Here is a 72,089-nt window from a genome sequence, read left to right as displayed (position 1 = left end):
CATGCTTTCCTTTTGGTTTACTTTGGGCTAGTGGAAGAGGTCGAAGGGGATTGTTCAACGTGGACTTTGCAATCCTTGCCCATGTAATGTGAACATTGGATGTCTGGGTTCCAGTCATTGTTATTTTGTAAAGTTGTGAACAACACAACTTTACACCTTTGAATTTGTGTAAACCTAGTAGCAAAATTCAGAGATCCAGTTGTGAAAGTTTACCAGTTATTGCATCCCACCCAAACTTCAACTAGAATGCTCAAATGTTAAAGCGCATAGTGAATTAAAGTGTGTACTTCTCAAACTTTTTTCTAATCCAAAATATTGGTTGAGTCATATGCTTTATTACTAAGAGACGGTTGGCTTGAAAAAATAAATGGATATTTTTTTGATAGAGTGGTCACATCTTTGGCTCCCATATAATGACAGTACTAATCAAATTAAAATAACAAGCAAGAGGCATATGAATCACATGATCACTGATTTGAATGATTCAAATGTATTCATTGTGTTCTTTAATTCTACACTTTTTAACTAGTATTTTGACTCTCTTTTTTGGAAATTTATTGTTGAATGTTCACCTTTTGTAGATGTGTGTAATCAATCTAAGATCTTTCACTCAAATTAGCTTGTTGTAAATAATCTATATATTATGAAAGAACATGTACAAATTTATTTTCAAAATTAGTAAATTTAGATGTAAATTAGAATGTATGGTTTTTATTTTTTGATGGCTCTAAGTCGAGTTCATGTGAAAGGTCTAGATGCACTCTTAGAGTTCTTAAAGGATAAAAATATTTGATGTCTTGTCACTTCGATTTCCCATGCACAAATAATGTCACTAAGTATGAGGCTTTGATACAAGGTCTTAAAAAAGTGGTAGATTTGGAAGTTAAATAGCTCCAACTGATAGGGATTTACAAATAGTTATCAAACATTTAGGAAATTCAATTCACTATATTTTAATCACCTTAAGAATTATATAGATGAGGCATGGATTATTATTTCTAATTTTGATACATTCATTATTAATTATGTACATTGAAGTCAAAATGCAAATGCAAATTTACTTTCAAACACAACTCCTATATTGATACCACTGAGAAAATTTTCTGTGGACATGTTTTCTAATGAACAATTTTTTAGGCCTTCTATACCAAACAATATTACAAACTAGATATTTTTTTGATGATGATGCCCCTATTTTAGAATTCCTCACATGGGGAGATACTTCTAGGGGATCACCATTGATGAAAATTGACATTGCGATCAAATTAATACATTGTCTCTAGATGCAAAACTAAAGAGGGGGAACTTATTTCTTAAATATGTGGTTTGAATGGAGAAGTATCATGACTCAGAAGATAAGTTCAAGGGGGAAGCAAACTATAAATCCAATACCTACGCAATGAAATATCAGGTAATGAATATCTGTAACAAATAATACCCACAATGTATTAATCTAGGTATTAGATACATGCCTATTGAGAGGGCTACATTTTTTCATTTCCTCAAGGAATATACAGATTTTTTTCTCCTAGAATTACACTGATTCAAAGATCAATGACATTAAAATCATTCAGGATGTGATATAATTCAATAATTATATGATCCTATTCAGCAAACATTCTTAGATAGGTATTCAACAATATAATAACAAATGAAAATGAAACTCAATAAGTTTTTGGAGGAAAAAATAATATTTGTCATTCATCATGTGGTAGAATTCTTTTAGCATGCAATATTGTTAAGCTCTTGTATTTGTGCTAGAAGGAAATCTAGCACACATTAGATTTATTGTACCTTGCAATGTTGTTATTGCTAAGATGATTATATTTGCGATAGAAGAAAATCTATTGTGTGTTAAATTTATTTTACCTTGGAATGTTGTTATTGGCAATATAATTGTGGTTGTACTAAAAGTAAATCTAACATGTGTTGAATTTATTTAATCCTACAATTTTGTTATGTGCTTGTGGTTGTGCTAGAAGAAAATATAGCACATTCTAGATTTGTTTTGCCCTACAGTGTTGTTGGAACCATGCTTGTGTTTATCTTAGAAGTAAGTCTAACAAGCACTAGATATGTTTGAAGCTATAATGTTGTTATGTTATTATTTGTGCTAAAGGAAATCTAACACTTGTTAGATTTGTTTCATCTTACAATGTTGTTATTAGGAATACACTTGAGTTTATTACAGAATGAAATCTAGCATGTGTTAGATTTCCTTTGCTTGATAATGTTGCTGTTGGAAATATGCTTGTATTTTTGCTAAAAGTAAATATAACACATGTTATATTTTTTTCACCTTACATTGTTTTTATTTGCTTGTGTTTGAGCTAGAAGGAAATTTGGCACACACTATATTTCTTTCAAAATGCAATGTTGTGGTTTGAAATTTTGTTGTTTGTGCTAGAAAGAAACATGATATAATTCTTTGACCTTGCAATGTTATTGGAATTTTACATGTGATTGCATTAGAAGGAAATTTAGCACATGTTAGATTTCTTTATTACAATGTTGTTATTGACAATATACTTCACTTTGTGCTAGAACTAAATATTGTGTGTGTTATATTTCTTTAACCCTACAATGTTGTTATGTTCCTGCGTTTGTGCTAGAAGGAAATCTAGCACAGGAGATTTGTTTCATCCTGTAATGTGCTTGTGTGTGTTAGAAAAATATGTAGCATGCACTAGATTTCCTTGCCCTGTAATGTTGTTGTCAACATGGTTGTGTTTGTGTTAGCAGTAAATCTATCATGTGATATAGTTCGTTCACATTACAATGTTTTTGTCTGCTTGTGTTTATACAAGAAGGAAATCTAAAACACATTAGTTTTCTTTCACCTTGCAATGTTGCTATTGGCAATGTGCTTATCTTTGGGCTAGAAGGAAATCTTGCATGCACTAGATTTATTTTACAATGAAATGTTATTGTTGTAAATATGGTTGCTTGTGCTAGAAGGAATTTAGCATGTGTTTTGTTAACTTTAGCTTGCAATCTACTTGTGTTTATGATAGAATGAATCCAGCATGCACTAGACTTCTGTAGTCCTACAATGTTGTTATGTGCTTGTGTTTGTGCTAGAAGAAAATATAGCATGTGTTAGGTTTCTTTCAAATTGAAATGTGCTTGTGTTTGTGTTGGAAGAAAATTGAGCATATGCTAGATTTTTTATACTCTACAATGTTGTTGTTAGCAACGTGCTTGTATTTGTTGTAGACATAAATCTAACACATGCTATATTTCTCACTCTACAATGTTGCTATGTGCTTGTGCTTGTGCTTGCGCTAAAAGGAAATCTAACACATGTTAGATTTTTTTTTACCTTGCAATGTTGTTAATGCTAACATGTTTTTGTTTGGGATAAAATGAAATCTAGCTTGTGCTAGATATGTTTTGTCTTGTAATGTTGTCATTGAAAACATTTATATGTTTGTTTTAGAAGTAAATATATTGAAATTTTTTCTCACCCTACAATGTTGTTATGTGATTATGTTTGCATTATTGTTATGTGATTATGTTTGCATTAGAAGGAAATATAGTATGCATTATATTTCTTTCACCTTCTAATGTTTTTATTTGCAAGGTGCTTGTGTTTTTGATGGGAGGAAATCTAACATGTGTTAGATTTGCTTTGTCTAGTAATGTTGCTGTTGGCAATATGTTTGTGAATTTGCACTAGAAGGAAATCTAGTACGTGTTATATTTTTTTTCACAATGCAATATTATTTTTGACAATATAGTTATTTGTGCTAGAAGGAAATCAAATGTTGTCTTGCATATTTTTATTTTGCAATATGCTTCTGTCTATGCTAGAAGGAAATTTAGCTTGTGCTAGATCTCTTTTTTTCTTACAGTGTTGTTCTTAACAATATGCTTGTGTTTGTGATAGAAGTAAATCTAGCACATAGTACAATTATGAGACCTTGCAATGTTGTTACGTTCTTGTGTTTATGATAGAATGAAATATAGCACACATTAGATTTCTTTCATCTTACAATGTTCTTATTCGCGATGTGTTTTTGTTTTTGCTGGAAGAAAATCTTGTGGGTACTAGATTCTTTTTTCCTTACAATTATGTTATTGGTAATATGTCCGTGTTTGTGCTACAAGTAAATCCAACATGTATTAGGTTTATTTAGCCATATAATAATGTTATTTTCTTAGGTTTGTGCTAGAAGGAAATATAACATGTGTTAGATTTTCCTTTACCCTGCTGTAATGATGTTGTTCAAAACATATTTGTGTTTGTGCTACAACCAAATCTAGCACATGTAAGATTTCTTTCACCTACCAATGCTAATATGAGTTTTTTTTTTGTCCTCTAGAAGGAAGTGTGAAATGCTTAAATTTATGTTCGTTTCTAATGTTTTTATTGGCAATGTGCTTGTGTTTGTTCTAGAAATAAATCTAGCATGTCCTACATTTAATTTTCATTGCAATATTGTCGTTGGAAACATGTTTGTATTTTTGCTAAAAGTAATTCTAGCGCATGCTAGATTTATTTCACCCTACAATGTTGTTATGTTTTTGTTTTTTTGCTAAAAGGAAATTTAACTTACGATATATTTATTTCACCTTGCAATGTTTTTATTGGCAATGTGCTTGTGTTTGTGATAGAGGGTAATATAGAATGTTTTTTTTGACAATGAAATGTTGTTGTTGGAAACATGCTTATGTTTGTACCATATCCCATTCTTAGGCCACATATTCCATATGAAGGGCCTTAATCATTTGAGGGTTTAACATTTTTTATATTGTAACAATAGTTTATGTAGGCATGGACTAAAACCTCATTGTTTCTAAAAGGCAATGTCAAATTACATAAGCATGGTGATGTCTCAAGAAAGATTATTATTGTAAAGTTTTTATTGAATTTTTTTTTGTGTTTGTGATAGAAGGAAATTCAGCATGCACTACATCTACTTTACAATGCAATGTTGTTGTTGGCAATCTTCTTTTATGCGATAGAAGGGAGTCTAGCATGTGTTACATTCCCGTTGCCTTGGCAATATTTTTAATGACAATGTGCTTGTGTTTGTGTTAGAAGGAAAACTAGCTTGTGCTAGATTTCTCTCAGTTTGCAATGTTTTTCTTGGAAATATTCACGTGTTCGTGCTCAAAATAATTCTAGCATGTGCTAGATTTATTTCACCATACAATGGTTTTATTGGAAATATCCATGTGTTTGTGATAAAAAGAAATCTAGGATACAAATATTTATTTTTCTTTGCAACATTCTTGTTGGCAATATGCTTGTGTTTCTGCTAGAAGTAATTCTATCACATTCTCTATTTCTTTCACCTTGCAATGTTGTTATGTGTTTTTCTTTGTGCTAGACGAAGATCTAGAAGAAAATCTAATAATTGCCATAGTTAATGTTCTTTCATTGTGTTTTGATTTTATGGTTTCTAAAGCAAGCTAAGAATATACATGGCTATAAAAGATAAATTTTCTGTAAATATGATGTTGTTGTAGTCTCTACAGTTTTATTTATTTATTCACAATGTAATGTTTTTTGGAAATGTTTTTATGCTCATAAAGGAAGGAAAGCTAGTATGTGATAACTTGCTTATAGTCACGATTAAAAGAACATAATAAATTATTTGGGGGTTCCCTTTTTCTAATCAACATCATGATTAGCTATTATTGTGAGTTCTACACTTGTTATTGTTCTTGTTCGTTTTTGTTACACATATAATGATGTGATTAGTTATAATATTTATAAATCCATACTTTCTTTAATAATTTGAATTCACTTATAATGATGCGATTAGTTATAATATTTATTTTTTATTTATTTATTATTATCATAAACCATAGACTATGAATTTAGTGAGAATTCAAAGGAAGCATCCAAGGAAGAAGGATGTTCAAGAAACATGACACCAAAATATTTAAATGGTATCACAATTTTATAGTTAGTTTATACTTTGTTACAATGGTTAGACATTATGCTAATAAATGGTTGTTGATTAGCTTATATTTATTATTTTATTAGGATGATGATGAAATGTTGTGCACCTTCTTCGAGTGTCCAATTAGAATTTTTTTTTGATAAAAAAATTCTCTTATATCTTGATCAACCTATTTGGAATAAATGGTACAATGTTTTTAACTGTTACCAACTAGGAATATTAAAGTGTTCTCCAATTCAACCTAATTTTGAGAACCACAAGAGAAATAGTTTACACAATTTGACAACATGTACTCTTCGGCCCGTCAGGGATTGACCATGGAAGAAATTTCTTCAGTAGCAGATAAGCTATTGGATGAAACCATTTGGTTTTTTATTCCACTTAATCATCCAACAAATGCCACAAAATTAAAAGATTATTGTTCTAAATTGAAAACCAATAGAACATTATTGGAGGCAATGGTTACATATTGTCAAAGTCATGATGAGAAATTGAATGAGAATACTTTTACCACATTCAACATTCTTGAGAATTATGAAATTAACGATATTATATTTTCCAACTTTTGCAACATGGTAGAGGGGTCTACTTATGTAAAAAGAACATATAATACAAAGATAGAGTCCCTTTCTCAGCAAGCATGTGGAGTCCTTGATAGAATGATAAATGGATCAACAAGTGTTCAATGGGTTGACAACAATTTTGAATTTGGTTGTCATTTTGGGGGCTTTGATATTTTGTCAACACTTTTACACTCTTTTCCAACGTCAATTGCAAGTAGTTTTATACACTAACCTTATTGTTCCGGATACACTTGCTTTGAAAAAAGAACCATTCCACAAGGATATAATATTCATTTTTTTCAATTTCTTATGGAAAAAATGAGTTGAATGACTTTACTACAGTTCTCTTAGTAGAAATTTGGTTTTGTAATGATGTACGCAAGTTTTTGGAAATTGCCATAAAGAACTCTAAGATCAACTATAAAATGACTAGTGGCATTTATGAATATAAGTCTCAAAACAGGTATAGTTATGATATAGTTTTTACTATACATTCCTATACTTAAGAATTAAAAATTTTGGAAGCTTCAAAATACTCTTACACATTGAAGACACATTTGATGAAAATGAGAGAGATTATGATTTCTGAATGGATTTATTAGAAAAACACCAATAATGTAGTGATGCAAAAGTGGTTATTACTCTTTATGCGGGGACAAATTTAATCAAGGCTTGTTGTACATATGGAATAAGAATTGCATGTGTTGTCAAAACATAGTCACAAAGGATAATCATGTTGAATAATTACAAATACTTTCAACTATCAAATCCAGGATCTATTAACTTCTTAGAAAGTTCAGGTACTACAATTTCTTTGTTGTTTCTCTTATAATACTTTGGATAATATTTTGTTTATATTTTTAATTGTCAAAGTGTTACTAAAATGACTAATGATAAAGATTCTAAAACAAAGAATGATGAATGTGGGAAGCAAAAAAATAATCAATATAGTGCTTATGATGTTCAAAAAAGTTTAGAAATGGAAACAAGAGGAGAAGAAGTTATCATACCAGGTACATAATTTGTTTGGTTGTTGCTCTTGTTACTTTTTGAATTTATTTAATTTCCATATTCATAACATTTTTGGATGTCTATTATAGGGAATTATGAGAGGAATGAAATTAATCAAGACAATGACCATGGAATGATGGGGATAGAAATGAGTATTAATCATTGTAACTCTTTTTATTTATTTTTAATCTAAATTATTATTTTTATTATCGTGAATAATAGCATTTCATTTGTTGATTATATTTGGAAATAAAGAGAATGAATATAGTGACTAAGGGAATGTCCCACGAAACTCCAATCAAGACCAAAATATTATATGGACAATTAAAGATGATTCATTTTTTGTATAGCTCTTTAATGAACTTTGTTCATTGTCACAATTTATAACAATGTTTTATGTTTATTCTAGAGACAAGCAAGGAGAACAAAGACATTGATCAAATGAATGTGAAACAAAGCTTTAATCAAGGACAAAATATAATATGAGGTACTTATAATTTGTCCACTTGTTTTCCTTATTAATTAATGATTTTATTCATTTTCACAATTCAAAATATTTCATATGTTTAATTTAGAGAAAAATAAAGGCAACAAAGATGATGATGAGGTGCAAAGTTACAAATATGAAGATAATGTCATATCAAATACTTATAACTTGTCTTCTTATTTATTTTATTATTCTTTGAACTCTAATGCTTGTAACTACCATAACATTGTACATTTTTATTATAGGAACTAATAGAAAGGACAAAATTAACAATCAAAATAATGTTAAAGGTGTGTGTGGGTGTGTTTCTTTTTAAAGGTTTCATCACTAATGTTTTTCTTCATATTGGTATTTGATTGAATGTTTAATGTCTTTACTCCAAGTTCTATCAAGATGATAAAATAACTTATTATTTCATCTATAAATAGTGAAAAAACCACTAAAGGTAAGTGTATTGTTTCAACAATTTATTTAGTAATTTTTGTAACATGAATAAAATGGTTTGACTAGATTATTTGTCATTGTGTTGCAACCAAAATAATTGAAAATAAATTAGTTATTTTTTAATTAAAGGACATTTTTTATCATAGCATTGATGATGAAGCAACAAACAAAGGGCATATTTAGAAAATGGGAACTGATGTTGATTACACAATAGAGAAAAAATTATTTTGGATTCATCCACATGCAAAAACATTTTTTGAAATGTGTTTCAAAAATGAATATCTTGACATTGCAATTTGGATGACAACTTTGAAAGAAAGCACAACAAGAGTTTTAAAAAAGTTGGTTTCAGAAACATTCAAGATAAACTTGTGTTTATGTGGACTTCTTAAGATTGTAAACCACAAAAGGGACATAAGGTCATTGACAATCCAAGCAAAGTTATACACACTAAATCATTGAAAAAAGTGTGGGAAATGCATACCCAATATGATGCAACCAATACTATTATAGTGGATTGTTCACTTGAGAGCGTGAAAGATAATCCCAAAGAAAATGTGATTCTTGCCCCTCCATTCATTGGAACAAATCAAGAGGATAATTGGTTGTTCGATGAGCTATGGAGAATGTTGCATAAACTCAAGAAGGCTATAGATGTGCGAGCTACTTTTAAATATGTTCAATTACATTTAGAAGTACCTTGATATGACCGATGTCTATTTCATGTTATTATATGTATGACAACACGAATTATTAGTTTTATTTCACAACACTAATAAGATAATTGGTGATTTGGTTTGTCATTACTAAAAGCAAAATTCTTTTATTTTCCTTATTTTTGGTGAGATATGGTATTGATAATAATTATTGATTTGAATGGCCATTTAATGTTTTCATATCAAAATTTCCCATGCTATAGAATTTTTTACAAGGGATTACATTAAATGTAAAAATTAATAGATAACTGGTATATTTTTTTGAATTAGATCATTACAATTATTTCTTTCAATTTTGGTTTAAGTTATCATTATACCTCTTAGAAATTAGTAATGTGAAGGATGGCCCATTGTATTTTTATAACATTTTTTAATCCATATAAATTGAAAAACTATATTAGGTTGTACGTAGCACCAACAATAAACATACAATTTGTACTAAAAGAAGCACCAAAAGAAACTAATGTAGAGACTCTAGAAATTAGCATATAAATAATTAGGTTTGAAATTTTAAAATTGTGTTATATTGTATGTGGAAATTAATATATAATTTTTTTTGTTTACTTTCACTAGACCATTGTAATTAGATTTTTCAATTGCAATTAAAGAAATCATTATAAGTATTAAAATCAATGATTTAAATGGTGGGCCAATGCGTTCTTAGAATATTTTTATTCCATACAAATTAAATAAAGGTATTATGTTGTATGTATAAAGTAAACATATCATTAGTTTGTTCATTTTATTGGGGCCATTGTATTTCTATTTTGTGATTACTATTAACTCATTCAAAATTCCCTTTGCATACAAATGGAAATAATTCATAATAAATATTAACATCATTTTTAAATTGGTAGGTTTTTATGTCCTTAATCAATGAAGTGTTGAAGTGGAGATGTGTTAATATCATACATGTGGTTGTAGTGTAGACGCATATGAGCATTACTACAAGTCAAAAGATGGTGATATTTGAAATGGAAGGAGTATTCTTCCAATCATACGCCAAAGATGAACTAAATTTTCATATTCAAAGAGAACCAGATTGGTATTTTGGTGATGGGTACTATTTTTTAAGGCCTTTTCAGTGAAGTATGAAAATGTTGCTTAAAAAATTATGATGTCGCAATATGGACATTAAATGTCACTGACAAGTACATTCGAAAAGAACTAGAAAAATCAAATATTGATATCGAGGACTTTAAATTTGCACAGGACATGTCTCATTGTCATTTGCAAACAAAATTGGATGCAGGGAGAACAAGACAATTTTATCAGAAAACGTTGACTGATGTGTGGTCCAAATATGGGGATAATTATGAAGAATCAAATGTATTGCTAATAGATACAACAAAGCATACTTCTCAATTCATTGGATATCGATTAAAGCACATGTCGATAAAATCCTATACAGGAAAAGAGCAAGATACTTGGCTTATGCAAGTTTTATTCCCCTTTCTTAAGACACTTCATCTTATCAATAAAAAACATTAGTACATTTGAATGTTCAATAGAACATGTACTTCATTGTATTGGATGGAGATAATTTCCTTTATAAATTTGTTGAAAAGTACATTCCAAATTTTTGATACATTTTGGACATAGATTTTGTTGAATCAATTTGTATGATTTTATATTTTTTGAAATATATGGGAATTGCCAATTATATTAATATGTATATTTCTTATTATTTATAATTTCTTTTGAAATGACTTTGTTGTATCGATTTTTTTCTAAGATGTGTGTGTGCATGCATTCTTAAATAAATTGTTTGTCATTTAAATTATCTTGCATGAACCATCAAGGCATTTTATTTTTAATGACGTATGTTTACTTATATGCATCAATAATCATAATATATAAATGTGAAATATAAGTTTTGAAATAGAAATCCTTGCAAACAAAGGTGTAATTATTGCTAAAGAAAGTATAATAATTTACTTGATAAATGTTATGTGCACTATTCACTATTCACAATGCATTATTCACTATTAAGGCCAATGGGAAATGTGTCATAGGTGAATGATTTGAACTTTTTGAAGCATAAGATATGTGATTTCTTAATCCATAATTTTCATAAATTTATATGCCTAAATCAATTAATGGTTGTAACTGCAATCATATCATATTGAAAATCAATAAGGCACAAAGTCAGTTATTCATTGTTTACATATAAAATGCACTAATATGAGTGCATAAATGTGATTTGTAATTTTTGAGATAAAAATCTATTGTAAATAATTTAGCATTTCTTAAAAAAAAATATAATTAATGATAATGATTGCTAAGTGGACTATCAAGGTTTGATTAGACACTATCATGGATGAATTATGTCTTTGAACTATAAGGCATCTAATTTCATTACTTAAAGTTAATTTTTTGTAAATTTGTATTTTAAATAAACTGAAATCATATGATTTGAGCTAGAATTATATTATTGACTTGTACTTAGTTATGTCCATTAATATGATTGTATAAATGTGATATATAATATTTGTATACTATGATGCATTTCTTCCAAAAATAAGTCTTATAATTTGTTGATAATAAGTATTAAGTGGACACTTTAGGCTAATGGGTGATGGCTCATAGGTGAATACTACTCATTAAATTGTAGGGCATTCGATTTTTAATCCATAACTTTTTTTATATATTCTTAAATCGACTATTTGTATATGCAATCATCTCATCTCACATAATTTAATAAGGAATCGATTTATTGACTTGTATTTCATTATCACTTAATTTATTAAGAGTGTATTAATGTCATATTGTATTGCTTTGAAACAAAATTCTATGTAAAGAAAAATTATCTTCTTAATAAAGCATGGAATAATTAATTAACAATGTGTTAAGTGGATGATCTATACTCATTAAAAAGATGGGTCAAAAATAGTTTTATTTAAACTTCTTGCACCATAAGACATTGATTTTCTCATTCATATTAACATTTTGTCATTTTCAATTCTTAAATAGTTTATTTGTGATTTAAATAATTTCATATAAACCAATATGACTTTAAGAATTCTATTTGGTTATATGCATTGATAGAAGTTTATAAATGTGATGCATTTTTGAAATGTAGCTCTTAATGTAAGTAAATATAAATAAATATATATATATATATATATATATATATATATATATATATATATATATATATATATATATATATATATATATATATATATATATATATATATATATATATATATATATATAGATATATCAAAGAAAATTATAAGTAATTGATAATGAGTTCTAAGTGGCCTATGTAAATCCATTTATCGACTTTTATTTTCCTATCATGAGGTTTAATATAAGTGTATAAATGTGACATTTTTTTTTGAAATCAAACTCCATGTAAAATTAAATGTTTTTCATAACAACACATGGAATAATTATTTCGTAATGAATGTTAAGTATATCGTTCAAGTTCATTTAGTATAAGGGTTATAAATAAATGAATTTAAACTTTCTGCAAAATATGACATTTGGTTTTCCCACCCCTATTAACATTTGGTAAATTTCAATTCTTAAATAAATTATTTGTAATTGAAATAATCTCATAGAAGCCAACAAGACAAGTATGTATTAAATTCTATTTAGTATGTATATATGTATAAATGAAATTTATTTTTGAAGTCAAGTTCTTAATGTAAGTAAAAATATGTTTTTTAGAAAATTAATAATTTAAAATCAATTGTTGATGAGTTCTAACTCATTTATTTTATTTTGAATCAACAACTTTTTCTAACTATGCATTCTTAAATAAATTATTTCTATATGAAATCATGCCATATAAGTCAATAAGTCAAGAAACCATTAATTGATTTTATTTAACTATCATGTGGTTTAATATGAATGTATAAATGTGACATTGCTATTTCTAGAATGAAAATCCATGTAAACAAAATGCATTTTCAAATAAAACATGAATTAATGAATTTACAATGAGCATTAAGTAGACTACTTAAGCTCATTCAAGAGATAGGCCACAAATGGATGTCTTTAAAAAAATTTCACTTTATGACATGATTTTCCCATCAAGATTAACATTTTGTAAATTTCAATTCTAAAATAAATTATTTGTACTTAAAATAATCTCATAGAATCCAACAAGACTTAGAAGCTATTTATTCAATTCCATTTAATTATATGTATTGATATAAGTTTATAAGTGTAATTTATTTTTGAAAAAAAACTCTTAACATAAGTAAAGATATATCTTTTACAAAACTCACTAGAATTAATTGATAATGAGCTTAAATCGTTTATTCAGACTACATGAAAAATCAAGTGTCATAGATGAATGCCTTTTAATACATATTTAATATGCAAAATCAATATCTTAATGATAATTTATTTGTATTTAGATTAAGTATTTAATAATTAAAGAACACGGGGACTTATATAAATTTCAACTAAAATCCATGAGTTATGTTTCACAATTATTTCTTCCTCATTAAAAATTCTTATCATTTCTCCTCTTAGTGAAAGTAATGATTGATCATGGTTTTCCATACAATTGGTTGGTGCTATTACATCGAGACTATTATTGGTTTTGACAATGTTGACAAGGAGAGATAAATATCCACACTACCATCAACTATACTAATCTTTGAAACCCCTTGCCTCCACTACTTACAAGAAGACCGCTAATTCTCGTTTACTTCAATTTGTGGCATTGTCCTTCACAATGGAATGACTCGAGTACCCATTTAAGAATTCTCATTTGATGTATTTGGCTTTGAGTGGAGATAGATCAATGGTGCCTATCCTTCTTGAAATACCTAGATCAACAATGCATAAATTTTATAATGGATGCATGGATGCTATGAAGACGAATGATCACCCCCTCATTAGTGCTTCATAAATGCACAAAGGGGCCATAGGAAATTGAGCAAAAAAACATTTTACTAAGTTTTTAGTAGACTAGTTTCATTGCAATGCAAGGGACGCACATCCTTTCCATTTACACTAAGATCCTCGCATCAACATCATTCAATCAACAAATCCTCCATAGGTTGTGGGAAAGGGGTTTAGAGTCGTCAGAGACAAAATTCAAACATCGAGGAATCTAGTTCGTTATCCATAACTATAATATCTTTATTGGATGTTAGACATGCTAATATGATTTAGCTTGAATCAATTGCTTCTAAGATTTTGATTTCACATTCCTATTGTGTATTGATACTATTGTACATAACAACTCATGTTTGACCTATTCATGATCTCTACTTGGTTTGAAATTACTTAATTATTTTTATGTTGAATTAAGTTAATATGGTAATTTAAAAAAGAATGAATTTCATTGAAGGCCTTGTAATAGAATACTTCCAAATTTAATGAAATATGTGTTATGGAGGACAGAGACAGGATTTTTGAAGGAGGACCATACTTCTTTGCAGTTGTTGGTCTCTATATGCGGCCTTGGACGATGAACTTTGTGCTAGAACAAGAAGCCTTCACTTCGGTACCAGTATGGATTAGACTCTACTCCTTACCTTTAGATTACTGGATGCCAGAGTCTTTAAAAGCTATAGGAAATAAATTAGGTCATTTCTTAAAGATTTCAGAGGCAACTCTATGAGGAAAATATACCTCCTATGCTCGTATATGTGTGGAGATGGACCTATCAGGAACCCTTCCAGATGAGGTCATTCTAGAAGTCTATGATGATGAATGTGTTCAAACAATTGACTATGAGCATATCTCATTCAGATGTCACAAATATCATGAGCATGGGCACCTATATAGAGATTGTCCTCTTAATAAAAGGGAGGAATACCTAAACATCAGCAAAGGGAAAGATCAGACAGGTTTCACCAAAGTAGGAGGAAAAGGAAAAGGAGGGGGAAGGAAGACACAAAAGAACCCTACTGAGAATGATAACAAAACAAGAAGTTACAATGGTTTTGAGATCTTAGGAGAAAAAGAAGTAGATGGAGGTGATCAAAAGAGTACAGAGAATCAAGCAGCAAGGGGGAAAGGAAAAGAGACTAGCATGGAGTTCACACAGGAACAAAATGAACACACGATGGACCCTTTGAGTACCATGGAAATAGAAAAAGACCATGAAATGACTCAAAGTGAAAGTGGCATAGAGGACCAAGACTTACTAGAGATCCTGGAAAGGGAGATCCTAGAGCTGGAAAAGTTTCTCGAATAAGGAGGAAACGTGGGAATAAACTCCATACCTCAGGAGGATGTTGACAGGGTACAACAGATATTCCTTAACAAGGCACATCAAACAACTGCAGGAGTCAAAAGAGGACATGATAACCAAGAAAATAAAGGGACTTCTCAATAGGATTAATAAAAGGAAAATTAATAAAAAACCCAAGCAAGAAGAGGGGAAGGAAAAGACAGAAAGAAATGCTGCTGGAATGTGGCAAACTCATAATTGACTCAGGAAGAATGAAAGACCTTTCCAATTACTCCTTCAAAATCCCACCTTAATGAAAATCACAACTTGGAACATTAGAGGACTAGGGAGTAGAAAGAAATAGAGGAATCTAGGTTATAGGATCAGAGAGGAAAAATCTGACATAGTGTTCATTCAGGAAACAAAATGCTCAGTGGAGAAGATCAAAGAAAAACATAGCAAATGGTTAAATAAATATGAATACCTTGAGGTTCAGGAAAATAAATCTGCTAGTGGAATTATCACTCTATGGGATCCACAGAAATTTGGTGTGAATGATGCAGAGGCATCCAGACACCACCTTTCTTTGATTATCCAACCGGTGGGTGACAGGCAATGTTACATGATCACCAATGTCTATGGTCCTCAGCCAATGGAGGACAAACTTTGACTCCTCACAACACTAGAGGATATGAAGAAGAGATACCCAGCTCTGCCTGGATTTTAAGAGGCAATTTTAACATGATAAAATCACTCACGGAGAAGAAAGGAGGAACTAGAACACTTGGTAGGGATTCAGTTGCCTTCCAGAATTTCCTCACCAATATGAAACTGGTAGATATGGAAACCAACAATGGTATCTTCACTTGTAATAAAAAAAGGGGGGGCTCTACCCAAGTAGCCTCAAAATTAGATAGATTTATTATCTCAGAGGAACTTCTTCTCATGGGAAGTAGCCTAACTACACTCATCCTGCCTTTTCGAGGATCAGATCATTGGCCCATTCAATTGGAAACTTCTCTATTTGGTAAACCGAGGAACAGCTCCTTCAGGTTTGAAAATGCTTGGCTCACATTCAAATTTCCTCACAAACATTGAAAAATGGTGGAAGGAAGCGCTACACCTTCATGGTACAAAGATGTTCCTTCTACACTGCAGGCTCAAACACATTAAAGACAAACTCAAAGAGTGGAATAAAAAGGAATCTGCAATATATTCAAAGCTAAAGGAGAAGTGGAAATGAAACTAATGGAAATAAACCAAATTCTTTTCATAGAAGGCTATACAGATGAAAGGAAAGAGATGGCAGAGTCACTTCAGTATTAATGGGAAAATAGATGTCTACAAGAGGAAATATTCTGGAGACAAAAATCCAAAGTACAATGGATTAAAGAAGGGGAGTGAAACACCAAATTCTTTCACAGATCCACCATAGCTCACAGAAACAATAACAGAATTGTGAAACTTACAGATCAGCATGGGATAGAAAGAAACACTCATGAAGAGATGGAAGAGGTCCTAGTCCAGCATTTTCAGAGAATTGCTGAGGAAACCATGGTAGATAGATATCAATTTACGAAAAGATTTACTCAGTACATTCCTAAATTGGTATCTAGAGAAGATAATTACAATCTCAACAGACCAGTAATAGAGGAAGAAACACTCATGGAGAGATGGAAGAGGTCCTAGTCCAGCATTTTCAAAAAATTGCTGAGGAAACCATGGTAGATAGATATGAATTTACGAAATGATTTACTCAGTACATTCCTAAATTGGTATCTAGAGAAGACAATTACAATCTCAACAGACCAGTAACAGAGGAAGAGATTGAGGAAGTCATTACAGAGATGCATAATGGGAAAGCACCAGGCCCAAATGGCTTCAATGTGGAATTCTTCAAAACATGTTGGAGGATAGTAAAATAGGATATTCTGGAGGTAGTGGAAGACTCTCGAAGATTTAAAACTGTCTTGAAGGAACTCAATGAATCTTTCATAGCCTTAATCCCCAAACAGGAAAACGCCACCTCTCTAGACAGATTTAGACTTATAGTATTATGCAATGTGGTGTACAAAATAATATCCAAAGTAATTGCCAACCGTCTCAAACCACTCCTCCATACCCTAGTGTCAAAGGAGCAAATGGGCTATGTGGAAGGAAGATAAATTCTTAATAACATTATTCAAGCACATGAAGTGGTTCATTCACTCATTACCAATAAACGGGCAAGGATGATAATTCAGTTGGACATAGCAAAGGCCTATGATAAACTTAGATGGTCAAACATAAGAGCAGTACTCAAAGCATATGGCTTTGATTACAATTGGATTAAGTGGTTCATGGTGCTAGTTACCACTGCCAGCTGTTCAATTCTTCTCAATGGCTCTCCCTCCAAAACCTTTAAGCCTACCAAAGGTCTCAGGCAAGGTGATCCTCTTTCTCCTTTCCTTTTCATTCTAATGATGGAAGGGTTAGGGAGAGCAATCAGAGCTACTAAGGAGGAAGGGAGAATTCAGGGTCTAAGACTCACTTAAGGTGGGGACTCAGTGACACATCACCAATTTGTGGATGATACTATGCTTCAAGGCACACCCACAGTCAAGGAAGCCAAAGCATTTAAGCAGATTCTAAGTGAGTTTGCTATGGCAGCGGGGATAGAGGTAAGTCTTACTAAATCAAATATTTTCTTTTTCAACACGGATATTTCGATTCAAAGAAATCTTTCTAGAATTTTGGGATTTCAAAGAGAGTCATTGCCCTCAAAGTACCTGGGAATTCCCCTCACTGACAAACCATTACAAAAGGAAATCTAGGAGCCTGTTCTAAATAAGCTAAAAGATAAGATTAGAAAATGGACAAATAGAGCCCTGAATCTAGCAGGGAAGTTGATTCTAACTAAGGCCATCCTCCAAACCATCCCTATCTATATGTTATCAACCATTCCAACACCAACTGTTGTAATTACCAAAGTAAGAAACACTCAGAGAGACTTTCTCTGGGGGAAAGGTGAAGAAAAGAAGAAACGGGCCCTAGTGGCATGGGATAGGGTATGCAAACCAAAATCCCATGGTGGCTTGGGTCTTCATGACCCGGGAATTCTTAACAGAGTGCTAGGAGCCAAAATCTGGTGGAGATGGCTAAAGGAAATTCAAGCCCGCTGGGCAAAACTATGGAAGCAAAAGTATGCATGAGATTGGCAGGAGAAGAACCTCATAAGAATGACAAGAGAAGTAAAAGGTTCTTCAATTTGGAATAGAGCTTGGGAGAATAGGACCCTATTCCAAAATCATAGTTTCTAGGAGATAAGAAATCGAAATCTTGCCTGGTTCTGGGAGGACAATTGGCAGTAGGAGTGAAATCTTTGTAGTGAAGATTTAGTAGACATTCACATAGATAACATCAAAAAAGTTTTAATGATGGTAAGGGACTATTGGGATCACTCAAGGAACAATGAGAAATGGAGAATATGGAAACTTCCAGATTACAGAGAAAGGGGTAGGATGCAAAATCAAGCTATAACCCTTAACGGTCTTTTGGAAAAGTGGCAAATCTTATCCTCAACCTTCGAAGATCAATTAAGATGGGGAAAGAATAAGACAGGTCTCTTCACCCTTAAGGAGGCCAAAAGGATAGACAGAAGACTTAACTATGAAAACACTAATAAAAAGTTGAAAGAACTCTAGGATAATCCTCATTAGATGAAAGTCAAACTGTTCAAGTGGTTGGTTTTATAGGGCAAGACTCTGACATGGGATAACCTAAGGAAAAGAGGCTTTGTTAGTCCCTCAAGATGTCACCTATGTGGACAACAGGAAGAAACCACCAATCATCTCCTGAACAGATGCTCATTCACCACAATAGTTTGGCACTGGGTTGGTGATGTCTTTGAGCAGACAGACAGAAATGTAAATGACATCATTGCTACATTGATAAATTGGAGGAAATTTTTTTCAGAGAATGAGATAATAACCTCCGCCTGGGCGCTGACCCCAGGGTTCTTAATCTGGAATGTTTGGAAGGAGCGCAATAACAAGATTTTCAAGGATAAGGCAAGCCCGGTGAGCAGCATTCTAAAGCTAATCCTTAAACAACTCAAAGAGTCTGTGCATATCCTGGGAGGTGCTGATACTGGAAAATTCATAGGACAAAGAGAGGCCAGAATCCTGGAAAAGTTAGAGCTTAAGGTCCATCTCCCTTAGTGTTCTATGCAGATCAACAAGAATACCTCTGCTGGAAAAGCTTCCTGGCATCCCCCTTCTCATGGTTTTTTAAAATTTAACATTGATGGGGCCTCTAAAGGAAATCCAGGTGAAGCAGGTTATGGATGGGTCTTGAGGGATGAGGAAGGAAACATTCTGGTCATCTTCCATAGTTATCTAGGAAAAGCAACCAACAATATGGCTGAGCTCATGGCGATGGAACTATGCTTGGAAATACTGCTCAAGCACAACATTCACAATGTCATCATTGAGGCTGAGTTGGAATTAGTCATAAATTCAGTGAAGAGGGTTAATGTTGGCGCTGCACCTAAGAAAATATCAAGCCACTGGCAGCTTCTGCAAGTCTACCAAAGAATCCAATCACACCTAAGGGTGTTACGAACTCTTAGGCTGGTGCATGTCCGCAGGGAAGCCAACAAAATTGCAGACTAGCTTGCCAATGATGGGGTTCGAAACAAACATATCAACTTGTGCTGCTGGTGGGAGGAGGTAACGGATGATAAGATGAAGAAGGAATGCTCATCCTAGGCCCTCAGTGATAGACAACAGTTTCAAGAAAATTCAAGAGACGGAATCTTATCTCATGTCAACGATGAATAAGTTCACTTTAGATAGTCTTTCAGAGGATATGCACTGTTGGTTCTCTAAGGGTGCTTACAGAAACAAAGGCATAAATCAAGACAGTAGTTATTTGCTCATAGAAGAAGGGATTCCAAGTGACATTCCATGTAGGAGGCCATCCTTCTAGCCTGGTTTTCCTTGTACAAGGCAGCGGAGGTCAAGGGAAGATATTACCAGGGTCAAAAACTGCTGGAGATATACCACTTGCTCCGGGCGCCCTCTGCGGTTTTCTCATATGAAAAGCTATGCCATTCAACTTACGATGCGTGGAGGGGGGAGAACAGGGTTTACCGCCTTCTTTGCTGGGTATTACACGAGTGATTGTGAGGTTTGATTTGTTTTGTGGTCGTCGAACTCGGAGAAGGAAGATCTACGGCCACCTTTTGGTGTGCATGTTAGTGGACTTGACAGGACAAAACCACCAGTGGTTTACCACCCATATCGAGCACTATCTAAACCAAAGTCAGTTTTTTCCAAAAGCTAGCGATTCCACTCAAGAGGCAACATGTGGCAGAGGTTGGGAAAAGTAAACCGTCTTCATCATGTGTTATTCTACGGGCTTTTAAGCCGTGATATGGACACCAGCCATTGGATTTGAAGTATCAAATCAACGGTCAGTGTTGATTGTGCTACTTGGGGTTTTATCCCGAGATTGGTGTCTGCGTGGGTTCTTTTTTTACCACTAGATCGCTATGAGTCAGATCTTCGGTGGGTTTTGGGGAGCATACTTTGTTCCCACTTGCCTGCTTTCAGTTCCAAGGAAGTCTCGACTCGGTTCCTGTTTGTGTTTTGGAGGTTTTATCGAAACTTGGAGTTTTTTTCTCTCTCCCTTTGTGGGAGTCTGAACCTATGTGTTTCCACTCTCCCTTTGTGGGAGTTCGTTGTATCCTGTGTGAAATCTGTAATTTTTTCCTAAGTGAATAGATGGACCGTCTCTTGCTTTAGCAAAAAAAAAAAATGCAACATATTAATTTTATATTAAAAATTTGAATGAATTGTGTATCTACCTTTTATTATTCTTATCGGAAGTAATTGAACTTTCTTATATTCAATTATTTTTTATTGAAATATTTTATTATGGTCAAAATGATATATATATATATATATATATATATATGAATATGAAAGTGAGAATGATGGATTTTTACATCTCTTTCCTACTTGGTTGTAATATCAACTAACTATGGGATGATAGTGAGATAATTAAAACTAACCAAATATACATATTCGTTAGTACTTTTTATAATAGTTAACTTTTTATTTTCATTTAAAGAATATTTCATTTTTATTTTAAAAGAGACATGTTTCAAGAAGTTTAGCACATAGGGAAACACACATTTTCCTTATAATGTGTTGTAGAATGCACTTCTTGGTGGAACCAATATAGATTCATCTTAACCATAGATCTAGTAGGCACGAAGAGGGATCAAATTCTTTGAGGCAGAAAACCACTTTTATAGTGTAACACTTTTTAAAAAGTTGCATCTATATATATGAATATTTAAATATTTTATTTATTGTTGAGAGCAAAATTTTACATCACTCTCATATTGAATTGTAATATCAAGTAACTAAGCTATGAAACTGAGATAGTTAAAACTAAAAATATATGTATATTCATTCTTTTCTTTTATTATAGCAAACTTTTTATTTTTATTTAGAGAATATTTTAAATGATAATATACACACTCTAATCTATTTATTAATAAATTGTATATTATAAGTTTAATTAATAAATATTGTATATTTTGTTTAGGATTTATAGATTGGATGGATTATTTGTTTTACTTTTCATTTAAATTCAATTTCATGAGTAATTTTCATAAGTAAATCTGTTGAGATGAAATTATAATGGAAGTCAGTGAAAAATAGACAGACATCCACTTTATAATAGATAAATATTCTTCTCATATGTTTTGAGTGATTAGTATATATAATTTATAAAATGTTATATATATGTAGATTAATTAGTTTCAGTGGGATTTAGTTTGATTATTAGTTCAAATTTCATGGGAGAGGTTGAAAATAAGAGTCACCTTTGTATGAAGTAAATTATTATAAAAAACCTCCCAACTAAACTAAACGTCATTCCTCCATCTAAAATTAAAATTAATAAATGAATAAATAAATACTTAAAGTAAATAATAACCTATAATATAATATATGAGATAGAAACCTAATCGGCATAGTTCTACCAGACAACATTAAGGCTAATAAAAAAACCCTTATATTCCATAAAAACCTAATCTGCATCACTCATAAATTATCAATTCTCATGACTAAACATCATGAGCTGCGGCATACTTCACATCCAAGACTTAAATCATCAGAGATATTTGGGGTAATTTTCGATTGCCGTCCGTTTCCCTCTGGATCAACCACATGGACAAAATGACAATACACAGAAACGCTCGAGTTTGGGGAGTGTAGCCCGAAGGTGGGCTGAGCTCTACAAAACCTTCACATTCCATGGCCTGGCCGGATGTTAAATATTTAATAGCAGCTGTAGATGGTGAATGGATCATTGAAATAAATTAAAAGTACATGTTTGAGAAGGGGGAATTAGTATATGGAAAATTTTAAGGATGGGAATTTATTTTAAAATTTAGAAACTGTGGTGAATTTCATCAATCTATTTTATGAAATCTATAAAATATTTGGAGATATTTTTGTAAAAGTATTCAAATTTATAATATTTTTATGTAGTTTATATATAATTTTTTTGGTGATTTTTAGGGTAAAATAATTTTTCAAATTATTTAAAAAATTAGCTAATTTTTTTCTAACCCATAGAAAAATATTAACCCCTAAAATTTTCAGGCTGAAGTGAAAGACGATCCGGATATTTCTGGAGGATTGAACAAAAACGGGACGATGGTCGAAGAAGACGACGAAGAGGATTTTAGAAATGGAAGCGCAGAACTAGAGAGAACGTGTACCGTCTCTCATGCAACACAGCAGAGAATACCAAAAACAAATGAAAAAGTGTTAGTAGCTTTCTTGTTTCGTAAAACTAGCCATGATACATAGCAGCGGATCTAGATGAAACTGATCTAATTTTAATAATTTTTGGTGAAGAAACATAGATGTAATGCTTTAGTTGTTTTATCTATGGATTGGATTACGTCCAAGGCATCTCTTAATAATTTTGATTTCTTAATTTATATAATACAATACTTTATAGTAAAATTAGCAAATAAACTATAAACTATACGGGAAAAACTTTGAGACTAAATTTTAATAAACAAGTATTGTTTATTTATATTTGTCTTTGTTATTCCATGGAGTTATATTTATCTAAACATTAAATTTTAGAACCAATTGTCTTTAATGTGAATTTTTGGAAATTTTGTCTGTAGGGTTTTTCCAGTTTTATATCAGTTTAATTCTTTTAAAATTCAGCAAGAATTTATTGAAATCACAAGTTTGATGGGTAACCCCTACACTAAGATTTTTCAAAATGGTGAATCCATCTATAGTCAAAAAACCAGTTTAAATAACACAAATCAAAATTTTACCCAGAATTTTTCACCAATCCAAAAAATAACACTAAAAACAACTCATTTTAAAATATTTAATTTAAAAGTAAAAATTTACACCTCTCTTTTCTAACATTTTCTAAATATTTTAAAATATGCCATCTATATTCTTGAAATGTGCAATTAATTTCGAACAATATTATGATACTATATTTAACGTCCTTTTGATTATTGTGATCGTACATTTTACTTCCATTAAAGTGTACTGTGTGAGATTCCATTTCAATTGTTGTGTGCTCCATAAACTGAACTTTGACTCTGTAACTTGCATGCATGGGTTGCAACAGTTCATCCAGTGCTTTAACGAATTAAAGAATCATTTTTTCCCATGGGTTGCAACAGTTCATCCAGTGCCTTAACGAATCAAAGAATTATTTTTTCCCAGAAGATATATTGTTTACCATACCAGCAAAGGATTTAAGGGTAGTGAAAATGTCATAAACTTAATGAAGTTCACAAATATTTATACAAATGCTTCCTGACTTGAAACATTGCGTGCTAGGACAGAAATCGGGCATCGCCTAGACTGTAGCACGCAAATTGAGCATAGAACGAGCTATGGCTACAGCCACGGCTGCAGTGAAGTTGGGATCTGCCGTTATAGATGACACCGAGTCCATGATCGATAAGTGCTCCGAGTGATTCTGAGTTAATACCTGACTGATATCATTAGGCACTGGAAGCGAGTGTTGGAAGCTGCCTGCCGCTAAATGTGGAGGCTGCATCTGTAATCCTGGATTGGACCGGTTATCTGTGAGGTCGAGAGTGATCGTGGGAAATGGGCCCGAATTGGATATGCTGGCAATGCGGGGTATGAACTGGTTTCCTGCCACAAAATTTTCTCTATTCATCTCCTCAGCAGCGAGTTGGTTGGAGGAGCCAGCGTGCATAGCAGCCATAGTCAGAGGACACAGAGAATGAGTGTGTTCACCTTCATAGGTAATTATGACAGTCGTCGGGTCTTGGGGATATCTCTGAACCTGCTCATAATCCAACATCATTTTAACATAGATGTATTAGCAGGCAGGAATGCATGTATTCACAGAGTATCGGGAGCAGATTTCTTTCTGGAAAAGGGACGAGATCAAACCTGTTTCTTAGCTGGGCAACTAGGCGCCGTCACACATCTGTAATAAGATCTCGGAAATGGATTGTTTCTTGTCGACTTTTGGCCGTACTTTCGCCACCGGCAACCATCCGTTATCTGATTACAATGGATCATATCAATTCCTTTATACATGACGAAAAAAGCAAGAACAATATGCAGGCCTGGAATTCCACGTTCTGTGGAACGTTTTTTATTGCCTAGATGTATTTGCCAGTGAGTAAAAATTCTGCATCCAGTGAGTAAAAATTCTGCATCGTGAAGAGTGATGTGTAAAAAAGTTTTGGAACTGTAAATTTGACGTACAAACATTTAATTTATGCCTAGTTAAACTAAAAATTAAAGGTTTATACTATATAGGCAGAGGAACTCGATATCCACTATCCGAAATCAAAAGGATTTATACAAGTCTTTTCAGATTTTGTTCCCTGTGTTTTTTTCTCTTTTTATCATGATAACTTGTTTTCACTTTTAAGAGATGAATGTAGGGAACTTATACCAATGCGGTTAGAACTTGAATGCTTACACAAAGAGAGCTTGTTTATTTCATTACCCATTACTATTATTTATATCTCTTTGCTTATTTCATTACCCACTACTATTATTTATACATCTATGAACCGGAGAATTAACAGTAATCTCCCAGGATGCTCTTTTAAATTTGGAATTTTTAATATTCTTTTGTTTTGCATTTACACAGTTTTGGACGAAAAAAGGGCCATGATGTTAATATGTTTTAACCTATTGTGATTCTGAAATATTAACAAATGTTTTTGGTGGCATTAGTGCCAGTTTTACTCAATGCGCGCAATATGGAAGCTGTCATTTAAGGGTCATGGAGCGTACTTTCCGTCCCACCGTTTAGTTATTATACAAAATTTGTATGTAATAAAAAAAATGATGTTTACTAAATCTAAAATGATAAGAATGTAAAGTAAGTAATTGTCATCAAATGTTTAGTTGATTGGTGAAGTAAATTTGAAATTTCACATATATGGAATGTTGAGAGATTTTTAGATAAAAATCACATAAAGAAACTGTTTTGCAACATTTTAAACTAAATTAATTTATGGTTACAAATTTATATATGAATATACTTTTAAAGATATCACTGCATACATTTTATTTCAATCTTATTTTGTCTTTTTTATCTCAAATAAATTATTATATATTTTTTCTTCTATATTATTAAGGGAAAAAAATAAAGGAAGTGACATTAAAGTTTCATTTTAATAACAAGTTTAGTTTGAAAAATTAAAATATGGAATTTTTATAGCAATTTTGAAGCTTCAAATGGTACTTTTAGGGATTAAAATTTTGCAATTATAACTCACAACCCTTACCTTTCATTGTTTTAGACACACGAAATTTTTCCAACCCTATAAAAAAAAACGAACACATCTCACTGTTTTACACATCAAGGCCTTTCCAATGGTGCCAAAAACTCATTAATCAAAGCTTGTATTCAAATGTTGAAGCCTCCTACTAGGTTACCTTGTTGACAAGCATGGTACCAAGTGAATGCCACATCAGTCCCCATTACTCAAACACCTGGGCTAGCATGGTATGGACTTCCAAGAAGATTTAAAAGGGCCAAAATCCTAACAAATTAAAGGTTGAGACATGGAAAATCTTAACCCTAAATTGCTATTAAAGTAAGTTAAATAACTAGTCACTTGAGGAGAAAGGATTCCATTATTTAGCGTTGTACTTGCTAGATAATTGAGCATAACATCTAAGAGTGGAATTTGAGAACATAATAGAGGAAGAAGATTCTATAGAAGTCATTCACTCCATAATGTCATAGAAAACTTGCATAGTGAGTGTCCATTTTTGTACTTGTATTTCATAACTAAAGAAAATAGAGTAGAGCATAAGCCTAACCTTGTAGTTGGGTTTTCCTTTATTTTAGATTTTCTAAGATATATTTTATGTTCATTTCTATAGATGGTGTGTTTATTTGCGTGTTCTTTCATTTTTGAATTTCAATTATTTTCACAAATTTAGCAATAAGCTCTAGTGATAATAATTTTGAGAATCAAGTAAATAAAACTATACAATAAAATATTTCGGCACAATACAAGATCATTTATGATGAAATTTTCTAGTGAAATATCTATGCCAATTTATAAATCATATTGGTATCGATGCAATATTATTTGAGTTTTTGTCGGAAGTAGTAAGATCTAGGAATTGGTGTAAGAAGGAAGTCACAAAACCCTATGAGGCCTTCACTTGGTGAACCTGTGACATAGCACATGCATTCATGGGATATTAAAGAATACCCCTAAATTAGTATATATGATTAATACCTCTCAAAATCGTTTTTGAGGTTCCCCTCCTACTACATCTTTACAATTAAAAAAAAATGTTTTTACTGAATACCCTACATCAACCCCCCCACCCCACACCTACAATATAATGACTTTAATTTTCGCAATTTTTAAATTTCTTTTGAAAACAAGCATGATAATATATTGGTCAATAAGGTGAATCTCCCATATAGAACCCAATCCATGGTGAATGCATCTATTCATAACAACCCTCAAGATCTAATGGAGGAGAGGTTTGTGAGTCTAGAAGAACAAGTCATTGATATCTCTCACAACATAGCTCTCCTCATGGCAACGATAGAGTTTTTCTTAGACCTTTAAGGGAGGTTGGTGGCTCTAACTAAGAAGTTGGATTGAATTGAGAGATAGTGAAGACACAAAAAAGGAATTGAAAAAAGAGCATGAGAAAGAGCAACCAAGTTCTAGTGTCATCACTCCTTCGCAAACTATATTTAAAATGGAAGAAAAGGTGGACAAAAAAGCCTATCAAGGTGATATTGTTTCCATGAATTTGGATAATTAATTGTAATAGTTAAAAGAGTATTTCAGCATCCCCAATAGAATGAATAGTTAAAAAAATCATTTTCCTAATAAAGCTAGAGGGCCATGCAATAAATTGGAGGGACAACCACATAGAAACACTCTTATCTAGAGGGTAGTACATTAGTAACTAAGTAAGAGGACATTGACACCATGATCAAGTCACAACTTTCCTCAATTGAATATGTAGGAAATTTGTGAATCCATTGACATTACTTTGGGTAAAGGAAAGAGAAAATTTTGCAATAGTATACCATCAAATTAAAGAAAATAGTGACCATGTGTGGTATCTCTCCCAATAACCCAAGCATACTCCTCAAGTATATTAGGGATCTATACAGTGATTTTTAAGAAAAATTGATACTCCTTAAACTTAGGGCACTTTATTAACCCTATGTGCAAGAATAATACTTGGAGAACATAGGCCACAAGAAAGGAAAATCAAGTGGCTCTAAATATAAAGACCACAAAGATGCTTGCAAGGAGGGAAAAAAGGGAAAGAATGAAATAATGTGTATATATTAGTGGAAGAATCTAAACAAGTACTACAACCATTACAATATCGATGATCACTTTGAATATAGGTTTTGGAAGCTATATCCAAAGAGAAATTCAAATAATTGTAAGAAGGATGTTAAGAAAAAGAGGCCTAAGCATGGAGTTAGCAAACTAGGTAGAGAGTAGCTTGGTCGTTGATAAGGATATTGTCTACACTTCAATGTAGAAGGAGGTGAATTTGAGTAGCCTTCATCTCAAGGAAGAGAAGCAGATAAAAAATATATTTCATATTAATACCTAAGAAAAAATACCAAGGTAAGCACTCCATTGATTTTGGTTCGCATGCCAAGCTCATAGCGAATGATTTAGTCATCAAGATTTGGTTGGAGTTTCATGATACTCCATGGTTGTATAAATTGGGAAGTGTGAATAAAAATATAGAGATAAAAGTAATTAAATAATGTAAGGTCAAGTTTGTTATAAGTGAATATTTTATTGATTAAGTGGAATTAAATGTAGTGCCCCTCAATGTGTCTGGTGTAGTGTTTTGAAGCTCCTACATGTATATAAGGGATGTGATGTTCATGTGGACAACAAATCAGTACTTCTTAATCAATGGCAGGAAGTCGTGTATCATCAATGAGCATAAGCGTAAATAAAATATCTCTATAATAAGTGCCAACTAAGCCCAAAAGTTAGTTAGTTCTAGTAATAAGTATGTATTTATTTTCTTAAAAGCAAATCAACCAAGGGAGGAATCTGTAACAGTACAGATATTCCTAGATAAATGTACAAAGCATCAAAAACATAAACTAGAAGAGATTTTTAAGGTGTATGGAGGAGTGTTCTACAAGCGTATAGGGATACCATATAAGATATAAGTGGAGCACAAGACACAATTGTTTTCTATCTCTGCATTATTAAATGTTGGGTTGTATAGATAATATGTTTTGCAAGCATGTGAAGTGAAGAAATAGTTGCAATAACTACTAAGAAAGAAGTTATTTGACCTAATACTTCTCCTTTTGGGCTATCCATCATCAAGGAAAATTTTAAGGAAGGAATTTTTTATTAATGTTTAGAAACCTTGGTGAATCTTACTAGTCCCTAATATTGAAAGTGTAAAACGTTCGGATATATATATTTTTTTAAATATTCAAATTTATAATGATTTCATATCATTCTCTATAAAATTTTAGCGATTTTTAAGGTAAAATAATTTTATACAATAAAATGTGGGCGAATAAATTTGAGAAAAAATGAAAATTTGGTGAATCAATTTTTTAGAAAAAGCATGGAAAATTAGCCCACCTGTGAATATTAGCCCCTAAAATTGTCCATGCCCATCATCATAGTACACAAGAGGGATGGGACTTGGAAAATGTGTTTCAACTACATATCCTTTAACATGATAATACTCAACAACCAACACCCTCTACTTAGGACTAATGATTCCTTCAACTAGTTGTAGCATCCCATGTAACTCATCAAGTTGGATTTCAAAATTAAATACTAACAAATACATGATAAAAAACAAGACACATGGAGACCTTCTTCAAGACAAGGTAAGTTGTATATGAATGGTTGGCCACATATTTTGGTTTATGTAATGCACCAACTATATTTATGTGATTGATGAATGATGTACTATGTCCCTATTTAGATTCAATTGGAATAGTTTATTTGCATGACATATTGGTGTATATCTCTACTTGAGTAGAAGACATATCACAACTAATGTAGGTGTATGAGACTCTAAAAAGGTATCATTTATTGGCTAACCTAAATAATGTGAGTTTGTTGAGTATTCATTAATATATTTAGGGTCCATGGTTAATGGAGCATGGGGAGCAACGAGGAATTCAAGATAGATCCCGTGAAGATGGAGAGCATTGTTAAGCGACTAGTTGCTACTAATGCCGCTAAAGTTAGGAACTTTGCTAAGGTATTATAATACCCACGGAAGTTAATATCATCATTTTTAAGTGGTTGTTGTGCCACTCGATGCCATAATAGCTAGTGGTAAGAGTTTCTAATGTGGGAAAACCAACAAAATTATTTTGATGAGCTAAAATAAGAGATCAATCAAGCACTATTTCTTGCATTTCCTAACATGTAGACTGACCTTTTAAGCTAAACATATTTTCAAGTTTATAAGTTATGGGAGTAGTCTTGATGGAAGGAGATAAGCTTGTATACTATCATTCTAAGATGTTTCATTATAGAGTCTTGAACTACCCTAAATATGATAAGGAACTCCATCTAATGGTTTAAGCTATTGGGAAATGGGAGCACTATCTAATAGGAAATGAAACTATTATCCACATTGATAATCAACCATTTCATTATTTGCAAGCCTAGAGTAAGCTTTAGAAAACTAGATGTTGCAAGAGGATGGGGTTTTCATCGTAGTTTCGTCTAGTCATAAAATATAATAAGGGTAGAACTAATAGATTTATAGGCATGATTTTAATGCCACAAACATCCAATATTAGAGCCTTGAAAATTGATATACACATAGGTCCCATGATGTATGTAAAGAGGCAAAAACATAATATAAGGACTTTAAAGAGGTGTTCAACAACTACAAAGCCAAATTAATGTAGAAGAAAGTGTTAATAAGGCTAATTATCATCTCGAGAGTGGGTTACTCTACAAGGTAAACAAACACTATGTTTCTAAAGATGGAAATTTACATCTTATGAGATCAACTCACACCTCCAAGGTTGTAAGAAATGTTAGTGTTGGGAAGATAATTATCAACGTACAAAGATGTGTATTGGTCGAGAATGTAGGAATGCCTAATGTGGTATATTAGTGGATGCATACTCTATTGTACCATCAAACCCAATAATTGAAAGTAAAGTTTACACTATTCCTTACATATACTCCAATGATTTTGTGGATCATTTACCCATAATTAGGAAGAGGAGTGATTATTTATTTGTGGTAATCAAAATGTTCAACAAGATGTGTATTCTTATACATTGGAAGAAGATCATCAAAGGACAAGAAGCAACACACGTGTTTTCTGAATAAGCCTAGGTGCATTCTTGGATACCAAGTAGAATAATTTGAGAAAGGAATATCAAAATTCTAACTGCCTTTTAGACTACACCTTGCGAAAACATGGGCATTGGGTTGAAGAGATCCACAACATTCCATACATAGATAGATAGGTAGATAGAAGTAGTGAATGTGATTTTGTTTCAACTTTTCAATGCCTGTAATAAAAAGCATCTGAAGATTTAGGATGAAATTTGATCTACATTCAATGTTATTATAATGGAGTGGTTCATATTTCTACTAGTATGACGACTTTTGAAATTTTTGGTATTTTCCACCATTTTCTGATGTTATCTATAGACAACAAGGAGGAGGAAATGTTGTTGTCATAGGAGAAGTATTTAAAGTGGAGAAATTTGTTGAAAAAAATACAATAAATCCATTTGAAATTATAGGATATATAAAATAAATCAAAATAAACACATAAGGCTTAACATGATCAACACATAATTGAGAAAAAGTTCTTGGTGGAAAACATAGTTAAGTTACAGCTAAATAAAGAAAGGATACAAGGACCCAGTAAGAAGACAAAGGCTCTCAAGTATGGTCATTTTAAGATATTAGAGAAAGTGAGTGATAACACCTATAGGTTTATTATATTCCAATACATGTGCATTTCCTTAGTAGTGAATGTTGAAAATTTGAAACTCTATGAGCCCTCCATGTTGTATCATGAAACTAGGGAGTAGATCATAACTACCATAGAAGACTTATCAAAAGAAGCAAAAGAAGAGTTGGAAGAAGTTACAATTTTCTAGAAGAAGTCCAAAACTACTAGATTGGGAAACATGACCTTTGGAAAATTGAGTTCAAAGGATAACTTCTAGGTAAGTCGTGGTAGTAATTTAGGGAGTAGGTAGAGAAAAAATTTCACTCCTCATTTAGTAAACGTTTTTGGGGCAGAAATCCTCCCTAAATGAGGAGGTATGATCCATAATTATCCATTATATAGTTTTTCATCTATATTGGAATTTTTTGGGTGGAAAATTAAATCAATTGGTCTACAAAGCCCATTTTAGTGACAAATCTTAGTTTGGAAATATGGGGCTTGAAGTCTTCTAGAGCCATTTTGAGGCATCAAACAATTTTTTTTGTGATTAAAAATTGCACATGAAACCTTTTACCCATGATGGATACAATGAAGAATACATAGAAGATAAATGATTTCAAGAGATGTTTCCATAAATACAAGGTTGAATTCGTTTAGAATAAAATGATAGTAAGGTGGATTATCATCTATAGAATGGATTTCTTGACAAGCACAAGTATTGTGCTCTTAAAGGTAAAATATTGTAGCTTACTAAAGAGTCTCAGACTTCCAAGGTTGTAAGACATTTTAGTTTTGGTAATATGGTCACCAATTTAAAAGGATATTTGTATTGACCCAAAATGCAAGAAAATATACACTAGAGGATACACACTTTGTTGCACCTGCAAACTGAGTAATAAAAAACATAATTTATACTATTCCTTACTTATATCACAAAATTTCCATGTATTTTTCAGGTGGTCTACTAACAATCAATAAGGAAATAAATATCTTCTCATGGTAGTTGATAAGTTCAATAAGAGGTAGATCTTATACCCTATAAAAATATCATCAAAGGATAAGAAGTAGTGGATAAGTTATTTCAATAGGAAATGGTGCACTTTAAGATACTGAAGAGTTATTTCTCAGTTCCTTATTAAGTACACTTTAGGAAAATATGGACTCCAAATTGAAATATCTATAGAATTTCATTCATTTATAGAAGGGAAAATATAAGTAGACAATAGGAATTTGGTTGAACTTTTGAAGTGATAGGATCAAAAGCTTCCTAAGGCCCTAGAAAATAACCTTATATACATTCAACATTCTTATCATAGAGTAGATCATAACTCTATTGGTAATTCCTCTTGGTAGGCCTGGAATTCCCAACATAGTTAGTTGTCATTACAATCCCTACATCTTTAAATGACTCTCAAAGGTAGGCCACAAAGGATGCCAACATAACTTTTGGAATAAATTTGATGACAATCACCAATGATCCAAATACAAATACATTTCTTTATGCTTCGTACAAGAAGGATAGATATATTTACGAGAAAATATATTTTGATTATTTATCTAGGGGGCAACCTTTGATATTCATTTATTAACTATTGAATAAGGTACCTTTGAGGTTAGGAACACATTGAGAGATACCTATTTGGGTGGTGAGGGATTTGACAATTGTTTAGTTAGGAATGAAAAATAACATATAAGAAACATCTTAGTAGTATTGCAAAGGCCCTTATGATGCATATAATAGTTAATGAAAAGTGTGATGTTTACAACTTAGATGTATTTCTAGTTAAAAATATACCCACTAAGAAATATATTGACATAATATGGGAGAAAATAGATATTGGGATCTCAAATTTATCCTTATCCAAAATTCGATGTGGAATTTTACATGAGATTGTGCATTAAAACCTATATATTTATTGTGACCCTCATGCCAATGTAGTGGTTACTATTTTTGTTGGATTAATGTTTCGAAGCTTCTACATGTATATGAGGGATGTGATCTTCATGCAGAGAGAAAACTAGCTAATCAATGCTCATAACGTTAAATCAAATATATCTCTAATAAGTTCCAACCAAGCTAAAAGGTTGACTAGCTATATTAATAAGATTTTATTGTTTTTCTTGAGAGAGAATCAACCAAGGGAGGAATCAATGAGAGTAAAAATATCCCTAAAGAGGTACCAGAGAGAGAAAACATCAACTAGAGGAATTGTTGTAGGCACATAGAGGAGTGTTTTAAGATCCTAAATGGATACCACATAAGAGGTATGTGGAGCGAAAGATATAATTTTTGTTTTACTCTTCATTATTTAATATTCGACTATAGACAATGTATTCTAGAAGCATGTGAAGTGAAGAAACAGTTGTAGTAACTACTGGAGTATGGATTAATTTGACCATGTGAAAGAATTTTCATGGATTTTGGATCATTTACCAATAATTAGGAGGGGACATGACTATTTTCTTGATTGACAGGTTGAACAAGATGTGCACTCTTATACATTGTAGGAATATCATCAAAGAACAAGAAGCAATGAACATGATCTTTGAATAGGTCTAGGTACACTTTGGGAAACCAAGAAGCATCATCTATCATAGGTATATTAGATTTCTTAGTGCCTTTTGAAATACACTTTGGGAAACGATGGACACCAAGTTGAAGATATCTACAATATTCCATACACAAATAGATTGGTTAACAGAAGTAGTCGATATGATATTTGTTCAACTTTTGAGGGGCTATAATAGGGAGGAGCATTTGAATACCTGAGATGACATGATCTACATTAAACACTCTTTTAATAGAGTGGATCATTCTTCTATTAGTAACTCCCCTTTTCAAACCTTCTTTGGGTATTTTCCACCTTCATCTTTGGATGTTACCTAAATATGAAAAGGGGGAGGGAGGGATGATGTAATAGGAGAAGAATTGAAAGCATAGGTTTTTTTGGAAAAAAATAGGTAAATCGATTTTCAAGTCTAACAGATGTTGAAGAAATCATAGGAAAGGTACAAGGCCCAACATGATCAACACAAAATTGAGAAAACAGTCAAGGTGGGAAACATAGTTTAATTGCAACTAAACAAAGAAATGTTTTAGGATCCTAGTAAGATGACCAAGTCTCTACAATATGAAAATTTTGAGGTATTGAAAAAATTTATTGATAATCCCTATACACTTATTCTACCCCCATACATGTGAATTTACTTAGTAGTGAATGTGGACAATTTGAAAATTTATGAGCCCTCCATATTGAATGAAGAAATTGAGGAGCAGGTCCTACCTACCATAGAAGACTTAGCTGATCTAGATTTAAGCATGAACACCACAAATTACATATATAACCATAGACATAGAGATGCAATAGAAATAAAACTTCATTTCATTAATATCAAAGAACTTAAATATACTTACATACAGAATGGAAATAAACTAGCTCGGGCGATGGTAGCTTATCTCTGAGAAAAGATGTGGTAGCTACATGCCTTTGAATTGTGTTACAATGAGGCTCGAAGGCTTATTTATTATTGAGAAACAATGGAAAACCCTAAACATTCAAAACCCTAACCCTAGGAGATGAAGCACCAAAACTATGGGCCCTCTTTGGGTAAATTAGTACATCAACTTCTCGGGATCATAACTTTGACATATGATCTCCATTTCACGTGCACAATACCTTGTTAGAAAGATCTATCCAGGGACTACAAATTTCAACTTGACAGCACTTGTCTACAACTTATATTAGCCCGAGTTTTCCCAAAGAAACATTCTTTAGGGCCTCAAAACAACTCCAGAAGTTCAGGACCTAAAACAAGTGCCAAAACTAATAAACTTTGCTACCATTAAGGAAACTTAAAAACTAAAAGAAACAATGGTGGGGGTCCAAATGGAATTGGTGGGTGGCCACCAATATCCACCAAGATCATTCCTCCCCGCTTAGAAAGCAATGGTCCCCATTGCATTGAGTTCCTACATGAGATGAGGAAACTTCTACTAAACTTGGCCCCTGGTGAGCCACTTGCCTTGGTGAAGGAGTTTGTCCACCTTGACAACTCCATATAGTTGGATCTCTTTTTGTCGGTTTTTCTTGATCTATGTGTCCATGATCAGATCAGAGGTGGCTTGTTCCATGCAGTTTGGGTTTAACTATGTTGGTGTGAGTTGTTCTGTAATGTCGGATGTGTTCACCAATGGTGGAAAGTAGGGCTAAAGGTAGTCCACATTGAACATTGGGTGCAGAGCAAGGAATGGTGGAATACTGAGCTCAAAGGAATTATCACCTACTGCCTTGGTGATGGTCTAGGCCCATATCGGAGTAGGTGAATCTTGTAGAGGGGCCCAACGAGGCACTCCTTTTGCAAATGTAGCCAAACTTTGTCGCCAACCAGGAACTTGTGTGGCACCCTTAATCATGTTGCTACTTGTACTTAGCATTGGCTCTATACAATATGTCATGGACTTGTTGGTGGATGTGTTGAATGGTATCAATGAAGTTGTTTTCCTTTTTGGCTTCAACTGGCCATGAGCCAAATTTTACTAAGTAGCTGCAAGTGGTATGGCCACATTAATGGGACATAGTGGCTAGAATTCCAAGCCCACCTAAAAATGGTTGTGGCTAGTCAAGCTGTGGAGAGCCTGATTATAGTTGTGATGGACATAGGGGAGATTCTCATCCCATGTACGTGGATGCTTTGAGTTGTACATGCGCATAATGTGTATGATCATCCTATTAACGACCTGTGTCTAGCCATCAGTTTGGGGATGGAAAGATGTGGACTTAGTGAGCTTGGTGTCCAGCATCGACCATAGACTAGACCAAAATGTACTGAGGAACATGTTTCCCAATTTGAGATGATAGACTATGGGATGCCAATTTGTAGCCACACTCATTTAAAGAAGAGTTTAGCAATGGCTTCTACTGTGATATTCTTCTTGTAGGGCACCACAATGGCCATCTTCAAGAATCTATCGACGACCACAAAAGCACATTCATTTCCATGATTAGTATAAGGAAGGTTTGACATGTAATCCATGGAGATGGATTCCCAAGGTCAACTAGGGGTAAGCAACAGAGTATACAGGCCTTGCTTCTTGATGGTCGGTTTGGCAATTGCATAGGCAGTGCAAGAACTAATGTAATTCCTGACATCTTGTCGAAGATTTGGCCAATAGAAATACTTCTGCAGTACTAGCACTATTTTCTCGACACAAAAATGCCCAGCAATGCAACTAGAGTGCGCTTCCCAAATCATCTTGGCACGCTTGCTTGAAGGAACACAATGGTGTCCCAGGTGGCATAATTGTGCATCTTGGAGGTGAAAATCTGGAACCTACCGACCCTCCAAGAGCGTCTAGTATGTGTGGTCGAATTCTAGGTTTGTTTTGTAGAGAAGTGGCCAATCAGAAGACTCACACCCATAAGAGTTGAGCACAATGTTTAACGCTATGATCGGTGGTCGGCTAAGGTAGTCTACAAAATTATTGGTGATGCCCTTCTTGTACTCGATATTCAAATGGAATTGTGTAGGTATGTGGACCACTTATAATGGCGATCATTATGCAACTTCCCTTGCATCTGTATGAATTGCATGGGTCGGTAGTCTATGTGGATGGTCGTTTCCTTCCCCAAAATGTAATGCTTCCATTATCGGTAGGCCTACACAATGGAATACATCTCTTTGTCATAAGTGGGATACTTTCGTATTGTGTCTAAAATTCTCATTGTGATATGCCACTGGATGTCCCTATTGAGCAAGGACTACCCCAATAGCATAGTTAGAGGCATCTGTCTCAATCTCAAATGGTTGTTGCAAGTATGGTAATGTGAGAACTGGTGTACAGCAGAGGTGATGCTTCAACTCTATGAATGCCTTTTGTTGAGATTCAGACCAAAAAAAAATTGAATTCTCTCTTCCCTTAGTGACTTGACTAAGGGCCAAGTGATATGAGAGAACCCCAACACGAAACTGCTGTAGAATTAGCAAGACCCAGAAAGTTGAGGAGCTCTGTCAAAGTGTTTGGGGCTGGCCAATCCCGAATGACATGGATCTTGGTTAGATCCACATGCACCCCCTGTTCATCAATAATGTATCCCAGATATTGAACCTGGGTCATGCGAAAAGTGAATTTCTCCAAATTGGCACACAACTTGTGTTGCTGCAGTGCTTGGAGAACCTGTCAAATGTGGTGGAGGTGCTCTTCCTAACTATGGCTGAATATCAAGATGTCATCCAAGCATACCACTACAAATGAGTTGTTGAATGGCCGCAAGATATCATCCATTAGCCTCATGAAGGTTGCACGAGCATTCGTCAACCCGAAAGGCATAACCAGTCATTCAAAAAGAGACTCCTTGGCTTTGAAGGCAGTCTTACACACATCAGAGGGTTTGATTGGTACTTGATCATATCTAGACTTCAAGTCAATATTGCTGAAATATTTCCCCCCTTGAGTTGGTCTAGAAGAACATCAATCTATGGGATTGGGTACCTATTCTAGACAATGATCTTGTTCAGCGCTCGATAGTCAATACAGAGTCTACAAGTCCCATTCTTCTTCTGTACCAACATGATCCAGCTCCCACATGGTAATGAACATGGCCAGATCTGACCTTTCTGCAGCAACTCCTGAATCTACCTCTTGATTTCGTCGTTCCCCATAACAGAGCACTAATAGATTGGTCCATTGGGAAACGACACACCTGGGGTCAGATCAACGGAGTGTTTGGCCTGAAAGTGCAGAGGTACCCCTACGGGGGAGGTGAAGATGTCCTCATACTGCTCCATGACCTTGTCCATATGTTGTTGTCATGCAGAGGGGCCCTGTCTCGAGGTCGTGGCCACCATCTTCTTCTTTCCCTGAGGGCATATCATTAGGAAAACAAATTTACCAATTTTGGAAATGAGCTTACTGCATTGTTTTGCAATAAATAAAGAGATGGCAGTAGGCGGTGCTACGTCTGGTATCCTCTACAACTTATTTCCCAAGGTAACAATAACATTGTGAGGCCTTGATGCTGTATGGAAGGTGGCACCACTAGCTGACGTGAACATCCCGTCCTTAGTGAAGCCACCCGATGGTGTATGATTGTGGGTGTGATGTGGTTGATAAGCCCATCCACTTCATGAACTCTGCTGAAATGAGGTTCTTTTGGCTCATGTTCTTTATAATGAACTGTAGCAAGGAACCCTTTACACACATCTCGGAGTGGAAGAGGCACTCCTCCTCCTCTAGATCTTCGGGTTCCTCCTTTTGGATCTTCATGGCGGCAACGGTGGCAATGGGGTCCGCATCGATAATATGCTTTCCTTTGTCATTCCCCTTGTCATGCTATGACTCAGAGCCGAAACATGCATCTAATTCAGAAGCCTTTAGCTCGGCCACCAGTGACTACTTGGCCCGAAACTCACTTGTGTTGTGAGAGGAGCTCTTATGAAACTCACACCACTTTCTCGTGTCCTTCTTTGGCTTCGAAGTGTTGTTCTTTTCTTGCAGCTTTGGCGGGTTGTCTTGGGTCACCTTGCCTTGGCTTTTTCATTTGTTCTGCGGTCGGGGGATACCTTTCCCTTGCTTCGGATTTGTGGATCCAAAGTATCACTTCTTCTGTTTAAACTTCTGCTCAATATTAACAGCGTATCGGTATGTCATGCCGAGTGAGAAGATGTCCAGGAACTCCATATCGTCTTGGATGTCCCTGTGTAGGCAATGTCATATTTCAGTACTAAATGTCACTCAACATCCTTGATACCCAACTTCGTGTGAAGGGTATGAAAAATATTGGTAAACTTCGGCATATCTTAGTCCCTTCCCTGTCGTAGTGTGTTCCACTTTATGTATTTATCCTCATAGCTCCTGATGTACTTCTCCTTGATGGCATCCCTAGATGAATACCAAGTGAGTGCAGTTGAAAATAGTGAGGGTTCCCTCTCATCCTTCTGCTCACAGTAGGCTTCCTACTAATCTTTGATGTCGGGGGTGACTTTGAGAAGTGGAAAATTAATCTTTTCCTTGCTCGAAAAATCATGAATAGAAAAATATCCTTCTAGAAGATTTAACCATTCATCTATGGCATCTGCATCTATCTCACCCTCAAATATGTGAATGTCAAAGTTAACTTGTACCTTAAAGAGTGTGGTGCTTCGAGAGTAGCTGCTCGAAGTAGATGCATCGCCCTTGGGTAGCTACTGAAGAATTTTGGAAAAGTTGTCCATCATCGCATTCCTATGTCACTTGAGGGCTTCTTCGAGCAAGAATTTCAAAGGATCTCCTGCCCCCTCATCTTTCTTTTCTTCCCCCATGGGAAGCTATCGGGATTCGCTGGGGTGGTCTTGCAAAGGTTGGACTAGTTCAAACCCTAACTCCTTATATGCCGACCTCGTTGGGGACATCCAAAGAAAAATAAAGAAAGAGCAGACCGCTCTCATACCACTAATCTGAATTTAAGCAGGAACACAAAAAATTATAGATATAACAATACACACAGAGATGCAATGGAAGTAAAACTTCATTTCATTAATATCAAAGAAGTGAAATATGCTTACATATAGAATGGAAATAAACTAGCTCAGGCGATGGTAGCTTATCTCTGAGAAGAGATGAGGTGGATACATGCCTCTAAACTATGTTACAATGAGGCTTGAAGGCCTATTTATTATTAAGAAATAATGGAAAACCCTAAACATCCAAAACCCTAACCCTAGGAGATGAAGCGCGAAAACTGTGGGCCCCGTTTGGGTAAACTGGTACATCAACTTCCTCGGGTCATAACTTTGGCATATAATCTCTGTTTGATGCACACAATACCTCGCTAGAAATATCTGTCAAAGGACTACAACTCCCAACTAGCCAACATCAATCTATTACACCTATTGACCCCATTTTTCCCAAAAAGCTTTGTTTAGGGCCTCAAAACAACTCTGGAAGTTTAAGACCTGAAAATTTGCCAAAAATAATAAATTGTGCTATAATTAAGGAAACTAAAAACTGAAGGAAACAATGGTGGGTGTCCAAGTTGAATAGGCAGGTGGCCACCAATATCCACCTAGACCATTAGCACCAAATGATAAGGTAGAGTTAGAAAAAGATTTTGTTTTTTATAAGATATCCAAAACTACAAGACAAGGGAAACATGACATTGACAGATTGGGTTGAAAATATATCTTCTAAGGTGAGATGGTACTCTCTAGAGAAGGTAGAGAAAACATTTACTCATCTCAATCATTAAGAGCTTTTGGGGATGAAAACTCTCCCTAAATGTGGTACCGTCTAAAATGAGCCATTATAGATTTTTTCATCTATCTTGGAACTTTTTGGGTAAAAAATTTAGAGGACTTGTTTTGTAGGTCTCATTTTAGTAACAAGTCCTAGTATTTAGGGTTCAAAACCTTCTAGAGACATTTTGAGGCATCAAAAAGCAATTTTTGTGGTAAAATTTTACGCGTGAAACATTTTACCCATGATGCATACAAAAAGGCATACATAGAGGATAATAATTTTAAAGAGGCGTTCCCATAGCTACATGGCAAATTTTTTGTAGAAAAAAGTTCAATAAAGCTAATTATCATCTCTAGAATGAGTTTCTCTACAACATAAACATGTTTTATGTTCCTAAAGGTGAAATATTACAACTTACTAAGTGAGGCATCTTATTAATGAGGCTCACCTCCATGGTTGTAATAAATTTTGGTATTGGGAAGATACTTTCCAACTTATAATGGTATTTGTATTGGCACATAATGCAAGAAAATATAGTCTGATCTACTAGAGGATGCATACTTTATTGTACCAACAAACTCAATAATAGAAACTAATGTGTATACCATCCCTTACCTATGTCAAAACATTTCGATCGATTTCGTGGGTGGGTTACTATCAAGAAGGGATATGACTATTTGTCTGTGGTAATTTATAGTTTCAACAAGATGTTCATCTTATACTTTGCAAAAATACCATCAAATGGTAAGAAGTAGTGGACATGTTCTTTGGATAGGTCAAGGTGTATTCTGGGGCACCAAGGAGCATCATCTTAGATATGGATACCATATTTTCGAGTTCCTTTTAAACTACACATTAGGAAAACATGGACACCAAATTCAAGATGTCTACAGCGTTCTAGCTCTATATAGATGGAAACATTAAGTAGTCTATAGGACTTTGGTTCAAATTTTGATAGGTTACAATAAGAAGCATTTGAAGCCTTGGGATGAAAGCCTAATTTGCATTCAAAACTCCTATAATATATCAATTCATACTTCTACTAGTAAGTCCTTTTTCAAAAATTGCTTTGGGTATTCACCACCTTTTCCTTTGTATGTTGTATATGGATAACAAGGAGGATTTAAGGAAGATGGCATAGGAGAAGAATTGAAAGAAAAGGAAAAATTGTTGAAATAATTAGGCAAATCCATTTGCAAATACAATTGACATTAAAAAATTCATAGGAAAGGTATCAGGCTAAACATGATCAACAGAAAACTAAGAAACTATTCAAGGTGGGAGATGGATTTGGGTTGTAGTTGAACAAAGATTGGCTACATGATATTAGTAAGAAGATTTAATCTTCGTAATATGTCCCTTTTAGGGTGTTTGAAAAAAAAGGTGATAACACCAATAAATTCAATCTACCCCTATACATGCATATTTACTCAATAGTGAATGTGGAAAATTTGAGACTCTATGAACATCTATCCTTCCATGTTGGATTAAGAAACTCAAGAGTAGGTCCTAGCTAAAATAGAGTAATGAGAACCAAAATATTAGCTAGAGTTAGAAGAAGCATCAATTTTATGGGTGGGTTGCTAACAATCAGGAAGGGACATGGCTATTTATTTGTGGTAGTTTATAGTTTCAACAAGATGTCCATCTTATACTTTGCAAAAATACCATCAAAGGATAAGAAGTAGTGGACTTGTTCTTTGGATAGGTCAAGGTGTATTTTGGGGTACCAAGGAGCATCATCTTAGATATGGATACCATATTTTTTAGTTCCTTTTAGACTACACTTTAGGAAATCATGGACACCAAATTGAAGATATCAACAACATTCTAGCTCTAAGTAGATGGGAAAATTAAGTATTCCATAGGACTTTGGTTAAAATTTTGACGGGTTGCAATAGGAAGCATTTGAAGACCTAGGACGAAAGCCTAATTTGCATTCAACACTTCTATAATAGAGCAATTCATACTTCTACTAGTAAGTCCTTTTTCAAAACTTGCTTTAGGTATTCACCACCTTTTCGTTTGTATGTTGTCTATGGATAATAAGGAGGACTTAAGAAAGATGGCATAGGAGAAGCATTGAAAGAAAAAGAATTGTTGAAATAATTAGGCAAATCCATTTGGAAATACAATAGACATTAAAAAAATCATAGGAAAGGTATAAGTCTATACATGATCAACACAAAACTAAGAAACTATTCAAGGTGGGAGATGGGGTTGGGTTGTAGTTGAACAAAGATTGGCTATATGATCTTAGTAAGAAGATTGAGGCTTTGCAATATGTCCCTTTTGAGGTGTTTGAAAAAAAAAGGTGATAACACCAATAAATTTAATCTACCCCCATACATGCATATTTACTCAATAGTGAATGTGGAAAATTGGATTAAGAAAATCAAGAGTAGGTCCTAGCTAAAATAGAGTAATGAGAACCAAAATCTTAGCTAGAGTTAGTAGAAGATACAATTCTGCAAAAGAAATCTAGAACTACCAAACATGGGTTGCATGATCTTTAGTGCATTGTGTTGAAAATATAACTTTTAGGCAAGGAAATACAATAATCTAGGGAGAAGGTAGACAGATAAGTTCCTTAGCTCATTTTGTAAAGTGTTTTGGGACCAAAAGCCTCCCTAAGTGTGGAGGTATTACTAAGGATGTACCATTATAAAGTTCACCATTTATGTTGGTACTTTATGGGTGAAAAAAATAGAGAAATTGGCTTGCAAGTCCTAATTTAGTGGTGTGTCATAGTTTGAAGATTTCAATTCTAGAACCTTCTAGAGCCATTTCGAGGTATCAAATGACAATTTCTGGGGTCAATACTTTGTGGATATAGCTCACATCCCCTCAATGTTGTTCTACACAATGATATATTTCCAACAATGCAAAAATTACATTAATGGGAACTTGTATGTGGAAGTTAATTCTCCCTGAAGTTAACCTACCTTCTTGAGCACCATGGTACCAAGTGGGTTCCATGTTAGCACACATTACTCAGATGTAGGGCTAGTAGCGTGTGGAGTTCAATAAAATTTATAAGGTCCAAAACCCTATGTAATTGAGGCTTGTAGCATTCAATATCTCTAACCCTAAATGACTGTGGCGATATCTTAAATGCTACCACTATCATGGTATCTTAAATTATAGGCCACTAAGAGGGTAAATAATTTCATTTTTTAGCATTGTATGGTTATTCAATAGTTGAATCGAGGAATATGAAGATCCTATAATAGCTATTTAGACCTAGTGTAATAGACGACTAAAAAATGGAGAGCCAAGCATAAGCTTCACTTTCTAAATGAATTTTCTCTCAATTTAATTTTCCAAGATACATATTATGTTTATTTGTATAAATAATAGGTTTGTTTGTTTATTTATTTGTTGTGGTTTTTTTTTTTTTTTTTTCATAAATTTATGAAATAAGGTTAATAATAATATTTGTTGGAGATAATTATTCCTAGTTACACTTAATTTGCATGTAGTTTCAACATGCATTTTAAGCCAATTTACATACAATTTAAATTTAGGAAGTGTTAATCATAGTAGGGTTCTAATGTAGGAAGTATTAGTCATGCATGTGTGAGCTAATAATCTTAGTAGTTTTGAGTCTATTTAATAATGTAGCTTGCAATTGAATGAATGCAATTTACTGAGAAGCAACAACTCATATCAAATTGTGTTATTGTGTGGTTTTATTCTCTATCTACATATCCAATTGGTATTAGAGCTTTGTCTTGTATCATATTGGTATCAATGTGAAAGTAGAGATATAAAAGTACAAGGCTAGATTGGTAGCATGAGGATTTGCATAGCATCCCAAAGTTAATTATGGTCAGATCTTTGCACCAGATGCAAGGTTAGATATAGTTAGAGCTAGTTTAGCCATAACAACTCAAAATATGTGGAAAGTTTATCAGATGGAGGTAAATTCAACAATCTTAAATGGAAATTTCAAAGAAGAAATATGTAAAGGTCATGAAAATAAAGTCTACAAGTTGAAAAAATCAACATTCTTAAATGGAATTTTCAAAGAAAAAATATGTAAAAGGTCATGAAAATAAAGTCTACAGGTTGAAAAAAATCTCTCTATGGACTTAAGCAAGCCCCTAGATCTTGGTATAGTAGGATTGATTCATTATCAACAGTGGATTTAGTAGAAGTAGCAGTGAACCTAACCTATATTGTACAAGATCCAAAGTCTAAAGATATGCAAAAAGTGAATAACCTTGTACAAATAGATGTGTAAGGATAACTCCCGATCGGGATGAGGAAACGTGGAGGTGATAATGGCAAGGGCATTTATTATAAGGACAGGACAGTAGGAAGTGACCGCAGGTATCAGGCCATCCTCCCAACAAGCGAAATGAATACTCTGTCAGACAAAACTTCAAGTGGCAGGGATGGGAAAGGAGGAGTACAGATGATTGAGAAAAATGGCGGTGGTTATGACTGGGAGAGAAGGACGGTGAAGAAGCATAACAAGAAGGTGATGGGAGGCAAAGAAAATGCTAATGTGAATGGAGTGAAGGAGGAACGGCTTGAGGAGCAAGAGGAAAACATTACCAGGGTAATCTGCAAGCTTTGGTACGTGCAAACTGCTTTTCTCACCTTACTTGTTCTCCTTTTTATCAGTAGAATGAATAACAGTCAGTTGTGGGAGGAGATGGGAGGTGGAAAGAGTCTGGGAAAACTAGGAAGGCCCCATGTTTCGCAGTATGAAGACCATCTGGAGAGATCCCAGGGAGGAGGAAGAAACTGCAGTCAAGGGCAGAGGTTGAGAAATAATGAGGAAAACCAGAATGGGACATCCATGGCTGGAAGCAAAGGAAAGATAGACGCCGGAGATTTGCCGATGGACCCCTTAAAATGGTACCTGACCCGCATGACAGAGGGAGTGCTTCACCCCCTAAACTCGGGAAAGGATTATCATGAACAGAGCATAAAAATGGAAGGGGAGTGTAGTAGGAGGAAAGAAATACCAAAGAGTCAAGTGGTTCCTGATGAAGAGAATGAAATTGCTGTAAATCTAACACCTGTGATTGATGTGTGTGAACAGGAGGAGGTAGAAGCCAGGATGGCTCGACAGGGTCGAAGGCATGGTCGAGGAGGAAGGGGTCACCCGAGACAAAGTAATCAGGGTGACAGGCCTGTGGAGGAACCCGAGAATCAACGTAGAGAGAGGCGGTCTGCCCAGACTGTTAGCCAAGAGGCAGCCCGTGCTTACCAAGAGGAAACAGATGAAGACATTCGCCGTATAATTCAAAATCTAGAGGAAAGAGTCCTTGAAGAACAGTCGGGCTCGGAAACGGAAGAATGGGCTGCTATAGTTAGTGACCCAGGCAATACAAGGGGGAGACAGATGCTATATCGAAGATCCCTACATAATTATTGGGTTTTGAAGAGTCTTTTGGCAAAGGCCTTGGAACAAGTTGCTAAAGAAATGGCTGAAATTGCCAATGGAATCCCAAATGTTCAAAAGGAAATGAAAAATTTCCAAACCATTATGATCAACCAGAACAATAAGCTGGCAGAGATATCTCAGACCCTATCCAGGATAGTAAGTTTGGTCCCAAGCTAGGAAGATCATGCGATTTTCCCCATGGAAACAAACAAAGATACTAGAACCAGAATTGCCTGATGCGGAGGACGATACACTGGAGGTTTTTTGTTTCTTTACAAACATTGTTTTATGTTCCATAGAAACTTATTAAGTAATTTCAGATGTTATGTTTATATAGCCAGTATGGACAGAATTATCAAATTTTGATTTTGGAATGCCTACAGTAAACTGAGGTGGCCAACAGACCTGGTTTCCCTTAGGGGCAATGTGAATAGAAAAGAAGAGAACTACCTTACATACAAAAAAAAAATAGATGTGTAAGGATAAAATTGAAATCAAAACTGAAATCACCTTTGCAGTAACAACAACAAGTGAGAAGAACCTATAAGTGAAGGTTGAAATTGATTATGAAGTTGGGTTGACTTTTCTTGAAAAGTGGCTTGCAACTCCTACGTATAATAAAGATGAAAGTGGTTATGGAAAAACCACCATAAATAAATTAGAAGATGAAAGAGGAAAGATAAAGGGATCCAACAAAGTTGTTGAAATTATTGCAATAGTAGAAGAGAAATAATAGTTGACCTACAAGTAGATGCAAAAAAGAAACCAAACAAAGAAGGGAAGGACATATTGAAGGAGACTACCAAAGTAACACTGAAGCTAAATAACTAGAAAACATATGCATAATATAAAGTTTGGGACAAAAAAAAGGTTTGTACAACATAGAGAAAAGAACTAAACATTTTTTTTACCAAATGTCAAGTTTTGTAAGCCTAGTTAATGGTTAGACCAGGAAAGATTAGTGGTTGTAATTAATAAGGCTTGTTGGGGATAATTGCTTTCACTTACACTTTCAGTTAATTTAAATACAATCTAAATGTAAAAGATATCAATCATAGTAAGTTATAATTTCAGAAATGTCAATATGCATGTGTGAACTAGAATTAGTATATCTACTATTAGGAGTGTTGAATCTATTTATTTATGTAACTTAAAACCATTAAATGAATACATTTTACTTAGGATTATGTAATTTCCGTCTCTATCTATGTATCAATAAGAAAAAAACAAAAACCAGAAAAAACAAAAGCAAAAAACAAAAACAAAAAACATATAAAAGATAATAAAAATGATTAAGAATTGTTGGGACAAAACTTTGTACTTAAACTTCCCCACTATTGAATTCAATTGTAGTTATTAAATTGTTTCGCTCCTCTTATTTTATGAGATGCCCAACCCAGAATTATTTATTAGTAACTAAACAACTCTGGCTTCTAACAATAAATCAGACCGCCTATGCACATCGAGACAAGTATATGGGTGCATTCCACAACCCACCTCCGAATGATTTATTTGTTTGTGATTGTGAAGTGGGTGCACTGAATCTAGATCCTAGTCCAGACACGTCTAATCCCAGGTTTGATAATCAGTGACTTGCCAATCTCAATCAATACATATCAGACCCGGCTTTACATGGGTTGGGGCTAGTTCCACAAAAGTATACATCAAATAAAAAGTAAGAATTAGATTATTACCATGGATGTCTCGGATCTTGTCCGCACGGATACGATTCTTTTTGACGTGGTAGCCGTTTCCTCGCCGGAGCCGCTGCTGAGCGCCTGATGCTTCTTCTTTGGTGACTCGTCCACAGACGAATGGACCATCCCATTCTGAAACTGATCCGATTGCAGCTGATTTATCTTCCGCTTTTTTGAAGGCAGCTGCTGATCATCCATAAATCTGTTGTTCTTTCCATTTTTTTCCCGACCTCGTTCATGAGAATCGGAAGGCTGGTGGGAAACTGTACCGCTGGAGTCGATATTAACAGATCTTGGAGACAATATTCCGAAATTAAAAGTTTCTTCAATATGACGCTTTTGACCGGATATCTACGAGATCAAAAGGAAAAACCAATTAAAATTTTTGAGATTCACAAAACCTAATTGAATTTTAATAACCAATTATAAGTTTATCCATACCATCTAATATGATCCATTATCAGACTAGATAAACATTCCAAAACCATCAATACCTGGTTTCCGTTAACCCTCGTCAGGTGTCGTTTTTCCTCATACTTGATTTGCTTCTGCAAGTTGTCATAGTTACTAATCATGCGCTCCAACATAACGTTGAGATTGCGATTCTCCTCTGCCATGCGATTGATCTCGGTCACAAGTGTAGCCATCTGCAGAAATTACAAGCCATTCTCTAAGATTCAGGACTGCTATTTAAGTCACAAGTAAATAAACAACACTGGCCATGAATTTTTTTCTGAGAGCACCTTTTCTTTGTGGGCTTCCATCTTGTATGTGTTGTTGAAGCTTCAGTGTCTGCTACCTCCGTATTGGGGACTCTGGGAAACTCGTTGCAAGAAAAGGGATAAGCCTAGTGGCGTCTGTGTACTTACGCAAGATATTTATAATGTTCTATCTATCGTTGACAAAAACAAATGACTTCGAACACCCGGCGAGGAAGCCTTCCAGTCGTTGGAAAAACGGACCGACCATCCAGTCTCATGAGTCTCTGTAATGTCGGTGAGAGTAATCCAATTGTCAACCCCATTAGACGGTGATTTGGATCCAAAATTTCGAATTTACTCTGCTGTCATCATCTTTGACAATAGACTACCCTTCATTTTTTTTTGTGGTACTGGGAAATTTAATATAATTATTATTATTATTTATTTTTAAGGTTACGATAATTATTATTATTATTTAGTTTTAAGATCACAGTTATATTAGACACTAAATTGATTTTGATATTTAAAAATATATGACAATTATTATTATTATTTATTTTTAAGGTCACAGTTAATCAAGACACCAGATTAATGTATGAGATTTTTTTTTGTGCCACAAGGGACATAATTATTTATTTTCAAGATAATAGCAAGTCAGATACCAAATTGGTGTATCAGATCCCTTATTTGTGAGACAAGAGACATAATTATCTATTTTTAAGTTCCCTACTAAAATATCATAAAATTGGAAATGTTTTCAAAATATCTCATAACTATTAATAAGAGGAAAATTTGATTTTAGACGGTTTTCATAGGGAGATTCCATTCCATTATGAGCTTCAAAATTCCAGAAAACCGTCCACGTCCATTAGCCGTGTTTGTATTTTTTGACGATAACGTGGTGTGATGGTTTTGATATTTGTAAACATTTTGCAACTTGCTAATCCTCTAGTCAACTGTCGGTGTCTGTGATTACGGTGGTCGGTGGCTGTGATTACCAAAACCACCGTACTGGTCACGTCGTCGGAGACTTAAAGCCGACCTCTGGAGTTTCTTCCAATAAAATCTAGCTATAACTAGAGGACAAAGCTTCAATCACCTCCTTTGAAAGTTAAAAAAGTATAGATTTGGTTAGCACTTCCAAGTTCCAACGTTGAAATGCAAAAGTTGTACCCAAGTCAAGGTGGCGTACATTACAAATCAAATCGGTATGGAAGTTAAATAATATGGTCGAAACTTTCCCATTATTAATTTTTTTTTTAAATGTGAACATGGTCGGTTTAATGGTTGAAATCCATCAAATAAAATGGTCATTATAATGGTCGAATTCATCAAATTTGATGGACAATGTGGCTTTTCTTAATACTAACGCTGATCCACCCTTTTCAAATTCCAACTCTGATACTCAACCGTAAAATGAACTTGAAATTGATGGGTGGATGTGGATTGAAAAATATGCCACATGGTCGTTCAAAGCCACATACTTGAACGAGAACCTCGGCCCTGCAGGGGTCAAAGCTTGTAATCTAAATAGTTGATAATAAATGAAAATGACATTTTTCATTAAATCGATTTTGGAAACATATAACCTTCACTTAGCGCCTACTCTAACGAGGTGGACCAGTTGTCTGGAAAGTTATGGAAATTCCGGTCATATTTACAGAAATTTTGGTAAAGGTTTTTGTAAATCCAAGTTACAGTTGTTAAATTTCAAAATTTTAGATGTTTTATACACTTTTGATGGTGATGAATTCATTTCCAACATCAAAAATACGATTCAAACACTGCCTCTACAAGATTTTTTGAAATTTTTTTGCCCAAATTTTGACCACTTTTGACTATCAGGACAATTCCTCCGCCATTATAAATTAAATACAAATTAAAAAAATAAAAATCCCTTTTCTCGTGAAAAACCATTTTACTCCAATCACACTTTTATCTAAATTAAATTATAAACAATTTTTATGAAATCTGAAGAGGAGGCATTCTACCTTCTTGGATTTAAAGTCTGAAATAAGAATAATTTTATTAAAGCCAAAAACTCTAGCTTTATGTAATGTAAGAGAAGTAATTCTTACTATTTATAATTTTAACAAATGAGAATATGGGTTCATCCAAAGTTAACCAGTATGATTACATTTATGTACTTTTAGTTACTTGATTGTTTATTTTTTTGAAAATTGTACTGGGATAATAAAATATTTAATGATTTAATGTATAGTAAATTTTGTAATTTGTAAATTAGGGTGGGTATTTAATTAATTAATTTGGTATAAGAGATTTATTAGAATAAATTAAAATATATAGAGTTTTAGTATTTATATTACAAAGAGTTAATTATTTTAGATTTTATATTTATTATTATTTGGTAGGAAAATAATAGATAAAATTTAGAAAATCACAATGAATATTAAGATATTCTCTAGAAAAAGAATTTAGAAGAAAATACAGATAAATATGAGATTGTTTTGCTCGTTTTTGTCTGGAAAGGAAATAATGCAATTACAATAGAAAAGACACCCTTGATGGAGTGACTTGAGAGTTGTAGCTTGTAGGATTCTACAAAATACAAATCTTGTATGTTATGCTCTTACACTCCCACTCCCAAGTTATTCAACTCTTGAGGAACAAGGTACAATAAAATATCATGGAACCCATTTTCCTCCTACTGGCCTAGTTATAACACAACCCAATAGCCAAATGGGGGACAAGGTTTTATCCCTTCAACTCTTAACTAAAGTTACAACTTTGACCCTTCTAGAGTCTTTTTCATAGTCTTCACATAGCTATCACGTTTTCCACGAATAGTGGGGGATGAAGTGGCACCCTCTCAAATTATCATGCTCAATCACAATGCATCATCTTTCATGAGGCATAAATTTTTCATTTGAACTCTAATTGACACCTTTCTCTCACCATTGGAAAGGTCTCTAAGGATAAACTATTGTCAAACTTTCCCTGAAGGGTTTCAGAGCCTAATTCTTTGTTGGAAGTAATGCTTCCATGTCATGTGTAGTTTTCATTGTGAGTCCCTAGGCATCATTCTAGAAGTTGTTGATTCTCATGTAATGAGTTGGAGTCATTGTCTAGAGGTATCGAAATCAGTGTGTAGTTTCTTATATATGTAATTGTTGAAATGAATAATATAAAGTGTGAGATTCATGTTGTGTAAAATCAATCTCTTCTCTCTCTGTTTTTCTAATATCGCATCAGAGTCTATTCTCGCTTGACTCCTTCCAGGAAGAGCCACGAAAATGAAAGAAATGTGAATCCAGGGAGAGCCAAGAAAATGAAAGAAATGTGAAGGTTAATTCTATATAAATAGATAGTGTAAAAGAGTGTTTGATATATTGTCTTGTGTGTTTAATATATTTTCTTGTGTGAGTAATTTTTTTTTTTTAAATCTATTCCATGTGTGTTTGAGCTAGATTGGATCTCATATTCAAAGGAGCTCGTTCTCGTCCCTACATGTTTGTTCCATTTGGAGCAGGCGACGAATCTGCACTAACATTGAGTTTGATCGAAATTTCAAGTGGGATCTCCTAAATCCAAACGAGAAGGTGGTCTTCGACCCTATTCCTACCTCTGTGAAACTTCATCCATAGAGATACACGTATAGTGGTGCTCTCACTCGACAATACATGTATGAGTTGGGAAAATGGTCAGTCAAATCCAGTGACACCAAGAATTCCATTGATTCCACTGTATCAACTGTTGCACGAATGAATATGTTGGGGATCTTTCATAAGTCGGTTGATTCAAGTACCATTCCAGGGATTGTGGGACCAAAGGATTCAAGCACCATTCCAAGGATTGTGGACCAAAGGCTACAGATCTGTCACTAGTTCTAACATCAAAGGGTCGCAGGGCATTCATTTGCAAATAAAAGGTCATGAGATCGAATGTGGGATGCATTGGTTGGCATACCAATCAGATGCTTGTTTCTGCAAGGTGAACGAGATTTGGGCCAATCTTCCACCAGAGTCCAGGTTGTTGTGCTCCAACTCTTTTTCGAGTTTGTAATTCTACTAGACGTTAAGGCTTCTTTCGTGTCTACTATTCGTGTTGCCAACCGTTGCATGTGGCACACGGTCAACCCTCAAAGGCACTCCATTTTAAAGGGCCTACGTCATCCAATCCACAACCGTTGACTCGAAGAATTCACTTTTTCATTTTCTTGTCTGTATCATTATTGGATATTGCGTGAAGTTAGAGTTATGCATGGATAACAGATCTAAAGCTTTATGCATCCTCTGTAATTTTTAAGATCTGTGTGGAATAAGCAACCAAGGAAGTATGACAGATAAGGATGTGAAGAGGCAATTGGGTGTTTCACAAGTACAGAAATTGGGGCTTCGGTGATTGTTGTATTTAATATAGTATTCATTGTAGGTTTGTGGTGTGAGTTGTAGTAATTTTCTATTTTTTCAGTTCTCCATATAAAAGGATTGGTGGTTCTTAAACTGGAAGCCCCAGTGTTCAAAATATCAATTCTTGTGTGTTAGTAATTTTGGTTATAGAAAGGGTTGGTGGTTCTTAAACTGGAAGCCGCAGTGTCCGAAATATCAACTCTTGCGTGTTAGTAATTTTGGTTATAAAAAGGGTTGGTGGTTCTTAAACTGGAAGCCTGGGTGTCTGAAACATCAATTCTTGTGTCAGGTCAAGTTGTTTGATCAACTTTTGAAAGCATTCAGTATCCAGACCTCCATCCTATCAACTGACGGATAGCCAAAATTGAAATATTAGATAGATGCTGGTGGGCCCATAGGATGGTTCATTACTTGATAGCTCCTATCGCGGAAGCCCTGACGAGTCGAGTTGTCAATATTGTTGATCCTGCAAATCTCATCAACAATGGTCAGAGACGGTTATGTTTTAAATGGAGGTCAAGTAACTGCTCGAAGATGTGGTGGTGAAAGAGCGGTGTTTTCGAGATTCCATAGTGGATGTGGGTGTTGATGAAGACGAGTAAGTCAGATATTTATTTATTGTTGTAATATGTGTTTTTAATATTATCCATGTAAGCATTAAAGGAGGGTGTTAGAAGTAATGCCTCCATGTCATGTGTAATTGCCATTGTGAGTCCCTAGGCGTCATTCTAGAAGTTGTTGATTCTCATGTAATGAGTTGGAGTCATTATCTATAGATATTAAAGTCAATGTGTAGTTTCCTATATATGTAATTGTTGAAATGAATAATATACAATGTGAGATTCGTGTTGTGTAAAATCAATCTCTACTCTCTCTAGTTTTCTAATATTCTCCAAACTGGTTCCTTCTAATAAAATTTCTCATGTAAGTTTATTCCTTCAATTTCCCCAATTTGAAAGCATCAAGATGGATAAAAAATTGCATAGTGATAAAAAACAGAGCATAAATCCCCTTTTATTGATGATTTTGGTCCCAAAAATCTTTACTGAATGAGGTGAGGAAAATTTTCCTCTACCTTCTCCTTGGAGTACCATTTAGCCTTTCTTAGAAGGTATCATTTTAAATTGATCTACTAAAGATGATGCTACCCCTTTCCTGTAGTTCTAGACTTCTTCTATAAAACTATATCCTATATCAACTCTACCTACGCATCTAGAGCTAAGTCCTTTATGGAAGGTAGGACTTTCTCATCTTATTAATATAGCATAGAAGGCTAATATAATTTGAAATTTTCCACATTCACCACTAATTGCACATGTATGGGGGTAGACTAAGTCTAGAGGCATTATCATCCACCAAATCTAGTGTCTCAAATGGATCATATTATAGAGCCTTGATTTTATTACTAGGACGTTGTAACCTCTTATGTTCAATTGTAACTATACTCTATGTCCCACACTAAACGAACTCTCTATCTTGTGGCAATCATGCTTGGACCTATATTTTTCACGTGGCTTCTTCAATGCCTCGTGTACTTGTAAGTGAATCTAATGGATCTTCCCAAAAAAAAATGCTTTCTATTAGAGAATTCCTTATTATATCATACCTAACTCCTCCCTCATGTCCATATACTAAATCTAAAGCTGAGAGTGGAAAATATACAAAAAAATATCAAATGGCGACTAGTTGAAGTGTGGACTACTCTATTGTAGGAGTATTGTATATAGACCAGATTATCATCGTAGGTCTTCAGATGCTTTTGACTATAACTCCTAAAAATTTGTACCAAAGTCATGTTGACTACTTATTTTTCCCTTATTTTTATGGATGGAATTTTGTAGACCTCTTTAATTTTATTTCCATCTTCTCCACAACGTAGTCCAAAATGCACTAAGAAATTTGATGTCCCTGTTTGAAACAATGCTCCTTGATATTCCAAAAAGCACCAAGACCTATTCAAATAAAATATTTACTCCTTCCTTTCTCCTGATTGTTTTATCATAGTGCATAAGAATGCATATTTTATTGAACATGTCAACTACCATGAACAAATAGTCATGTCCCTTCCTGGTTGTTGGTAACCTCCCACAATGTCCATGGAAATGTTTCACCAAGGATGAGTGAGTATAAGTAATGGATGGTATAAACCCTATTTCCTATTACTAAGCTTTCTCGTAAAACAAGTTTACATCTTCTAATAAACCTAGATACATCTTCTTTCATCTTAGGCTAGTACACATACCTCCAGAAATTGGAAACTATCTTCCCAACACTGAAATGCCCTGCAACCTTGGAGATGTGAACCTTTATAATTAATCATAGTTGCTCACCTTTAGGAACACATATCTTGTCCAACCTACAGAGTAACACATTCTATAGATGACAGTAAACTATGTTATCACCATCATCAACATGTCGCTCGAACTATAGTTGTTGATGCACCTCTAAGTCCTCATCCTCTGTATGTGCCTCTCTCTATGCATCATGGGTGAAAGTCTCCATGTGCATCACAGTTCCAAAAGGTATGGCTTTTGATACGGATGGAATTGAAAGCATGTTGGACAACTTATTATGTTGTATTCCTATACTTGATCACTAAATGACACTGTTGGAAAACCCCATCCACTGTTAGTGTTTCATTTGTTGCAATTACTTTGGGCTTGCAAGTACTATAGTGATTGGTGATTTATGTGGATGACTATATCCTTTCCCATAAGATATTATTTCCGCTTTTTGACTACTTTTACTAGGGCATAGAGCTCCTTGTTGTAGGTAGAGTAGTTGAGAACCAACCCATGAAACATTTCAGAATGGTAGCATATATGCCTTCCTCCCTACATCAAGACAACTCCAATAACATACCCCCTCACATTTGTATCTAGTTCGAAGGGTTGTTTTAAGTTCAATAATACAAGAATTGAAGTTGATATTCTCCTTTAACTTTTAAAAGGCCTGTTGTTGACCCTTCCCCTACTAGAAGTAATTTCCACTCACTATTATGGTATGGAGTGGTGCAAATACTAGTAAAAATGAGGCCATGAAATTCCTTAAGTACTATACTTCCCTAATGAAACTCCTAACCTCAAAAACATTTGTAGGAACTAACCACTTCATGATTGCCTCTATCTTGGAAAGATCAACATTGAGCTTCCCTCCACCAATCAACCTAAATACACCAAATAGTACTAGGAAAACTCACATTTATTGAGACTTTCCAGTAGTCTATGCTTCTTCAAAGTCTCTAGCACCCTCTTTAAGTGTAATATGTGTTCCTCCTAGGTAGCATTGTAAGCTAGTATATCATCCAAATAAGAAATAGAAAATTAATCTAGATAAGGGCATAATACATCATTCATTAATATCATGAATATATCTACTGAATTCCATAGATCAAATGCCATGACCAACTGCTCATACAAACCTTATGTAGTTTTGAAGGAACTATTTCAGGGTTCTTCCTCCTTGAATCACACATGGTGATACCCTGATTTCAAATCTAGCCTAGTGAAGTATTTCACTTGTTGTAATTGTTTTAATAGATCATCTATCCTAGGCATGGGGTACCCATTATTGAGCGTAATGTTTTTAGCACCCTGTAATCAATGTACATTTTCCAAGCCCCACCCTCCATTAGAAAAATTATTATGGGTGACCCATAAGGTGAGGTTATTGATCACATAAGATCCTACTCTAGTAGCTTCTACACCTACTTCTTTTTTTCATGTTCTTCTAGAAAGGATTGTTCATACAACCTAACGTTTGGCAATGGAGATCATGGAAATAATGGGATCTTGTGCTGAATTCCGTTTTGGATGGTATTCCTTTAGGATCCTAGAACACTCCCCTATATCCTTGTAGCAACTCTTCTAGTTGGTATCTTTATTCATCACTCCTCTAGGGATGTCTTTTCTCTCATTAACACTTCTACAAATTAATTTTCTCTTAAGAATAATAAAACATTTTTTTACTATAACTAATCAATTTCTTGGTTTGATTAACACTGATTAGTGAATATTTAACTTGTCATTATACACATTTATGATGGAAAATGTTCCATCTTTGATGAGGTGACACTAGTTGGGTATCTATATGAAGAATGCATCCCTCATATACATGTAGGGACTTCCATACAAAACTACACATACATAAAATGGCACTACTTTCAATTATATTTCATCAATATAGCCAACTCTTCTAGAAAATTCAATTTTACACTAATTGGTTACCTTCATCTTTGCCTCCTTTTTAACCCATCCTAATTGATATTGGTTAGGATGGTCATGGAATTACATTCCAATTGTTCTGAACAACTTTTTGCAATTAGAATTTCCTATGAGAATTAGTCGAGTAGAGCATAAATCTTGGTTTTTTTATACTTATATATTAATGTGGAATACATTAGTCATCTACTTGACTTCCTTAATGATGAAGGCTATTGAGATTCACATACTTCTACACCAAGGTGAAGACAATATTCCCATTTAGATTGCATGAATCCATGGAAATGATATTTTTCTTCTTCATATCCTTCTTGTAGTTATTTAGGTTGAGCCTTAAATGTAATTTCAGGCACTCCTCATTTGTGTGACCATTAATGTTGCACTAGTTGCTAGGATCATTACACCATTGTGTTGTATATGTTGTCTTCTTGTTCTTTCCAACTTTCCATTTCTTCTTCCATTCTTTGAATATTCTTGGCATTCCTTTTACTTTGAACCACTTGATTTCCCTTCCTTTTAGAATGTGCTTATGGCTATGTAGACCCTATAGATAAATGAGGATTGCATGTGGATTATTCACATAGATACCCAACATTATTACCACCAACCTGAATTTTGTGGTGTAATTTTGTGCAAACTACCCATGTCTCTCCCTAAAGTATTGTCATTGGATTTTCTAGTCCTTTACATACCCCATAAAGGAAAAATTGAGACATGATGGGACCTTTAAAATCCTCCCACCTAGTTTTGATTTCCACCTTTGTTTCCTTCTTGAAGAGGGATTCTTAATGGTCCACAATTCTTGAACTTGGCTACTCATTTTTGGGTTCTTTCTTGTAACCCTTGTTTGGTTCTTCCTAATCCCTTGATTTTCCCTATGATTTGACCTCTAAGATAGAACCTCCATCTTCTTTTATTCTAAACTTGTTTGCTAGAGCCACCAAAAGGAGGTTCATAGTGCAATTGATATCCAAAACTTCTGCTTCCACCCATTAGATTCTCTCTTCTACTATATCTTGAGGGTTATTATGAATATATTGACCATTAATGGCTAGCATTTAATGACTTCCTATTCAAATCGTTTCCTAGATCCCTTGCAAATTACCACAAAATTCCCATAATTTTTCTCTAATACAAATATGAAATGTAAAGCACCATGGATATTCCATGGCAGTTCCCCGCAACAAATCTATTAAAATCAAATAAAATAGTACTATGAAGGGTTAATTCATTAGATTCTAGATATGTTATTACTAGTTTTTTATTTATTTATGCATGCAATATATAAAATGTGGAAATAAAGAATATTTAAATAAAAAAAACATGCCAATCACAATGAACACCAAAATATGGTATGGGAATCCATTTTTGAGAGAAAAATTAACTAGAAGGCGAGCTTTCTCTACTCTTTTTAGTCTAGAATGGAAATAATGCAAATACAAAGGAGAGGGCATTCTCTATGAGTTACCTAAGGCTAATATGGCTTATGTGATATTGGATAACACAAACCCCTTATTTTATGATCTCTTTCTTCCACATATAATTTGCTTTCATCTATTGTAGAAAAAGATACAATCAAATAGATTGAAACCCCTTTTCCTCCTAGTGATCTGCTTATAACAAAGCTCAATAGCAAATTATAGGTTAAGTTTTACTCATTTAACTCTTAACTACAGTTATAATTTGGGTCCTTCTATAGTCTTCTTCATAGAATTCATGTGCGTAGCCCCTTTTCCATGAATAATGGGGGCTAATGTGGCATCCTCTAAAATTATGGTGGTTAATCACAATAGGTCAACTTCCAAGAAGCACAACTTTTGTATCTAAACTTTAATTAATATATTTCTTACATAATTGGAAATGAATATGAGTGTAGAATAATATTACGTGGTGTATTTCTTAAGTGGAAAATCTCCCCACCCTCCTGAGAAAAAAAAAGGTCATTTAGGGCCTCAAACTAGACCTAAAATGCTTTAGAGTCTAATTCTCCAAATTGGGTCTCGTTGATAAAATTAGTCTTTTAGGATAAATCCTTTAGTTTTTCCACTTTTAAATAATCGAGAGGATTCAAATTATGTAGTGATCCAAGTTCGATCATCTTGTAGAAGAGTTACAAGATTTTTTTTCTTTGGATGTTTTGAAGAGAAAAAATCAACATAACATAAAACAAGAATCTCCCATAAAAAAGTAATGAAAGGGAGATATCCAAACCTACATGTTCCTATTGTAGATGCTACTACCCCCCTCCAAAAATTTTCCCATGCCTTGATTTTGGAGCCTACCTTCTATCCACAAGGACCCATCTTTCATTGCCATCAAGTATTCCGTCTGATTTTGAAGACTTATCTTTCCATGAAGAGATTGTGATGACTTGATTAGCTTGATTTGATCATAGATGGGTATTTTCTAACATAAGCCATCTCCCATCCTTATCTCACATCAAATTTCAGTCTTCCCTCTTAGCACTGTGCAATCCACTATCTCTGGAAACTGTGCTAGGCCTTGAGGATCATAAATGCGCAATCCTTGAAGACATTCAACCTGTGAGAACAAAACCTGCGCTGAGTATCCTCCTCCAGTTGGAAACTACATAATTCACTGAGCAAGTGAACAATGTAATGCTTTGTTGATAGGAATTATGTAGTCCTTTTTTCTAGTGCAAACGAGTAGTTTCCTAGAAAAATATGAGTTGTCATCCCTAGAAAATAAGGATTTCTGAATTAATGTCCAGTAAGTGGCATTGAGTTTTTAATTTTGATCTTAAGATAGGTGCCATTTTTTTCCTTAGTTTTAGGCATGCACATCATAAACTCTAACTAAACTAGATCTATCTAAGAGATACCTCTAGATCTCATTTTCATATTCAATCTTGAAGCTCTAGCCTTCCCAACGAGATTAAGGAGATTTCAGATAAGTTTGCAATGCTTTTCTGGGTAAGTTTTGCATGTGTTTCTTTTTATCGCTTTTGTCGATTTCTCTTTTATTAGTGTTATTTTTCTTGTTTCTCTTCATGGAAGCTGGAATTTTAACTATTATTAACTTGTAAAAATGTTGGTTCAATCTGTATTTCACATTTTCTAATTGTCACATTTTTCATGTTTCTTTTTGGAACTTAGTTTTCATTAATCTAACTTCCCTTCATCCCACTCTACATTAGTTCTTGCCCTAGCACTCAGATCTGTCACTTTTCTCTCTCCTTCTCAGACAAATCTGTGCAATTTCTCTCTCCTTCCCAGGCATATATGTGCGTTCTTGGCCAGTAATTTCCTCTCACAACTGCGCAATTTGCATTCTCAAGGAAAAAGCTTCATGCTTGGCCTTTGAGACTACGCAATGCATAGTCACTAACTTTCCCAGCTATGAATTACACAGTTCCAAGCCTCAAGCCTTAGCCCTGACCATAGAGACTGCACAATGTGAAGTCTGTTCCCTCAACCTACCTAGTTGAGACTGCGCATTGCACAATCTCAAGCCTTTATCTCACCCCTTTCCTACTGATACTACAAAATGTGCATTTCATGAGCCTTATATTTTCATCTTCAACCTAGAAATTATGCAATCCCTCCCATCAATCACTGAGTTGTTGCATTGATATTGTTGAATGAATTGTTTTGCTTGAGTTTATTTGTATTTTCCATGAGTGCATCATTAGATACAGGTACTCTATCTTTTTGAGATTATCTCTCTTTTATCAGTTATTGTCATCATGCCACCAAATAGATCTACCTCAAAATACACCACAGAGAGTAGAACTAGCAAAATAGTTAAGAGTACCCTTGTCACCATGTCAGTTCTGCCAGAAACGCAACTCTTCATTGAGAAAGATTCATATATAACATGGAAAACAGTAAAAGATGCATTCATGGAAACTAGTTACAGAATAGATCTTGAATACAAACAGGTTTATATCAATGTACAGAAGTCATGATTGTATAATATTGCATGCATGTTTCTAGTCTTCCCTTGAACAGACGTTACCAAGTGGATCCTATCACACACGGGTGCAAATAACATGATCGTCAATAGTTTAAATGGAAAAGGCTTGCCTCATTCATGGAACACGACTATCAATTGATGTATCATTTTCCCTTTCCATAAGTTTACATGGATTCTCACTTCTACACAGTCACCCGTTACCTGGGCACTAAATATGTCATTGAAGGTTGTGTGAAAGAGCCATCCAAATTCCGCTAGACATCCAACAACACTTGTAAGACCAAATCTCTCAGAAAATCATTCCAGTACTTGATAGTTCTGTGTTGTTGGATCTATGGTCAAAATAATACTGAGACTTCTCTAGAAGGTTGGGCATATTTGTTGCATCAGGTTGCGAATGAAGGGAAATCATTCCACTGGTCAAATTTGTTGGTCTAACAATTAAATATCCATGTGACTAATGCCAAGAACCCTCCCAAGGGTAAGCAACTCAAGTTCTATATTTCGGTTTATTTGTTGGATGTGATATGTGCTCATAATTATTTTCTTGGCATGAGCTGGATATGGACACTGAAGGAGCCTGTTGTACACATTTATTGCAAGTTTATTTCAAAGAGTAGGTATGGAGGAGTCATGGAGAATCTTATCAACAATTTCCTCATATTGTTATATGATACGATCATTGAAGAAGAGTCACCTTGCATGTCTCATGAGGTGATGGAAGTAGTAGCAAAACTTGCCAAATAGTTTGCCTCACTAGATGGCACTTAACTCAGGGTGTTCAGTGGTCAGAAATCTTCTCATCTTATACCAAGGTATGCCACCAAAAAATTGGTCATGGAGGAAGTAGCTTATCATCTTTCTACATGTTTATCAGGAGTCTTGGAGGAAGAATAAAGTAACTTAGCCCTCTCTTCCTTTGTTGATTAAATCGTACAATATTGAGAATCTAAAGGATGCAAAAACTAAGAGAAAAGAGTTAGAGAAAACTATGAAAAAATACATTTGAGTTGGTCGAGTGGGGCTTATTCTAGACGAGAGGAGGAAAAGATAAAGAATTGTTATAATTCCTTCAATCCTCGTGCACCAGTCATCTTTGTAGGTACATAACAAGTCACTCCTCGGCAAGAAGCAACCCTAGAAGTAGAACCATCAGAAAGCCACATCCCAGTGCGCGAAAAGGGTAAGAGAAATGTTGTGCATAGTCTGACAGAACATTAGAGACACAAATTCATATCAAATCCAATCATCTTGAAAGTGGCTATAGCAATAGAAAGAAGGAGGAAGCAAAAGAAGTAGGAGGAAGAATTAAGGAAGAAGGAGGAACAAGAATAGAAAGAAAAATAAGAAAGGAAAAGACAAGAAGAGGAAGAAACAACACAAAATCAAGCCAAAGAAGAAAAAAAAATTGTTAACTTGAAGAAGAAAGGAAGCAGGTGAATGACAAAGAACTTACCCATGAAATCAAAGACTTGATAGTAATCCAAGACATGTAGGTACGGTCGGAGAATCAAAATCAGGATGTTGATCTCATACCTTGCACACATTAAATCAATGCTTAGTCTCCCCCTCCTCCTACAGTAGGGCAAGCTCTAGGTGAGGAAGAGGAAATTTCTCCTCTTGATGAAGTTTTGATGATGGATATCTACAATATAACTTATGGTGAGTTGCAGAAGAAGATTGTACAGGTAAGAAACAAGCACTTCCTAGACGACCTCACACATCCTTCTTTTATCAAAGAGAAGTTGATCGTAATGGACACCAGGAAAATTACAGAAGCTATTGCTGTAGCCAACTTGGCCTTTGTAGGAGCCTTCAGGTCAAACACAAAATATTTGATTTCTGAGAATAGCTATATGGAAAATAACTTAGAGGTTTCAAGGAAACATATAGAATAGCTCCAGGTAGAGGTTCAAAAAGTTTCTCCTGCATAGTTGCACATAGAATTACTGAAATCAGTCATACTTGGAGAAGTACCAACATTTGGAGAAAACATGAGCAATCTCTATGAGGATTTGGTCACTGTGCATAAACCAATTGTCGACCTTCATAGTATGCATCTCGAGAGAAGGAAAAATCTCTCAAGGTTTTTCACGCAAATATTACTGTTGTGCATGAGTGGGGAATGTAGTGTAGAGGTACACTTCCTAAGTTGATGAAGAAGACAAGGCAGTAAGCTGAGTTGTATAAATATGAAATTCAAATTCTTATACAAAGAAACAAATATCTTGAAACTTTCATCACCAACATTCAATCCTCTTATACATGGTTATATCACAGTGTGGATTTCATGGTGAAATCACATAAGATCCCTTCAGTCGGCACACTCACCAAAGCTTAAGGAAAAACAAGGTCAGATAGGAAGTGGAAGAATACTTGGACCAGTTCAAGAAGATGGCTACCAAAGGGGACCTGTAATTCAACAAAAATGATATTCAAAAGTATATTGGTGGCCCTTACAAGATCAACACCATGTTGTTCTTGTTGAAGAAGGAAATGCAAACTGGCTCCAAGACAATGTTCTGATCAGATTAAGAAAATCAGTTTTTTTGTGTTAAGATCCTCCTCATATTATAAACAAAATTATATTCATGTGCTTAAGGATTCATGAGTTTATTGCAAGTGAAAACGAGCTCTTATGTTAATTTTATGAGCAATTTAACATAAATAAGAAATTGAACAACAACATATAAACGTAAATAACATCACCAACAACACATCACAATAGGAACATGATGAAGGAGTTCACCCCTCCTAGGTTATGTCTCCTTGGCCCAGCTTTCAATGGCTTGGGCCTCTCTATTATGCTCAAATGTGTAAAAACGATGTGTTTACAATGCTCAAATGCTTCTAAAACCTGATCCAATGAGTCCAGAATGTCAAAAAATGGCCATCTAGCCTCTTTTTTCTCCCACTTTAGTGGAAAACTGAAGAAGTTATGACCTCTCCTAGTTTCTCCACTATTCGCTCCACAAATTTCCCAAAATTCAGCACCGAACCCTCATTTTCACCCAAATTCCCACTAATTGGCCACCAAATCCACTAGAATTTGGGCGGATTTGTCGTGCAGATAAATTGGCCATCAAGGCTTAAACATTTGGAGATTAACACCATATGGAGGGTCATGTGCCCAGGGGCTAGCCCCCAACGCTGGCCCCTTTCCTCCGGTGGTCGCATAAGTGTTGGCGGATAGACGATGATGTTCTCATGGCCGACTGGCCTGGTGATTTTCCCCGACAATTAGGTCGTGGCGGTGACATCGCATGGGTGGTGGAATTCACATGTTGTTACCTCTGTGGTTAGACATGGTGGTCATTGTTTAGGAAGGGGGCACAGGGCTAACCTCCTACACGTGGTTCCACCTCTGGCGTGGTGACCATGGATGGAGCTAGACCCTGACCCCCGTCCCTAATGTGCCACCCATACCAACACAAATATGTATCAAATCCACAGTATGTTAAGAACTTCACTCATGTCTTGGTGGTAATGCCTGTGGCTTGTGTGGGGGAGGTCACAGGTTCACCCCTGGTGCCTCCTCCTGAACCCTTCACAAATTTTTTGGTGGCCCCCAGACTGCCATGTGGCAACCTTTGGCTGGTCCACAAGCCAGCCTATGGTTGGCCACCCTCCACCCAATCATAATTTGCCAACACAGACAATGAAATCTTGCCACTTATCAATAGGTCATTCACTGAAATAAATTGTTGATTGGTCAAACTGCACAGTTAGATCTACCACCTCAGCTCCCAATCAGTAGTACGAAAGCATAGTCAGCATCTCAGTTAGCACCTTGCAATTTCCTTTTCCCTATTTGGGAAATATATCAAAACACGATATCTTGAGCATACAATATCAGCTTTCTGTGAAACAAGTTGTGCCCCATTCAAGATGATGAGAACTACGCGGTTGTCTAGGTTCCACACCAATCTAACAACTTTGAATTTTGAGCCATTTTTTGAGCACCTGATCATTCTTCCCCACTGGAAGCCTTTTGGACCCCAAAAGATCACTTTTGTTTGTCCAACAGGTGAGGGTACAATTCCCTAACCTTTCCAATATCGATCCATTCATCAATGACTTGGAACTTGTGATCTACATGATGCTTGTCATGCCTTGCTTTGTACTTGCTTTTGCTCTTTTCAAGCTTATCTTGCATTGCTTGATGTACCATTTAGATTCATTCAATGAACTCTTTGGCTTACCATCAACAACAACATCCTTATTACCAAGATGATGCAACACATTATGATGCAAATGGTAAATAAATTCATCTATTTGATTCCTTTGATTCAATCTTGAATGTACATCTTGAAAGTAAGTATTTTGTTGAACATAACATTCATGCAAAAAAAAATTATGCTTGAGGAAAGTAGTTACACAAATAATAGGCCTAGAAAGTACATCAACAAACTTGTCACTTATACCTTTCTTATTCCTTTTGACCAAGTGGAATAGTAGAAGAAAACCCATCCATTGAAAGTGCCTTTGTCACTGCAAATTAATCACTATACAATGAAAGTTTATGAATGAAATGAAATGGGCTTACCACATTGCATAAAGACTACGCCCATGGCATAGTGGCATACATCAACTTGAAACTCAAATGACTTTTTTAAGTGTCGAAGAGAAAGTATAAAGGTTGAAATAATCTTTTGTTTCAAAGCATCAAATGCCTCTTTTTGTTTTCCTCCCCACTGAAAGACCTTTTGCACAACTGCCAAAGAATGAAAATGAGCTACAATAGAAGAAAAATTAACGAAATATTTCCTCCAACATTGGGCTGCTCCAAAAGAATCCCTTATCCAAATGACTATCTTGAGCATTGACCAATCCATAATGGCATCAATCTTTGAGAGGTCTAACTTCAGCTCACCTTATCCAATATTATGGCCCAAGTACATCAAAGATGTTTTATCCAACACATACTTGGATATCTTCAATAACAAATGTTCTTGACATATGACATCAAGTATTTTTTTCTCACACATGACATGTTCATAATAAAATTTTCTAAAAAATGAAAATGTCATCCAAGTAGACTGTCATGTCTAGAAATAGCTTCAATACATCTTTCTGCATATGCATGAAAGTAGTAGGAGCAAGGAAAATACCAAAAGTCATAAAAAACCATTCAAACAAACCTTGATTTGTTTTGAATGTCGTCTTCCATATGTATCCTTCAACAATTGTACTTTGATGATAGCCACTTCTTGAATCCCATTCAATGAAATGCTCTCCATTCTTCTTGGACACCAAAACAATAGGTGAACCACATGGCGAAGGATATGGTCGGATGATCCTTTTGTTCAAAAATCCTTGGATTTGATTTTTTATTTCTTCACTTTCCCTTCTTGACATCCAATGCATGTAAATGTTAGGAAGAAGACACTTTTGCTGCAATGGTATTTCGTTGGATTCTCCTCTTGGGAAGAAATCCCTTTGCTTTATAAAACACCTCATCATCGTTGTTAAATACATCAACCAAATCAATTTTCAATTTTTACAGCCATCAAACACTTCATAATCAACATTAACACTGGGTTTGATCATAAGAAGCACTAAATTTTTTCTTGAATTCACTAGTCTTTTCATTTTCCGTGCATTAACTGATGAAAGATTTAGTTTCTTGTGATGGGCTTTTACAATATACTCCACACCATATTTGAACAAGTGGTACCTTCTTTCATGACGATATAAGATTTCTTTTATATCATAGAGGTAAGGACTCCCCAAAATAATTCCTGATATATCGAGTGGTACAACATCTAATTCAACTTTGTTAATGAAGTTTGTTGTTGTTGTAAACTGAAGAATAAATTTTCTTATAACCTGTAAGTTTGTGTCCTTGAATATCCAACCCAATGGATATGGCTTGGGATGTAAAATGGTTTCAAGATTAAGTTTCTTGACTAAATCATCAGATATCAAGTTGGCTTGAGACCCACTATCAAATAGTGTGTCAATTTTTGTATGTTTTGAGATTACCCTCAAATGAAATAATTCAATCCTTGTTTCTTCACTTGGAGTACTAGTGTGACAAATTGATATACTAGTGCTAGAAATGGATTCTTTTCTTTTTATACCCATGGCTGTAATTTTAGTTTCATCACCCAAATCGGATCCCAAATCCTTTTGAATGACAAGAACTGTCTTTTCTTTCCCTTTATTTTTGAATTTCCTAGGCCTCATCTCATGATGAAGCTTCCAGAAATTAGCTTTCATCGTGACCCTCTTTGGAACAATGTTTACATATTGTTTCTCTCCTTGTTTCTTAATGGATGCATTTTTCTTTCCTTTGAAACCCTTTTCTTTCTCTTTACCCTTAAATGGGTTTTTACTACCCTCTTCTGTAGTGTTTTTCCCTCTTGCCTCAAGGTGAGTGGTTTGTACATACACACCGTCTAGATTATTGGGATTAAACATTAAGATAGTATGCCTAAGGTAACTGTGTAAACCCCCTATGTACTTCAACAACGTGTCTTGTGATTTCAAATATACACATAACATTAGAGACCTTTTTTTGAATTCTTGGGTGTAATCTTGCACATTTTGACCTTTAAGTTGTCTAAAGCTCTACCAATTCATGATGGCTTTCTGCCACCTTTCTACATATAAGTTAGAGGGTAGAATTGTCTTTTAATTTCAAAAATGAAATTAGACCAAGAAATTGATATCTTACTGCGATTTTTATCTCCTCTTGTGTCTTTCGTTCCCACCATACTAATGTTGCACCCTCTATCCTCAAGGAAGGTAACTGAATCTTTATGTTATCCTCTTGAAGGTTTTGAATTTTATGGTAGAGCTCCAACTGACGAATCCAATTATCAAGCTTCTCTGCATTCACTTCACCATTATACATGGGTAGTTCAAATTTAACATCAAGTTTTAATAATGTTGATTTACCAATTCCTTTTGAGGTATGTTGATGAGTATGAGTAAGGGTTGTGTTAGTAGAAGAGGGTGAAGATGTTTGTGAATAAGAAGATGAAGAATATGGTGGAGAGGTGGAAGTTTACCTCCATTTCCATTACCTCCTCCTCCTGAAAAACCTTCCTCTTTGGGAGGTTTGGAGCTTTCACCCTGCAACCAGGTATTCCTCTCTTCATAGAGGACCTTCACCATCTTTGTCATATCAAAAATGCTTCCTGAAGACCTTCTCATCCATTGTCATTGTAGGCTCTCCTTCACGAGGCATGCTCACTAGTGCCTCAACTGCAACTTGAGGAAGAACTAGTGGTGGAGATTGTGGAAACCTTTCCCTTCTTCCGTTTGACCCAACTTTAGGACTTTCAACCAATTTCCCTTCTCCTCTTTTGATTTTTAACCTTGTAAGCATGGCATAAACTTGCAAAGAGTTAAATCCTTCCTGAAAAAACAAAACCAAGAGCTCTAATACCAAATTGATCTAATTAAGAAAATTAGTTTTGTTGTGCTAATATCTTCCTCATATTATAAAGAAAATGTTATTCACTTGCTTAAGGATTCATGAGTTTATTGCAAGTGAAAATGAGTTTTTATCTTAATTTTATGAGCAATTTAACATAAATAAGAAATTGAACAACATCATATAAATGTACAGAACATCACCAACAACACATCAAAATAAGAACATGATGAAGGAGTTCACCCCTCCTTGTCTACGTCTCCTTGGTCTAGCTTCCAATGGCTCAGGCCTCTCTATTATGCTCAAATGTGTAAAAAAGATGTGTTTACAATTCTCAAATGCTTCTGAAACCTGCTCCAATGAGTCCAGAATGTTCAAAAATGGCTGTTTAGCCTCTTTTTTCTCCCAATTTCATCGAAACCTGAAGAAGTTGTGACGTCTCCTAGTTTCTCCACTATTCGCTCCACAAATTGCCTAAAATCTGGCACCGAACCCTCATTTTCACCCATATTCCCGCTAACTGGCCACCAAATCTACAATAATTTGGGCACATTTGTTGGGCGGATAAATTGGTCGATGAGGCATAAAAATTTGGAGATTAAGGCCATAGGCCATACACCAGGGGCTATCCCCCGGCAATCGCCACTTTCCTCCAGCAATTGTATAGATGTTGGCGGCTAGACGACGGTGTTCACATGGGTGGATACCCTAGCAGTTTTCCCTGATGGTCATGCGGTGGCTATGACATGGCATGGGTGGTGGAATTCACATGTTGTTACATCCGTGGTTAGATATGGTGGTCACAGTTTAGGGAGGGGGTGCAGGGCTAGCCTCCCACCCGTGGTTCCGCCTCGAGTGTGGTGACTAGGGTTGGGGCTAGACCCTGACCCCCACCCCCAATGCGCCACGCATACCAACACAAATATGTATCAAATACATAGTATGTTAAGAATTTCACTCATGGCTTGGCGGGAACGCCTGTGGCTTGTGCAAGGGAGGTCGTGGATTGGACCCCCGGACCCTTAACAAACTTTTGGTGGCCCTTGGACTGCCACGTGTTAGCCAGTGATTGGCCACCCTCCCTCCAATCACAATTCACCAACAAGGACAATGAAATATTGCCACTTGTCAGCAGGTCATTCCCCAAAATAAATCATTGACCGGTCAAACAACACAGTCAGCTCTGCCACCTCAACACCCAGTCATCACTACAGATGCATAGTCAGCAGCCCAATCAACACCCTACAATTGTTTTTACCTATTTGGGAAATCGATCAAAACACGATATCTTGAGCATATGATATCGGTTTTCGTAGAAACAATTTGTGCCGGATTCAGGATGACGAGCACTACGTGGTCATCTAAGTTCCACACCAATCCAACAAATTTGAATTTTGAGCTATTTTTTGAACACCTAATCATGTACCCAGGTGCAATGCAGGTTAGAGTCCACTTCCAGCCTGATCCCATCTCAAATTTTGAGGAAACCATCGCATAGTATAAATCTTGGAATCATTATGTAAATGAAGAGATACAAGTTAAAGCAGTTGAGCTAGAGTTTCCCCAAACTCAAGCTTGACATGTTGTTTGTCCTATTAGGCCTGTTTAGTTAACTCTACCCAATTTTTTCTTATACGGGTATTTGTAATATTTTTATTTAGATATTTTTGTAAATGGAAGTGAAAGTGTCAGTTTTGAAATATGAAAGGTCAATATGTAAAATGAAGTCAAAGAGTCACAAAGGAAGACAAATAGTCATCTCATATGTTATGAATACACCCTCAAAACTCATGTAAAAGGATTTTGGCCGGTCTTTTGGCTTAGGAGAAAAATATTGGGAGCATTATTGAGACCCTTGGCTTCTCCTTTAATATAGAAGGATTATCTCTCTTTCGAGGAGCAAGTGTTGGCTTCATGTTCCACTATTAGGGCTAGTGGTTTGTTAATTGTATATGTATGTTTAGAACATTCAATTTTAATAAAAGTTTAGAGCCGACACGTTTCCATGCATATGTCGTGGATGTAGTAAGACTATTATTGTTATGTTTTCTATATGTTTTATTTCATTTATGCTAACGCTTATCAACTATTTCGTTTTCCTTTATATGTATATTGTTGAATGTGTGTTGTTATGTTATTTTGATCACGGTTACTTGTGAACTACTTTGGAAGTTAGCTTATGATTCTTTTTACTCCCTGTGTATCCCTTTTAAGCTAATTACTATTACATGTTTCTAAGAGGCCCACTCTCTTTCCCTTTGATGTGATGGAACTTCTCAAGCATTGCACTTGACACTTCATAGAGTTCATACACTTGCTTCCACCAAAGTTACATATACATCATTCTATGCAGTTATTATAGCCAAGGAACATTCTTAACACCCACCACTTCGACAACTGACCATATTCTGGTGTGGGCTCCTACTACAAACGATGTAGGGTCTAATTGGGACTTCACATTAGGGAGATCCCCTGCACCTGCTGCCAGCTTCCAACACTGTTAACGGGTTTTTGGCACTAGAAGGAGAGCTAGATGACAAGTTGAGCCTGTGAATTGTGTTTGAACCTTTCTTGTCTTTTAATGGCTTCTTCCCAAATATTGACCCTAACATGATTTTCCAAAGTTGCAAATCTCAAAGTGCCCTTAGGGATAATTCAATATTTGTCAAATTTGAATTTTAATAGTGCAAGTGGAACAACCATTCTTTAGAACACGTTCATTTTCTTGAATGATGCACTTACTATGAAATTGACTGTGAGGATATTACTTGGAGGTTGTTCATCCTGACATTCAAAGTGAACGTTAAATAATGGTGTTATACATTTCCATCTTCTTCCATTCACTCTTTCGAACCTCTTGTTAAGGAGCTTCACCGCACCTTTGACATGTATGACTGTGAAACTATTTACAAGAAAATCATTCATCTTTGAAAAGAAAATGATGGATCTCTTGAATATTTTCATGATATTTTTATTCATTTCTATTGCGAATTTTCAAAGGATGATATTGATTGGAATTTTATGAAAGATAAGTTCAATTTTCTTGTTTAAATTTTTTTAAATCCATAATAATATGAATCTTTCGAAATTATCCCAACATATACTGGTTATGGAACTCTTAAATCTCCGACGAAAGAATTTTTTGTTTTGTATTAATCTTCATCTTCTTCTCATCAAAAAACTCCATATACATAGGTTGAGGTTAGAAAAATTGAAAGACAATCTGTTGATATACCACCATCTTCTCCCACCCCACACATTCAAAATTTGAACGCAATTTTCGATTGCGAATCTGATTTGACCAGTATATTCTTTCTTCTCATTCTCCATTTGTTTTCTCTTTCGATCCTCTTGATTTTGAGTTGTCATGACAACCTGTTATAATCACTTATTTTGATTTTCAAAAGGATCAA

At 34.6% G+C, this 72,089-nt stretch overlaps 1 protein-coding gene across 1 annotated transcript; it reads right to left on the bottom strand.

The window, feature by feature from the left end:
* Window positions 1-23,912: 23,912 nt before the first annotated feature.
* On the bottom strand, window positions 23,913-48,983 carry LOC149265875 (putative WRKY transcription factor 40). The gene is made up of 5 exons (XM_089394069.1): window positions 48,809-48,983; window positions 48,560-48,712; window positions 48,063-48,416; window positions 24,752-24,865; window positions 23,913-24,641 (listed from the first exon to the last, which is right to left on the bottom strand). Exons 1-5 carry the CDS (start codon window positions 48,827-48,829, stop codon window positions 24,183-24,185), a joined length of 1,101 nt encoding a protein of 366 aa, XP_089250195.1. The 5' UTR covers window positions 48,830-48,983; the 3' UTR covers window positions 23,913-24,182.
* Between the last annotated feature and the right edge of the window lie 23,106 nt (window positions 48,984-72,089).

This window comes from Pinus tabuliformis, chromosome 6, assembly GCF_031772625.1.
Source record: "Pinus tabuliformis cultivar Carrire ecotype Pingquan chromosome 6, CPIR1, whole genome shotgun sequence".
Taxonomy (NCBI): Eukaryota; Viridiplantae; Streptophyta; class Pinopsida; order Pinales; family Pinaceae; genus Pinus; species Pinus tabuliformis.
This window is presented reverse-complemented; position numbering and strand designations above follow the sequence as displayed.

Excerpts from the sequence above, each read along its gene's own strand:
- LOC149265875 (XM_089394069.1), bottom strand. The coding sequence starts at position 48,829 with ATGGAAGCCCACAAAGAAAAG. Across the intron at positions 48,417-48,559 it reads CGAGGGTTAACGGAAACCAG|ATATCCGGTCAAAAGCGTCA; the intron begins GTATTGATGGTT and ends TTGATCTCGTAG. Across the intron at positions 24,866-48,062 it reads CAAGATCCGAGACATCCATG|ATAACGGATGGTTGCCGGTG; the intron begins GTAATAATCTAA and ends CATTGTAATCAG.